This window comes from Henckelia pumila, unplaced genomic scaffold (assembly GCF_033568475.1).
Source record: "Henckelia pumila isolate YLH828 unplaced genomic scaffold, ASM3356847v2 CTG_466, whole genome shotgun sequence".
In the NCBI taxonomy this organism is placed as follows: Eukaryota; Viridiplantae; Streptophyta; class Magnoliopsida; order Lamiales; family Gesneriaceae; genus Henckelia; species Henckelia pumila.
Window position 1 is genome coordinate 2,905,365 of NW_027331833.1, and position 72,089 is coordinate 2,977,453.

The 72,089-nt window shown below is 35.8% G+C and overlaps 4 protein-coding genes across 5 annotated transcripts in view; 1 reads left to right on the forward strand and 3 right to left on the reverse strand.

Moving 5' to 3' along the window:
- Positions 1-1,851, reverse strand: part of LOC140872556 (flavonol 3-O-glucosyltransferase UGT89B1-like) — a 1,853-nt gene extending 2 nt beyond the window's left edge. Inside the window, exon 1 of the mRNA XM_073275424.1 lies at positions 1-1,851. This exon is cut by the window's left edge and continues 2 nt beyond it. Within this exon, the coding sequence (XP_073131525.1) occupies positions 295-1,719 (1,425 nt within the window). The 5' untranslated portion in view covers positions 1,720-1,851 and the 3' untranslated portion in view covers positions 1-294.
- Positions 1,852-8,655: 6,804 nt separating this feature from the next.
- Positions 8,656-11,846, reverse strand: LOC140872543 (amino acid transporter AVT6A-like). Its single transcript, XM_073275412.1, has 5 exons — positions 11,174-11,846; positions 10,864-11,016; positions 10,256-10,459; positions 9,329-9,794; positions 8,656-9,072 (listed from the first exon to the last, which is right to left on the reverse strand). The coding sequence occupies exons 1-5, from the start codon at positions 11,607-11,609 to the stop codon at positions 8,934-8,936; spliced, it is 1,398 nt and encodes a 465-aa protein (XP_073131513.1). The 5' UTR covers positions 11,610-11,846; the 3' UTR covers positions 8,656-8,933.
- Positions 11,847-37,004: 25,158 nt separating this feature from the next.
- LOC140872452 (putative U-box domain-containing protein 42) lies at positions 37,005-41,935 on the forward strand. 2 transcript variants are annotated; one of them, XR_012147826.1, is made up of 5 exons: positions 37,005-37,237; positions 37,521-38,711; positions 38,794-39,103; positions 39,403-41,060; positions 41,800-41,935. XR_012147826.1 is itself a non-coding variant. In XM_073275292.1 (4 exons), exons 1-4 carry the CDS (start codon positions 37,202-37,204, stop codon positions 40,998-41,000), a joined length of 3,135 nt encoding a protein of 1,044 aa, XP_073131393.1. In that variant the 5' UTR covers positions 37,005-37,201; the 3' UTR covers positions 41,001-41,199. The 2 variants fall into 2 exon arrangements, 1 of the variants encoding a protein (XP_073131393.1); XM_073275292.1 differs by lacking the exon at positions 41,800-41,935 and having other exon boundaries at positions 39,403-41,199.
- On the reverse strand, positions 41,614-45,423 carry LOC140872453 (transcription factor bHLH49-like). The gene is made up of 9 exons (XM_073275293.1): positions 45,026-45,423; positions 43,626-44,502; positions 43,283-43,510; positions 43,101-43,166; positions 42,956-43,024; positions 42,657-42,728; positions 42,403-42,570; positions 42,230-42,317; positions 41,614-42,146 (listed from the first exon to the last, which is right to left on the reverse strand). Exons 2-9 carry the CDS (start codon positions 44,430-44,432, stop codon positions 42,109-42,111), a joined length of 1,536 nt encoding a protein of 511 aa, XP_073131394.1. The 5' UTR covers positions 44,433-44,502; positions 45,026-45,423; the 3' UTR covers positions 41,614-42,108.
- Between the last annotated feature and the right edge of the window lie 26,666 nt (positions 45,424-72,089).

A 72,089-nucleotide genomic window follows, 5' to 3' on the forward strand; every position in this document is an offset into this window, starting at 1 on the left:
CAATCCAAATCATATATAAATTAAGTTCATAAATTGCATATCGATGGACTCCTTGAATTAATGTACTCTTTGCTTTCTTTAAAAAAAATGTTGGCCTCTTCGTTGAAAGACAAATAATCATTTTATTTTCCATCTATACTAATTTCTAATTAGCCATTAATTAGAATTGTTATCAAATACCTTGCATTAGGGGAATGACCAATTCATTGTCACATCATAAACCAATCAACAATTCTTTAACCACCACGAGTGTAGATAGATGCTCATAAATTAAGCACGAAAAAATAGTTATCATCAAGCATTGTGCACCCCAAGTTTTGCAAGTTCTTGTACAAGTCCATCCAAATCTTTGCTAGAACTCCCACCAAACTTAACAGCTTCCACAGCCTTGTCACTCAATTCCTTTGCTCTGATCTTTTCAACCACGTCCCCGCGCATCGACTCGGTAATTTTCAAAGCCAACTCATCCGGATCGGGCACCGTGTCGGTACCCTTGCACACTTGGATAGCAGCCTTTTTATAATACACCAACAACTTATTGTCCAAATATTGATCAGCCTCCATTGGCCAGCACAATATCATCACACCCGAAGCTACGGCCTCCAACACCGAGTTCCACCCACAATGACTCAAGAATCCACCCACAGCCGGGTGACTCAGTATCGCCGACTGCGGAGCCCATCCCTTTATCACAAAACCTCGACCCGCCACCCGATCCTCGAACCCGGCAGGAATGGACCCGAACCCATCCGCCACTTGTTGGGCCGTGGCCTGTTTAACAGCCCAAACAAACTTCACACCACTCCTCTCCAGCCCACTAGCGAGAGCCTCCATCTGCGACTTCTTGAGCAACTTTTGACTTCCAAAACACACATACAAAACAGAACCATCCTCGAACTCATCAAGCCATGACAAAACACCATCACTTGTTATCGGGCTAGCACCCAAATTATTGGGCTTGCCCCATAAATGCAGAGGCCCAACAGTATAAACCCGTGGATGCCCCATTTTCTCACGCAAATAGTCCAAGAACTCACCTTCCAAGGCCACTAAACTGTTGAAAACAAGACCCCAACTCAAAGTATTAGCAATCATTGAATTCTTGACGAACTGAAAATTGGAATTGGTAACTTGTAGTTCCTTATAGCGGCGGAAGAGTGTAGGAAGTTCCTCCCAAGCCAGACATGGCGAGCCTGGTAAATCTTGAAATTTCACCTCAAGCCCACGTTTTACAGCGTCGGAGCCTCCCCAAAGATGGTCGGAAACCGCAGCAAAAATGGCCCCGGAACAGTAAAAGGTGATTCTTGGAATCTGAAGCTTGCAAGACAGATAGTACGTCCATCCAAGAAAGAAGTCAGATAGAATCGCCACTGGTGGATTACTTTGAGAGCCAAACCACTGGATTATAGGTCCCTCAAGCTTGCTCAGAGCGTTGATCATGGGTATATTCCCCCCGTCTCCAAGATCCTTCACATTTTCGACACCTTGAGGGATCAAGGGGCTGTTTGGGAAGGGGAGAATCAGTGTTTGGATGGAGGGATTGGCGGAGAGAAGTGGAGCCAGAATGGGAAGGTTTCCGGGGGTGATTAAAATGGTGATGCTCAAGTTTCTGCGGGATAGCTGGTGGGTAAGATCAAGAAGAGGGAGCATGTGGCCTTGTGCTGGATAAGGGAAAACAAGAACATGAGCTCCATTTTTGCTGCTGGCCTTCTTCTCCATAGTTTATCTGCGGAGAGAAAACCAATTAGAATTTGAGAGGAGGAATTATGAATAAAATTTTGTGTGGATTTTGCTGAATTATTCCAACATATATAAGGGGTCTTTTGATGATTGTTGTGCGTCAAAACTTTTGAGGAAATTGCGTGGCGAAATGCTGCTTGAAGCAAAGACACGTTACGGGAAACCTTTGGAGTCATTGCTGGAGCTAGAAACGGCCCACTCATATAATTTTCCATTTATTCAATTTATGTTTTTGTATTTCCGTGGCTATTTTTGGAATCGATTTCCTTTAGCATAAAAAATCTCTTATCCCAAGATTTTACCGGTTATTAATTTTATAATATGGATAATATCTTTAATTTGATTTGTGAAAAAATATTATTTGTTATGTTAATAATATTCGTATAAAATTTAATATATTTAATAATTTATTTATTTATATGACCATACAAAAGATATCAAAATTATTTGTGTGAAATGGAATTTAAGGGAGTCTAGGTTCACATTAGAGTTTGTGACGTTAGTGATAGTAGATGATTGGTCAAATGATACTTTTAAGGTATTTATTATTATTATTATTATTGCGTGACAGAATATTAATCTGATTGAGCTAACAATATGCATTGTGTGGTGTATGTTTGTGCTTAGAGAAGTGAGAACCATACCGCAAAATGATTTTAATTTTTCTGTAGATGATATACTGATTTTATTTTCTTGCAATGGAAGTTCCTCTAGTAGATAATACTGATTTTATTTTCTTTTATTTCGAGTTAAAAAATTTTAATAATAATTATGACAAATTTTAGATAGACCTAAAATGTGATACATTTTGACTTCTTTTTTTTTTTAACCCTCTACAATACATTGACTATGCTTTATATTGTATTTTTATCATATTAAAAATCTGCAACTAATTGTTTTCAACTTAAAATATCCCCGAAATAAAAACAAACAGCCATTACTTACATTATTGGACAAATGTCAAAAATTCATTTCTGGAAAATAAATTTGAAAACATTGGAAATATAAATCAAACAGTGCCACAACCTTTTGAGTTTTGAGAAACCTACTCAAGATTTGGTCCCACTCATTGTCATAATTAAACTAACATGTTTAGGATCAACCCTTCTAAATTTTCCTTGAAATACTCCGTTAATATTGACTCTAAAATCAATTTCTTTTTTTTAAAAAAAATATGAAACTCTAAAATCCAATTATAAATTATATATATATATAACATAAAAACTCCAAAAGTTAAGAATATTTGACTTACGGTAATTTTGAGACGTGTGACCCTCTAAAATTGTGAGAGAAATGTAAGGAAGTTGTTCAAGGATATTTTTGGGATTCTGGAAAATATTTCACCAGAACACCAAATTTGAACATATATATATAGTTAGTTCAGATGATTTAACTTTAATACGATAATATATTGGTGAAATTAATTTTTTTTATTATAGATATATATCATGTTATAATATAATGTGTTAGATTATTTACAATTTTAAGATAAATGGTTGTTTTAAAATATAAAAACATAATTATGGTTGTATGTTCGAGAATGTGAAAATATGGTAAAATAAAAATGTGAAAGGACTATAAAAAGTGTAAAACCTTGTGATACGCAATCGGTTGTGCCGTGTGCGTGTGATTTCCCAGAAAAAAATTCTTAAATAAAGACAAAGGCCAAATAGAGAAGAGAGTCTTTTTAATACTTTGTATCATATCGTACTGGGTAAGATGCATTTGTGAATGTAACGAGGGCAAGGGCAAGGGCAAGGGCAAGGGCAAGAGCAATGGTTATAACTTGTTCAAATAATTTTTTTTTTCCATCAATATTATTTACTATATTCGAGGGGAAAACATATATTTTCCTCAAAATAATAAATAAATTTATTTTTATTAAAAAATAAAGACGTGTGCTTTTTTCTTCAAATGTCACGTGATCGTTATCTTGATGGTATGAAATTCAATAAGTACTCTTGTTCTAATATGAACTCAATGGTAAAATTAATTAGAGTGACACTGTATAAGAGTGGTTAATCTAAAAGATCCAATCTTTCAGGAAAAAGAAAACAATTTTAAATTATATTAGCATAAAAAAACATTTACAAAATTTTTAATTTAATATGATCATTAGAATTTGACACAAAAAATACTTAATTCAATAAACATTATGCATGAAACACCAATTAACATGCATACAATGTGCCCACTGGAAAACTAGAATATATATTAATTATACAAAATTGTCGTCAAGAGGAATACATAGAATATAGATAGAGCTTCTATTACTTAAGGAAATATTTTAGAAACATATATATATGTTTAAAAAAAAAAACCAAATCAAAGGATATTAAAAAGGGTAGTCTTATGCTAATCTCAATTGTGCTTGGGTGGGTGATGCTCGGGTCCTTTGTAATCAGCATTGAAAGCATCCAATCTACCAGCTCGATAATTTTCTCTACACATGAGAATTTTTCTAGCCTTCAAAATCTTCATGCTCACAATTTCTGTTTCATGTTTAAGAGCCTGAAAAAACTATCAAAGTTCAAAAGTGTTACGTATCTCAGCAGATGATGATACACATTCAATGCGTGTCTAAATTAACTATCATATACACGATGATATTATAGAAATTCAATATGTCGATTGAATATAGAAGTAGTTCTGCTTCATCTCTCTTGCTTTTTAAGTTTTAGGTCAATTAACAAAGTAATATAGTTTAATTTGGTGTAACCAAGTCGGGCCAAATTCAGGTAGCAAAAGGTCTCAAGTTTTAATAGTTCAAAAAATTGTCATGTTTTACCGCCTCAAGAGTTAATTTTGCATCGAATTGATCTCATAGTTTGTTGGATCTCTACAAAACTTATATACGAGAACATATATTTCACAAGCAACGCACACTTATCAAATTCACGAGATTTTTGAAAGGATATGGTGGAGAGTTTATCTACATAAATCCAACAAGAATCACAAGGACTAGCTAGGGTTTACCTTTTTGCTAGAAATAACACCAACATCGAGTCGTCCACTCGAAATGGATTCGCCTACAAATATTAGTTTCCAGAGACATTTAATGCCGAATATCGATTCATGGACTCGACATATGGAGAACAAAAGAGGATACATATGTAAATATAGTATTAGTGTGTGCATATAATTATAGATACCTTGAGCTAAAAATGCATCTGAGAGCTGTCCACTGAGTAAAAACAAAACAAGTGAAATTCTTGTAATAAATGGCATGCTTAATTAATTGCCTCTTATCTTCTGAGATTGCCTGTTTTGTGAAGCATCCAAAGAGAAATGTCACGTAGAATAAAATGTGGGATTTATAGAATGAGGTAAAATTAATTTGATTTGGGCACAAAAGTCAATGATGTGGTCCAAATATTTTTTAAAAAAATTTCCACATTCCCAAGTCAAAATTACCAATGCTGCTATTTATACACATGTCTTCCATTTCACGTTTCACTAAAATAAATGGGGGGTGAGGGGACCGAAATTTTCAACTCTTGATTGTGTAAATTTTTATAAACATTCGTGTCAGTCCATGTGTTGGCCAGGTTAATTACTTTCTTTTTAAGATCTCAAGATGCAATATTTCTATTGGATTCAACATATAACACAAGCATGTAATCGCTAATTGACATAAAATTATGATTTTGGTTTTTCTTTTTTTCCATTATACGATTATAGTTTTTTAACATATTTAATTTTATTTTTAGAACGTCGTCTTGCCTTTTTTTGCCCTTCAGTTTTAGTCCTTACAGAATAAACCAAAAGTTGAATTGATGGAGTATTTGGTTATCTAACATGATTGATTTCAAATATCTATATATATACCACGATTCCTATCTGGGTTATGATTTTGGAACCGAAACGTACCGGATCCGGGAATCGAAAGCTGAAAATATAATGGTAGTTGAAGAGATATCGATTGTAGATTGATTATGATGATAAGTAGGGGATTGGAATGTGTATCTGAAAGCGCAAGATCTACAAGTGTGCTTCGTGCCTGTCTGCCGCCATGCGACTTTGTTCGAGGCCAAAAAGGTTAACTCAGCATCCCGAGACCCATAACTTCTCTCCCTTGTTCTTATTATATATATATGAATTAATTCAAGGTGGTGGAGTGGAACGCATTGATTTAATACTCTAATTATCATAAATAATTTCCGTACCATCGTCTCTATATTTGTTTTTGGCTTTGTGGGGGTTGTCCTAAGCATATTACTATGGTTTCCAAAGGTGAGATTTTTAAAAGTTTATTTTTTCAAAAAGCCTATTTCCATCTTATACGATTTCTTTTCTTTTTCTATTTTAACGTTATTCGTTATGGTTTTGACTTGTAGCCTTTGTTTTTTCTCCCCCTTAAAGGAATGATGTAAATTTTACATAATAATTAGGAATTTTGACCAAGAGTATAATTCAAACTGTCCCTACAATTCACTATGGACTTATAATAGGGCGTAGGGGAAGAGGCACGAAATCACGGTAGAATGATTAATTAATTTTACTTCCAGTTTACCTTTCATCGGTGAATCGCATGAGCATGATTTTTCATGGCATTGTATTTTGAGGCTATCTAACGGCACCGAATATGGCATAACCAGGGATTGAGCTATAAATTTGAGGAAGGGGGGCGGATTTTTTCCTCCCAAAATAATACACTCGTTGAAAATTTCGATATATAACCATAGTAGTTTCACATTTAATCACAAAAAATAGTATTTTGTTTGACATATTTACATGAAAAATATAATTGAAAAAATAATTGTAATCTATTGTAACAAAAAATTTAAAAATTAAAACTATTGGTTCCAAATAGATTACTGAAAAAAATAGAAAAAACTATGTTTAACGCTACGACACGTAGAGGAATATAAGAGGAACCGAACAAGTTAATGAGATCTTACATTAAGGTTTAAGGATAATACATAAATCATGCATCTAATGGTTCGTATTTTTACACATAAGTGTAATTAATGATATATTGTTGACGTGGCAAATCATGAGACATTAGATCTATATATTATTGAGGTAATACCCATATGTTAGGTTGAACTCAACCGAACAGAACCAACTTATAATCGAGCCTATCACTATGAGTCTATGAGTCGCCTCAATTTAAGCTTGACCGAATTAAGGATCTTTCGAGCTCGAAAGTTTGTTTAGGAACTAGTGAACGGCTCTCGAACTCAAAATTTTGACATGTTTTAATGTTATGAAATAAAACAAATATTTTTTTATCATGCATAATAATATACTAGTAATTGTGGCACACGCGATGCATATATACAAAATATAGAATAGGAACGAATTGAAATATTTTTCACTACAAAAAAAGAAAAGAAAATTTAAAGAAAATATAAAATGTAAATCAAAGTTGAATAAAAAACAAAAGCCACAACAAATTAACTAAGGTTGCATTTGGAATATTAAAAAAAGTCTAACCAAAAGTAGTTATTTCTACTCTCTCTCACTTTATTAATAGTATAGATAAGTACACCTCGTGAGTGCGATCAATAGCTCATGTTTTGTTTACATACTCATGAAGCTCGAGTAGGGCTGATAAAATTTATAAAAATCCCGATCTTTCCTGAATCTCATCTCATTTTCGCCCCGAAAAAGTCTCGACCCAATGTTTTTCCGACTCGATGTGTCGGGATTTTTCTCATCCCGATTGATATCGGGAGAAGGATCAAGAATAAAACATCTTCCTGACAGGATTCTCAACCTGACCTGAAGTAATATTTTTAATATGTTTTATTAACATATTGGCTAAAGGTTATTGGGCTTCAGCTTATCTAGAAATTAATTGTGGACTATCTCAATATTATTTTATGGTTCAAATGATCGAATATTAAAATCATAAAATAACATTTTATTTTTATGTATATTTTTAATAAAAAATTAATAATTTTATTAATTAATATTTATAAATATTAATTTTAAAAATATGAAAAATAAGATATGCTATTTGTCCCTTATCTATTTAAAAATTTATCTTTTAATTCATAATTTGTATCCCGATCTGGTGCACAGTTGATGTTCTTTTTTGATAAAAATGTAAACACACAAGACTTTCATATAACAACTTTTGATGTGAAATTGAGTTGTGCACGAAGAACATATTTTGCGAAAAATTTGTCTTATTTTAGAGTTTTATTATCATCAAATTTAATATATATAATGATCTTGTTATGAACTTGTTTCCCTCAAGTTTAACGTTTTGTCTTTTATTTAGAAATATAATTTTTAAATATTTTTTTAAAAAAATTTAATTAAAATAGTAATTTTTTAAAACTTTTCTATAGACAATCGTGAAGCATGATCTCTAACATTTTGATATTATATTGTTATAATTGAATGTTTATTTTTTTCATTAGACATATAAGTTTTTAAATAGTATTAAAAAAATTTGGGTTTTAACAAATTTTGAACATGAAAAAAAATTATCGGGATATTTTCTTTCCAGACGGGATTCAACATGTGTCAAGTACAAGATCGAGAGAAAGGGAAAAAAAGTTTACAATTCTTATCGCGATGAGAATTGGATAGAAAAATTACGGAACGAGTCCCTACACGGTTCCACACCTAAGCTCGAGCATAAAACTGATATTTTCTTCTGTGCTATTTGTGTACCATTTCTTGATAGATTTTTTACAATTTGTAAATTCTAATTTCAATAAAATTAAATACTTGCCCCACCACTAACTCTAATATAATAAATTGCGGTTTTAGATTAAAAAATAAGGATTAAACAATTTAAATTTTAACAAAATTCATAATTAATTTGATTGAAAATTTTAAATCTCGGAATTATTGAAATAAATATATGTAGTCTCACTTTTATATTGTAAAGCAATGCTTTAAGCATATTTGTAGTGAAAAAGTAGTGAAAAATAATATTTTGAGTTGGGTTGGAACCAAGATATATCTCACAAATTAAAACTGACACATCAAATAGTTTTACGTGAGTTTTTATGTCAATTATATGATAGGAAAATGAATGCTCATTGCCTATCCAAGAATGTTAGCACTTAACATTTACATGAGATGTATGATCGGTTTCTTGTACAGAAATTCATTCTAGTATTCTGAATTCTAGTATTCTGAAGAAGAAGTAAGGCAAAATGCTTGATACATTGTTCTACTTTACACCTTTTTTTTCTGGTTCTTCAACTGGCAAAACAAAGTTCGTGTGATTATTCCCGAGGGAATGCGTTTTTCGTGAAGATGGCGCAGGCATCACTCCAGAGAGCAATCGTACACGAGAAGACGGCTAAACCGACCATGAAAACACCCAAAATCTTTTCCTTCTTTGAAGCGATGCTGTGAGAATCCCTGAAGCAAAAACAGCAAAAATAAGCTATCCACCATTTTGTATCAGAACCAGATACTAGCTAGATATGTTAATATATATATCATTAGGGAATGAGTCAAATTCACGAGCCAGCTATCGAAATTTTGAACAGGTTTACATACTGAAGCTCGAGCACAAGACAGATCAAGCTCTGAATTCAACACAAGCCAGCTCGACTCACTTTACGCCTCCATGCTCATGTCAAAATTGTTTTTTTTTCGTAAGAAAATGGTGTACCTTAAGGTGATACTAGCTGGAAATATGAAACTGAGGCAGACAGCCGCGGTTGCTCCGGTAAATTGGAAGACATCCCAAATACTGGGAATGAAATTTGCACCCAAGAAAATAAGAAAAATGAGCCCTGCTGTTACCGATCCAAACCGAATGTTGTTTCTAACCAAAGGTGCAGAAGATGGAAAGAGTAGGCCATCCAAGTTCAGGCGAAGTGGATAGAATATAATCGGGAAAACGAGCATTAGGTGAAGGGTGTAGCTAACACGAACTGCATCATTTAACTGAGCACTGTAAGGGATACCAAGATCGATATCGAAGTTGGACAGAACATCATCAAGGGTAGAATCACCAAACAGAAGGAAACCAAAGCAGCTTGTCATGATGTAAATGATTGAACATAGTGCTAATGAAGCTCGGACCACATATTTCATCTCGGAAGGATTTTGAAGCTCGTTTTCGATGCTGTGTACTGCAAGAAAAGGCCATTTAGATTCATGCCCTGGTTTGAGAGAACAGGATTTGGGCTTAAACGAACCTTATTGCACGCACAATTGATATATCCACTTTATTATTGAATTGGCTAAAAAATTGCCTAAACGTTGGACCAGAAACGAATTACATTCCCAAATTTATAAATAACAGCCAAAGAATTATAAATGATGCGACATAGTCATAGAAACACAACATAAGATGCTTTAACTTTACATGAACCAATGTATTATAATTCGTGATATCAGTGCTACTCAAATCATTAGATTATATAGAAGCTCTCGTAGTACATTCTGACCAATAACCGTTGTAATAGAGCGACACCAACACATGAAAGAGGGGCAATTGTGCCAAGAACAATCTTTCAGCTTAACCAGTAAAAAACAAGACATATATGTCTCCTATTAAAAGTGTAAAACGACATTTTTATTCAAAGATTACCGTTGAAATGGCAAACGTATGCTGTTACTAGGACAGGGACAACAGTGAAGAGTCCCCAAACTGAATTAATATCAGTGACTTCAGGGAGAAATTTTGGCATTGCAATGGAGCCCTGTGAAAACTTAACGGCAACAATGCCTATAGTAATGAGAAGAAACAGAAACGCCAGCAGAACTGCAACTGCAGATGTGTGCCTTAAAGAATCTGCAGGAACAAATGATCGAGGTCGGTGAAAAGTCTAATGAAAATGAAAGAGAGTTAGAATTTGCAGTCAAGACACCAAAATCCCACAAATCGGAACAATCCTGCAGAATTTAACCCAACCTATCACTTATCAGAATCTTTCTTTTGGAGCAAATAAGAGACATAATCCATAAATCTAGTACATTCCACAACCAGAAAATCGGAATTGTTATCATAATGATGTTTCGAATCAATTATGTGATAAAACTGAATATATTGATACAAGAATGGTTGCTATGCTACCAAGAAGACTGAAAAACCTTGAAAAACTACATCAACCAGTTTCTTGTGTCATGATTTCATTTTGATATAAATGTAATTACAATATTTCAATATGAGTTTTAAGTAATTAAGGGCATATATACCGATGCGCTTGAAGAGCGCCAATGGAGCAAATACGCCAAGAGTTATCACCACAAGGACAAAGAAACGCCTATTCCACCAATGCCCCCCGAACCAGCCTTCTAAAACACCAGCATGATGAATCCCACTTGAAGTTGTTCCAGATAGCACATCACCTTCACAAAATCAATCAAAAATTCAAGAAGTGATTCACAAAATACTTATATTTGTTCATACAATCATTTTTATATTCATGTTTTTCGATACCACACTAAATTCCAATAAGAAAAACAACAATGGGCTCTCGATCCCGAGATAGAACTACACACATACCAATGATGATCATGTAGACAATCAAGACCCCGATATTGTTAATCACCACGCAAAGTTGCAATCCTCTCCTGCCCCAAATCCCAAATGCGTCCCCCATCACATTTCCGTAAGAATCCGCTTCACTAGCCTTACTAAACCGCAACAACATGCCCACAGAAAACTCTGTGAGGACTGCAACAAACACTATGATTACAACGCCAAGACCTAAGCCCAGAACTTTCATGGCAGCAGGCAGCGCCATGATTCCAGCGCCTATTATGGTCGTCGACAAGTTAAAGATCGCGCCGGCAAGCGAAGCCCCGACAAATTCTTGATCATTCAAGTTACTGCTTTCACTTTTCTCGCTCAAAAGAGGGATGATACTTTCGTCATCAATAGTGACTGAGACTGCGTCTTTCTTGAACTTCACACCCTCATCCATCGCCTTGTTCGTCATGGGGCCGAATTCTGAAACTGAAACTGAAACGGAAACGGAAACGGAAACGGAAACGGAAACGGAAACTCTTGGAAAGTGAATGTTTGATGTACCAAATCTTGGAGAAGTAACATTTAAAGTGCAGGCGAATGTGCATACAATGGAGGTATAAATAGGCAAAAGGATCACGTTTTTGTGGCGTACGTCAGCGTTCTTATCAGCGGCTTGATGTGACCGAAACCAAAAACAAGAAGCTGTTGATATTCAGAGTGGGCGGCCATGATTTTTTTTGTCATTTTCGTGCTTTTCTCCAATCATCTTCGATTAAACTATTGTTCTGAGTTGCGTATGTGGCGAATCGTCTGCGTTTTCTTGTGTTGTTGACGCAGCAGGGTTGAGTAGATGGGGTTACACATCACATAGAAAGATAGAAAGATATGACTAGACTTGTAAAATATAATACATAACTAATATGGCATGTAACTCTAACTTTTTTTTTTTGTATTACGTGGAATTTGCGGTCGTTATTTTTTGATGTGCATTGAGTGAATCCCGAACTAACGTAATAGCCTGCAAACTACGTTAGTCAGGTAAATCACATTGGGCAAGCCCTGAGCGACAGTTTAATCCAAAAATTTGATTCTTAATTAATATTTTTTTAGTGTGAGTATTAATTATTGTGATTTATCTGACTAACATAAATATAATATATAACTGATATATTGAAATCATTTATTTGCTAAATATAAATATAACAATACCAAAAAAAAAAACAACAATTGATTTCTTAAATTGGAATATGAGGGGTTTAGGCTCAAATTTTGAATTTATGACTATAATTATAGTAGATGAGCTTTCAAAAATGCTATTTAGGTATTTATATAATTGCGTGACAAAATATTAATATGATTGAGCTAATACTATGAATTGTGAGGTATAAGTTGTGCTTAGAAAGATAAAACTATGTCACAAGATGATTTTTCATTCGATTACACTAATTTTATTTCCTTGCATATGGCTTTTGTTGCTTTTATTTTCGACTTAATTATTAATTTTAATAATAATTATGATGAATTCCAAATACATCTAAAATGTGAGATTATTTTATGTTACACCTGGAGTACTTCTCCCCTCATGATGTGGTCAAATATCAATCATTGGATTATCAACACTTATGTCAATTTTCATAAAAATATAAGGGTCTCACGTGATCTATTGGTATTGAAATAGGGGGAAAAACACTCCCGATGTTAACTATATTTTTATCACTTTCCGCAGACACTCGTCTCTTGTAATGTATTTTATATCATTTGTAATGTATTTTATACATATTATAATTAATCTGCACGTAATATTTTTATAACATTAAAATATCCCAACGGCAACGGATAAACGAGACAAAAAAATTAATTGCATTCTTGCACAAATGTTCAAAAATACATTTCTAGAAAATAGATTTCAAAACATTGAAAATAAAATGAAACAGTGCCAAATCTTTTTTCAAAAACCTATAATTATCAAGGTTTGGTTCCACTCATTATCCTTAGCCTAACATGGCTAGGATCGAACTCTTCTAATTGACAAGAAATTGGTATGGTGTAGGGGTGGACATCTAAAATCATTTATAAATCCTCAATAATATTACTTTTTGAACATTTTTAATTAGCTTTAGGTGAAAGTTTTAGCATTAAATGGACAAATAGTAAAATCCTCTTGACTATTTAAATAGTTTAGGCCCGAGGTCATTTGGACACAAAATCTCTTATTAACTTTACAAAATTTCATAATTTACCAAGTTCATATGAAGATCATAAACTTTGCCCCCAAAATAAAACAATTCATTCAAAATCATCAGTGTAAGGACATGTGAGAGAGCGCACACACACATATATATACTAGTATTTGAGAACACATACAATGCGCTTGTAATATAAAATTATTTTTATATAGAGAAAGAAAATTAAATGAATTTAAAAGATAATAAATTATTAAAAATTTAATTTCAAAAATAATTACTTATATTGCCTCCTTAATAATAAAATTGAGAGATTTATAACAAAAATAACTTTAGGAAAATAAAATAAATAAAATGTTAACATTTAATACACATTTCGCGCGCGCCAAACATCAGTATACCAAATATTGCCTAGTAATAATAATATTAAAAAGTAGGGAAAAAAACTATTTGTGTTATTTTTTAAAAAAAAACATGGTTTTTCTATTTTTTTTTAGATCATAAAATTGTTTTTTTGGGTTTTATACCCATAATTTTGTTAAGTTCATAATAATCATGTAAAAGTGTAAATAATATCAGGTTAGTTTTTAAAAAATAAATATTTAATTTTTACCAATTATATTATAAATAATTGATTTAAAAATAAAATAATTTGTTGAATGAAAACTAATTAAAAAAATATATCTATTGTATCATTTTCAAGAGAAAAAAAAAAAAGCAATCTTGTACGTGTAGTTTCTTAGTAGAGTTTTCACTTGAGGTTAATTGGTTATATTCAACTTCAGTTAATTACAAGTTAACCATATATGTAGAGCCGTTAATGTGGGTTAGACCCGTCGGGTCGGCCCGCCTCATCATACAATTTAAGTAGATTGAGTTGAAATTTTTTCAACCCAACTACAGGTGGGCCTAGGTTGGCTGATCCGTCTAGGCCCGCGACCCGCGTGAGTTAGCCCGCCGTGGGCTTGGAGATTTATTATTATTATTATTATTTTTACTTTTATTGTGATATATGTATTTTTATTGAAATTTGTGAATTTATTTTTTATTAATTAATTTATATAAAATTGGGGAAATTGCTAATAAATACCTAATAAAAACTTCAACTTGCTTGTCAGTCCCCGCGTCAATATATGTTTGTTCTCACTCCCTGACAAATATCTGACATTTGTTTTAGCTTCCTATTTGTGCCTAAAATATGAAAATGTCCTCACTTAGATTTTTTTGAAACACAACAATACCCCTTCTTTTTTAAAAATAAAATAAAATTCTTAAAGTCAACGTATAATATGAGTTTTTCCCTCATTAATCTTCTTGAAAGTCCCCCAACTTTATCTCAGCTCAACCATAAACGGCTAATCCACCGATCACAATATTGCAGATCTGCTTCGAATTGGATTGAAGAAAGTTGTTAATCGTTGTCAATTGTTTCTGGATCGTGGATTTTTTTTTTTTGAAGAACCATTATTTCAAATATTTTAATGTACTATTTTAGGTTCTTAAAAATTTACAACCAAAAAATTATATCACAGTGTTTGATGTAGTGTAATTCTTTTTATCCTTTGCAATTGAGCTATTCTGAGAGATTTGTCATGGTTTTAGTGATTGTATTAAATTTTTGTGTCATCATGTGAATTGTAGATATTTATTGGTCAATATCTGGTTTTTTCGTTTGTGAGTGAGAATGAAGCTCATTTATTGCAATTTTGGGATATAAATAGATGAAATTCTTTGTTCTCGATTATAACGATTTAATTCCTAATCATAATGATTTTAGTTCTGCATTATGACTTAGATATTGATAATTTCTATAATTAAAATAAAAATGAACTGCTTGAATTTGTTATTGTGTAATTTTTGTTATTGTTTAATGTGTTACATGAATGAATGTGTGATTTTCAATTTAGATCTTATTGTATTGAATGTAATTTTTTTTAATAGTTTTATAATGAAATCTAGAAGTTGTTCTTGCAATAAATTTTTTTTTGGTTGCTATAAGTACAAGAAACATATTTTTGTGATTTCAATCTTCACTGGGTGTATCTTGATGGATAATTTAGTGAGCTTGAGAACAATGTACTGAAATTTCACTAGAAACCATGATTCTTTGGTACGTATCTTCACTACCATCTGAAAAATATTCTACTTTCGTATCAATGCATTCTATTCGACGAGTTCACTTTTCTCGGACAGACATCATGATATTATCAAGGCAGTTGAATAATTATTTATGGGGAGTCATCATGCTTATTGTTTGTAATATTTAGTAGATAATTTTGTGAAGCTAATAATACTAAATTATTTATTATTAATCTCCAATTTTATTAAAATTTTCATACACGATTTTATCCTTTTAAACTAAATGTAAATCATTTTGCTTTCATTTTAGGTGTTGACAAATTACCATCAATATAACAAAAAATATTGGGCTTTCATAATTAAGAAAGCGACGTATGCTCCATCTTTACACTTGTACATGAGAAAGCGGTTATTGGAAGTTGGTTCGAGCACGACCTTATCTTCGAGGAGATATACATGTTCCAGTGGAAGCATTGTTGGTTTAGATTGATTTGATGATTTTGTGAAACACACTGTTGTTTTATATAAATTTGAGTTTTGGTTGTATTGTGTTGTCGTATCGTGTGATGCTGGTTCGTAAGTTGTAGTTTATTTAGAAGTTTGGTCGGAACGTATTTTTGTGTTTAATTCATTTTAACTCGGCAATATGAATCATATAGTGCCAAAAAAGTGAGTTTCAAACTGTCTCAAAAGAACGAATCATAAAATTGTGTCATGTTGACTAAAAAACAAGTATTTCATTCTTAATTGTCTATTTTTTTTTATTCCACAAATGTATGAGATTGTTCCAAATATATTTGGAGTTATCCCAAATCAGGGACAATGCATGTGTCTCGTATATTTGATATTAACGTGTCATCTCCCTTTCATGGTTGGCCTGGGTCTTCACACCTGAGGTGATGTGTGTAGAAATTCTCCAGCGTTGCGGGTTCGATCCTCGTATGGAGCATATTTTTTGATGAAATATTGTGGGGGTATGCTATGGGAGTTGGTCATGTTGCTCTCTCCATCAAGTCTCTGCCGCTCATGCACATCCCTCGATTTAACCCTCGCATGAGCCAATGAGCCTCTAACTCATATGAGAAATGAGTCTCCTTCGGGGTCAATCTTTTTAAAAAAAGGTAGTGCAGTAACAAATAATCGAATAAAAGGAGGATGTTGTCGACTGTTGTTCCAACAGCACTACAACATGCAGTAGATGACAGAAAGGTCTATGGAAATTCGGTAATAGATCTTACCCTTAATTAATTAATGGGATATGTTACATTCCAATCGAAATTACAAGTTGATATTACAACAACCTATTCATGAACTTTCGAAACCATTTTTTCGAATAAAGAGTAAGGATAATTTTTTAAATTTATTGACTACTAATATGATTGTAGCATCAGTTGAGAGAAGTTTTTTCAAATTAAAAGTATTGAAATCTTATTTGAGAACCACAATGAGTCAAGAAAAATTAAATTGTTTAGCGATTCTCTGCATCGAAAAACACATATTGAAAAATATCTCACTTGATGACTTTGCTTCGAAAAACGCAAGAAGACTATGTTTTAAATAATATTGATTGATGAATAAATTATTTTGAGAGACTATGTAAAACATTATTTTCGGTGGGTAGTTTATTGATTTACGTATTTTTGTTTAATTTGATCATGCTATTCAATTTTTTTAAAAAAATATATATATTTGAGTTTTCAAGTTAATGTAAGAGATCCTATATTTTATGTTTCACTCAAGATCTCATTTTCCTCAGGACCGTCCCTGTCAATGATACATTTCGAGCGAAAATTTTCAACATTTTAAAAAATGGGTAAAAAATAAACAGTCGTAATCGCGTATCTAGATAAATGAACAAACAGATACTTACATGGTCGATTATCAGTCTGGTTATTAAAAAATTGATTCTATCTATTTTAACCCTCAAATTAATAGTAGGACTAAATCCGAAAAATAAGTGAAAAATAGAGAGAACTAACTTGGGAAATGAGGGACTAAATGGTAAATTAAGTATTATCCCATTAAAATATTGTTTAAAAATATAAGGGCGGTGACATATAAGAAGAAACTAAGTCCGTAAACCGTAAACTATCACAAATCATTTTGCCAAATATGTCTCTATTTTTCTCACATTCTCCCTATCTCTCATTTGGAATAACCGTTTAAGGATGTCAATGGGGCTGGTGGGGACGGAGATGCCTTCCTCATCCCCTCCCCGAACACTAAACCCGTCCTCATCCCCATCCCCGCCATATTCCCCGTTATTTTTAATCGGGGATTCTTCATCTCCATACTCACGGAAACTTAATCCACATCTTCATCCCCGTCCCCATACCCGAATATTTATTATATGTATATATATATATGTATATAGTTTTATTTATATATATTATATTATTCAATTTTATTGTAAAATATAAAAAAATTGTGTAAAAAAGTTGATTATAAAATTAAAATATAACATTAATCACAATATCTTGAATAAAAAATATCCCTATTAATCAAGATATTTTTTAAGTGAATGAAAATTGTTCTTTTAAAATATAATACTATATATCAAAATTTTAGTAAGAATATATTTTAAAATAAATAATATATAAGTATGATTAATCTTAATAGTTTATTTATGTTATGTAATCAAATAATATTTTTATAATATAAAAATTATGTTATTATAAGCGTATGCATTATGTATAATGCATAAAAATATTATAAACTAATAAATTTTATTATTTTTAATTTTAATATTTAGTATAATTTATATATTATTTAAAAATTTAATAAAATTTGATAAATAAAAAATATTTATACTTTAATATTATTATTATTTTTATATTATTATTGGGGCGAGTTTGGGAATGGAGATAGCATCCCCATACCCGTCCCAATATGCTTCGGGTTTTTAAAAATCCTCCAAACCCAAACTCATACCCGAAAAATATCTCACATCCCCGTCCCCTTTTGGGTTTTCACCCGGGTACCTGAATTCGTGGGGAAATTGTGATCTTTATAACCGTTCTCGGCCGCCGAAGCATTTTCATATTCCCACACACCAAGATCTCAACTGTTCCAGTCCCACAGAACTTCAACAAACATCCCTTGGTATTTGCTGCTCATGGACGAAATGATGCTGAAGAGGAAGAAATTGAAGATATTGTCTGGGAACAAATTGATGGAGTAATCAGAAAAGTGGTTGATGAGCTTATCATCAAAATGAATCTGTATCAACATACTATGGAAGAATAGTCCAGAGCGGATGATCCAGTGGCGTGTTTCAAAAGAAATTTCCCACAATACACTGAAAACATCAAAGAGTCACTTGGATCACTGTCATATCTCCAGGACTCCGCCGTGGCAGAAGAAGAGCAAGAAAAATGGGACGAAGAGAGTAGAAAGCTAATTCAAAAAAAATTCAAAGTTGACGGCGATGGAATCCTCTGGTGGACAAAATTGGTGAGGAGGGGGAGAATCCTAACAAAACTGGTGAGGAGATCGATGATGAGAAGTGGGGTGGTCGTAATTTTTTGTTAGGAGATCAGATCGACGGTGAGAAGTGAGATGGTCGTAATCTGTCGTTCTCTTTATCTAGCAAAGTATTGTGGTTAATTTCTTTTTTTTTGTTGGAGCATGTTTCAATCTTTTGTTCTCTTTATCTTGCAAACTTGATAAGGTCGGTTCACTTCAAAACTTATGATTAAGCTAACTTTGAATTCAATCGGATTATTGATTGAATTTTTATCTTATCTTGATGTCGTATGCAAATTGACAAACAATATGTAGTGACGGGCACCGTGATCACCTACTAATCAAGAGCTTAAGCATTCAATTAAACAATAATCAAATATAAACAGAGATAAACTGCGGAAACTAAAATAATTAATACCAGCATGGTAAAATCTAGTGGTTGACCCCAAAATCCTGCCTTGGTCACAACCTAATCTCCAGACCTCTAGGAAAACTACCTACAATCGGCCCGTCGAATGGGGTGTCCAAAACAACAGTACGAGAACATGAGCATAAAACGCTCAGTACGAGAGTATGAGTATACAATATTATATGTGCATGAATAGAAGTGTACGGATACCAAGACACAAGATCAAAAAATATCTTATCAAGAACAGACTTGGGCCCTAGGTAGGTAGCAAGCTGTGTCGTTGCTTCAGGAGGTGACCTACATACCCAAATGATGGTGACCTGACACAAGTTCATGTGTCCAACCATATACTAACAAGATAGGGTAAACACCATAATACAGGATATAACAAGGATACAAGCTCAAGATAAGCATGCATGCAATATAATATGTCATAATATATGCAGATAAAATCATTTCATATAAATCATATAAATTATTCAACACTTAATACATGCATACTCAATTAGGGTATATCAAACAGTACTATCATACCTTACTAAAGCAGATCCTAGAAGCTCTCATATAGGTTCCAAGCCTACTATGAAACACTCCAACACATAATAACCATGTATTATCTAACATGCCAAACATCATCTATCATGCTCTAAAACCTTTAATTAAACTATAGGATACTCTCTATTTTGTATAAGGAGCCAGAGTTATATCTTCGTCCGTCGTTAGTCCGTTGATGTCGAATGTCTTAGAGCTTGGGCACAGCCTTTCTACGACCCCTGGATACCTCGCCAGAGCTACGCCGCCTGGTCACTAATACGGACACTGTCTGTTATATAAAAACTACTACCTACTCCAACTCTTAAAATAAGAGTACCCAAAAGCTCATAAAATCGAGCTTACATGGGCCAAGGAGAGGTGAGAAATTAGCATTTCAAAATGAGGCCTCGGACCATTATTTATAGGCTTCGATCGGACGGTCCGATCCTCGGTTCGGACGTTCCAATCTTGGCATGGTTTCCACGTTGCATGCAGGCCAAGTTCGGACGGTCCGATCCCTCTTCGGATTGCCCGATCTCTTACGTTCGATACACCTATAGAATTCCTATTGACATCTGTGCTGGGAGAGTTCGGACCGTCCGATCCCTAAATCGGATCTTCCGATCTTACCCTCTATCCGAATTCCAATCGTGCCTCCGAAATATCCTGGTTCAAACCCTCCAAACCCAGTTCGGATCCTCCAAATTGCCCGAGCTCAATAAGCCCATTAACCATTTTTTTGGAATTCTGGACACAAATCCTTGGTTCGATAAATTGTATTAAAATACCTTAACCATTTTTATTAAATATAAACATGATTAGAAAATAAATCTTGTAAAATGAAACCGGGCTATTACACAATAAATGTGCAAAAATTTGTCAAGATGCAGATTCTAAACACTTAATCTAAGTATGTATGCAAACTAATGATATAAAGGTATACTGATGAAAGATACAAAATAAGTATTTATGGATGTTCGAATATTTCAATTACTCCTACGTCACGTCACCCCTTATTCCACTTGAAAAGATAGACTAGAAGACTTTGAATTTTACAACTCGATTTCCTCACTCCAAGACTAGAACTTATACACGATCGCCTATCTTATAACTCCTAGTTACAACACAATATCACTCCTCGGCTGATAAGATAAACAAGTATTACAACTCTATTTGAACATGCACAAAGTAATCCTTAATTGATCAGAATAACAGCTATAAGAGTTGTGCTTCGAGTTTTTTGATCAGGTTTTGCCTGTAGGACTTTGAATGCTAGGATGACTGAATAATCACGCGAGCAAAAAATATCCTCAACTGATCAATTCTCCTATTTATAGGCTCAAATCCCAACGGTCATAATTTTGAATTGTATCAGATATCTTTTGAATTATTCCCGTTGCCTCGGTTTTCACCGACATTCTCTGCACCCGACATTCTCTGAGATTGCGGCGTTGTGTTGCAGTGGTGTCAGTGTACGGATGATCTTATCCATTTCAAGTTGCGATAGTAGACTGATATAATATGTAATGCAATTGATCGATCACTTTACTTCTTTAGTACTTGTAATTAGATTGACGTTTCCTCAGTTTAGCATACTTGGTAATTCGATCGATTAGGTGCTTGATTCTTCTTTCGTGATATCAGTCTAGTACTTTGGCATTGTCTTCCTTCATGATATCAGTTTAGTGTTTTCCTTCTGATATCAGTTTAGCGCTTTTCTTCGCAAAATCGGTTTAGCGATTTTCTTCGTAAACATAAAATCAGTTTAGAGCTTTTATGTTAGCATATCTCCGGAATCTCAATATTGTTTTTAGATGATTTCATGCCTTGTATTTTAATGTTTATATTAGGTGAATATTGTATATATATTTTGAGTATCTTAAGCATCTCACAATTGTAATATGTATATATATTCGTGCATCAATGTCGAATAAAGTAAGCCTTTTATTCACAACATTTACATGGTATCAGAAGACCACTAGGCACACGCCACCACCTATACCCTACCTACTTTCCATGGCTTCCACCGTTATCCCACCTGCTGTGATTTCTCCTATAACAACAGCCCCTATCTTATCTCTTTTAACATTGCAGCTCAAGCTCCTCTTAAGCTTACATCCACCAATTACTACGCTTGGTGCCTATAGTGTCAATCGCGCCTCATTGGATACGATTTACTCGGATTTGTGGATGGATTGAAGCCCTGCCCGCCCCTACCATTACAACCGATGATGTACAGAAACCCAACCCCAACTACTCTTTGTAGATTCATCAAGACCAGCTCTTGCTCAATGCTCTCATTGGTGCTCTCTCCCACCATATTCTCGTTCATCGCAACCTCACGTACATCTGTTGAGGCATGGGCTACGCTTGCAAAAACTTATGCCGCTCTGAGTTAGGGTCGCATTATGCAACTAAAAGTCCATCTTGCTCATCCGATGAAGGGTCCGTAGTCCATCACCGAATTCCTTCAAGGCATCAAAGCAAATGTTGATGCGCTCGCTCTCATGAATGTCCCCGTCGGTGCAGAAGATCTCTCTCAAAATCCTTAATGGACTTGATGAGAACTACAAAGAACTTTATCTTGCCATTCAAGCCCGTGATTCCTCTATCACTTTTGATGAACTCCATAAAAAGCTGCTGAATTCTGAGGCCCAAATTTTAATCCATGCACCTGCTCCATTTGGTCCATCTATGGCATTTCATTCCCCATGGTTTCCCAAGGCTGCGGTCCATGGTCAGCAATGTGCTCCTGCCCCTCCTCGCTCTCGCAATCCTCGCCCAAATGATTCCTGGACCCCTTTTCCAGCACCTTCACCCTCTTCCTTGGTGCCCAAACCATACCTAGGCCGCTGTCAGCTGTTCGGCACAACTGGTCACTCTGCAAAATGGTGCTTCGACTTCGAGTATACTCCATGTCCTACACAACAGCACACAGGCGCCTCTCGTTCTGCTTATGTCGTTCCTCAGGCCCATATGACATCCCACTCGACGGTTGTTCCCACATCGACTGAATGGCTCCCGGACTCTGGTGCATCTCACCATGTTACTACGGATCTTGCCAACCTCTTCCTCCATTTCCCCTATGATGGCTCTGACTCCATCGTACTGGGTAATGGCACCGGTTTGTCTATCTCCCACATTGGCTCCACTATCCTTAACACTTTATCACTGCCCCTTTCCCTCACCAATGTTTTATGTGTACCGTCTATGACAAGAAATTTAATCTCGGTCTCCCAACTATGTTGCACTAACAATGTTTCTATATCTTTTCTCCCTTCTGGTTTTCAGGTGAAGGACCTCCGCTCGGGGGATCTGCTTCTCTTGGGATCATGTAACCATGGAGTTTACGTTTGGCCACTCTCTGCATCCCTCACTCCCTCACCCTATATTTATCTTGCTTCCTCTGCGTCTACTGCATTGTGGCATGCTCGTATCGGTCACCCCTCCTCTGATATTGTGTGTCACTTAGTGTCCTCTAGGGTTATCCCCGCCCCTGCCAACTCTAATTTCCAATTTCATTGTAACTCTTGCAATATTAATAAAAGTCATAAACTTCCGTTTTTGTGTTCTTCTCTTACTTTCTCTAAACCTCTCGAATTAATTTTCTCGGATGCCTGGTCATCACCCGTACTCTCTAAGAATGGTTATAAATATTACGTTACTTTTGTGGACCACTTCACTAAATAAATTTGGTTATATCCTCTACGCCGCAAATCTAAAGTTCTCCGAGATTTTACGGATTACAAATCTCTTGTTGAATCTTATTTTAACCACAAAATTGTCACACTCTACACCAACAATGGTGGGTAATTCCTTGCACTAAAATCGCTTTTGGCTCAGCATGTTATCTCTCATCTTACCACCATAACCCCACACACTAGAACAAAATGGTTACTCGAAGCGTCGTTAGTGCCACATTATCGAAACTGGCCTCACACTCCTTCACCAAGCATCTTTGCCCTCCACCTTCTGGCCTTTTTCCTTTGCCGCCACCACATACTTGATAAATTGCATGCCCAAACATAATCTCTCTATGTTATCCACATTTGAAAATTTTTTCCATCGGCCTCCCAACCTTGCTAAATCACGTGTATTTGGATGTTTGTGCTACCCTTGGCTCCGTCCTTACGCACCTCACAAACTAGCACCCAAATCCTACCCATGTGCATTCTTGGGCTACTCTCTATCCCAGAGTTCTTACCTTTGTCTCGATCTTTCTTCTTTCAAACCCCGGGTCTCTCGTCATGTTCACTTTGTTGAGTCAGTTTTCCCTTTTCCCTCTTCTTCCATTCCCTCTGAACCCCTTCCCCTTCCACCTTCGAATTGTCCGTCCATCAGATCCTTGCGGATGTGGCCCCGTTACTCTCCATGATTCCCACATCCCCCGCCCAGCATATCAACCCGCCAGCAGCACGTTCACCACCTCCTGCTCTCACCGCCTCTCCTGCACCCACACACTCCATGATCACTCTCTCCCACAACCATATCACCAAACCAAATCCAAAATAATCTCTTCACACTATCCCTACTTCCCTGGATCAGGAACCTACCTGTGTCATGACTGCTCTTTGTGATTCTCTCTGGCGGAATGCTATGTCAGCCGAATTTAATGCTCTCTTGAGCAATGGAACTTGGGATCTTGTTCCTCCTAACCACACTCAAAATCTTGTTGGATGCAAATGGGTATTTCGTATTAAGCGCACCCCTGATGGCCTGATTGATCATTTTAAAGCTCTCCTTGTCGCCAAATGTTTTCATCAACGCCCTGGAATTGATTATGGTGACACTTTCAATCCAGTGGTTAAAGCCACTACCATCCGTGTTGCTCTTAGCCTCGCGGTTCACCTTGGTTGGGGTCTCGAGCAACTGGATGTAAATAATGTCTTTCTCCAAGGCTCTCTAGTGAAGTCTTTATGGCTCGGCCGCCAGGTTTCATTGACTGTAACTACCCCTCTTATGTATGCAAACTTAATAATGCTATTTATGGTCTCAAACAAGACCCTAATTCCTGGTATCAGGATTTGAGCCGCTACCTTCTCACGTTTGGGTTCTTGAACTCTAGCTCTAATGCCTCCATGTTTACTCTTCAATCTTCGAGTTTCACATTTTATTTTCTAGTCTATGTTGATGACTTGATTGTTACAGAAAATAATGTGGCGCTCATTGACAAAATTATTTGTAATTTAGTGTCTCGCTTCTCTATCAAAGACTTGGGCCACCTCTCCTACTTTCTTGGGGTCGAATTTCTCTCACGATCCCCTGGCCTTGTGCTTCTTGAAAAGGCAATATGCCCTGGACCTTCTCGCCCGTTTCAATATTCAGAATTCTAAGCCAGTTCATACTCCACTTGCTACTAGCTCGACACTATCTACCCATGATGGGGCTCCACCCGCTGATGCTACTGTCTATCGCCATGTGGTTGGCAGCCTACAGTACTTACTTCTCACCTATCCTGATATTGCGTCTGATGTCAACCGGTTATCTCAGTTTATGCACTCACCATCTGAGCACCGCTGGGGTGCTGTGAAACGTCTGCTTTGCTACATTAAGGGAATCTTACATGATGGGCTTCATCTTCGTCCAAATTCTTCTCTCTCACTTCATGGCTTCACTAACTCAGACTGGGGTGGTAATCCTGATGACATATTCTCTACTACTATGTATCTTATATTTCTTGGTTCGAATCCTATTTCTTGGAGCTTGAAGAAACAACGTACGGTAGCTCGTTCTTATACTGAAGCTGAGTACCGTGCTATTGCCACAGGTGCTGCAGAAATTTCTTGGCTATGTTCCTTTCTCACTGAGCTCGGCGTCACACTCCCCTCAAGCACCAGTACTTTACAACGATAACATTGGCGCTACCTACCTCTGTTCTAATCCTGTCTTTCACTCCCGTATAAACACACATTGTCTTGGATTATCATTTTGTTCGTGACTTGGTCCAACAGTCTAAACTGTTGATTTCACATGTTTCTTTAGCTGATCAACTAGCTAATGCCCTCACCAAACCATTGTCCAGCATGCGCCTTCGGTCTCTAACTAGCAAGATTGGTATTTCCTTGGAACCTTCATCTTGAGGAGGCATGTTAGCATATCTTAGGAATCTCAATATTGTTTTTATATGATTTCCTGCCTTGTATTTTAATGTTATATTAGGTGAATCTTTTGAGTATCTTAAGCATCTCACAATTGTAATATGTATATATATATTCATGCATCAATATTGAATAAAGTAAGCCTTTTATTCACAACCTTTACATTTTCTTCATTTACGATATCAGTTTACCGCTTTTCTTCGTTCATGATATCAGTTTAGCAATTATCAGTTTAGCTATTTGATTTATAAACATCAAAACTTAATTTCCAACATTATTGTGGTTAATTTCTTTGTTTTATTGGAGTCCGTTTCCATTTCTGATACATTGTTTCATAGTATGCTTTTGATGAAATATAATTTAGTGTATTGTCACCCTGATCAAATATTTTCGTTATCATCATCTGCGTCTGCAGGAATTTGGTTGTTTTCTGAAACTAATTCATTTGTTGTGGAAATTAACCTGCAGTAGTCCTGATTGCACGTTACCACATGCGCCTTGCACATCCTCGGATTTTATTAAATTTTGTTAATAAAAAAATTATGATCAAAAATAGGGCCATTGAGCATGCTCTAAGGACATTGTCTCAAAATATATTTAAGGGTGGACATTTATCATTATATATGAGGTCCACTATTTTTTCAGTAGACATCACATGTATTGATGAATATCATCCCTTAAATGTATCATTCTAATAGTGTCTTTACAAATAACGTGAAATATTTCGACTTCTTGCATGTGGATCCAGCAATTGATTGACCATAACTATAATTGCTTATTTGATTTTGACTAATTGATGAATTTAAGGGTCCCACATATAACACGGAATTTTTCATCTGGGTCAAGGCCCTGCTATAATTTGATGGATTTAAGGTAATGAAAGGATGATATAATAATTTTTTTAAAAAAAAATTTATGCATTTTCTTAACGACGAGTATTCAGAATACTAGTGTTCAAAATTATTAGAATGAATGAGGTTCTTCAAAATCGAATTATGTTTTTTAGGAAATATAAGTTTTTGATCTCTTGATAGGTCATTTATTGTCATGTCTTACATTAAATTATGGATTATTTTATGCAAATAATGTTCACATGGAGGGTTGATGAGATGTGCTAGCACAAGGTTGTGCACTCACCCAGTCACCCTAAATTCAAGAGTTCAGTTTTAATTTAGCTACACGAGATCGTATATTTTTATGGGCTCCTCATATCCAAATCAATTTTGGATCTTTAAATTTTATATCAGGGTATTACCCTTTTGCTAATATGAACTCAATCTAGAGAAGAGCTATCCGAACTTTAAAAAAAATAAACTTTCTTATTATGGTTATGTTTGAACATGTACTTTAAAAACGATTTTAGTGTCTTATAAGTGAAAAACTTAAAGTATGTGTTTGGAAATTTTTTTTGTAAAATATTTTTCAAGTATAGTTATTAAAGAACAGTTGAAGGGGTGTTTTTAAATGTTTGTAGAATAGAAGACAATGATGAAAATCAAAACAACATAACTTTTGAAATGTTAAAATGTTTTTAAAAAATATCTGTTTAACCACATATTTATTCTTAAAATAACTTTAAAAATATTTTATAATTTTTTTTTAAAAAAATCTTTTATAAAAAACGTTTTATAAGTACTTGTTCAAACGAAACCTATACTAATTTTGTGAGTTCAATATTGAATTGTAATACCGTTGATGCGCCCACAATATTAATCATATGGCATGGACTCATGTCAACCATGAACTTCTTTAATTTGATTTGTGTATGTAGGGGCGGATCTAAGATATTAAGTTTGAAGGACCGTATACTAGGTGACGATATTATGTGATGGTGACGGAACTATCAATCTCTCGTGGGGGTCGCCAATTTCGTTCTTTCAAAATTGTGGTCTATAAGTTAGTTTCCTAAAAATTTTGTATTCGAGTGTAATAAATATAGAAAAAAATTTGAGAACATATGTCACGAACCTTGAACATATGTAAAAAAAAAAAGAGAAGATATTTCACCATCAATAAATATATATGAAGTGTCAATAAATAATATTGTTACCCCGAGAAAATATTTCAACCCGAGCCCGTTTATAATTGGTCTACCCGATATGGCCCAACATGTCAAGGTCCAGCCCAGTTTGGACTATGTTGGACTTTTGATCAGGGCTGGTCATTATGGGCTGACCTGTGCTGTTTCTAATGGGCCGCAGGTATTCTTTTCTAGTTCAAATAGGACTCTGATATATATGAGATAAGCCTGAATCTTTTCAAATATTCACGAGATAGAGATAAGCTTACAAAGGGACCAATGGATGAAGAGTCCTAGTCCAGAACATGTTATAATTCGACTAGATAACTTACTATTTTTCCCCTATAAATACAGTTATTGTTATGGTTGTGATTATTCATTATTCATTATTCATTATTTATTACTCATTATTCATCACACATTCACTCTCACTTTTACATTCACGCACTCATATCTCTTAGTTTTCGCATTAATCATACCCTCTGCCTTCAAGACACTGACTTAGGCATCGGAGGGGTCACGCCGAAAACACCTTCGGCGCCCCTTGACCTAGCTGTTGCTTGCGCAGATTTCATTGATACCCGACCCGACCTGCTTCATTGAAGATTTGGAGGATCCATTCTACCAGACCGAACCCGAGGTAAAATTTCGATATCATCAAATATATATGTATATAAATACTTTTTATATGTGAATAAAATTTTAAAAAAATTTTAAGACCAGGAAGATCTGTCACTTTTAAAGTTTTAAAATGACGGCCTAAATATTATAGTATTTGAAAAATAGTACATTATTATTCTTTCAAACAAACAAATATAATATTCTCATTTCAAACAATAACAAAGTATCATTTTAAAATATTAAATACTTGTTAAAGAGGTAAATGCAGAAAGTTAAAAAGAAATAAAGTTATATATATATGTATATATATATATATATAAATTTTTGTTACTTGCATACTTGCGTCCAACTTGAAATTTTTATTTTTATTTTATTTTTTTAAAAAAAGGGTTAGTTGGATAACGTTATATTTGTGAAATTTCGATATTGCTAAAAATTCTCTATGAAAAAAGAATCATTACTTAACTTTATCGTATTTTCAAATTTTGAGCACGTGCATCTCCATATTTTGTAAAGAAAAATTTGAGAACCAAATGTCACGAACCTTGAGCATATGTAAAAAAAAAGAGAGATTTCACCATCAATAAATATATATGAAGTGTCAATAAATAATATATATTTTTTATATACGGATAAAGTTTTAAAAAATTTGTAAGGCCACAAAGATTGTTGGGTGCAATAATTGTCCCTGCTTGGTAAAGCGATCGAATCATGATGCTTGAGCTGTTGTGCGGTTTAAAAAATTTGAGTTTCACCATTACCACCATCTATAGCTTTTGGTAAAGCGGCAAGCGCTCGGTCCTATAATTGGTATCAGAGTTAAGGTCATGAGTTTGATTCCCATTGATTGCAAGGAGTGCAATTATTGAGAGAGAGATTGTTGGGTATAATAATTGTTCCTGCTTGGTAGAGCGATCAAACCATGGTGCATCGAACCATGGTATCAAGTATCAAATCATGGTGCATCGAACCATGGTGCTTGGACTGCTGTGCGCTTTAAAATATTTGAGTTGCACCATTATCACCAGCTATAACTTTTGGTTAAGCGGCGCTCGGTCCTAGAATTGAAATTTCTCACAAAATATTTATTCATAGTAATATTGGTTGACTCCTAAAATTTTTTTAAAAAATTGAAATAAGTTGCAATTAATTGGAACTCTTTTGCCCTATAAATAAATTTTAATATTTTACCAACTCTAGGAAAACAAAAACAACTCCAAAAAAAAAAAAAAAAAAAAGTAAACAAGGCTAAAAGTCAAGCCACATTTGTATCCTTCACATATTTTTATTATTTTGAAAGTGATATTTATCTATGGGCAAATTATTTTAAATTCCCCACTACTAAACTTCTCTTTAACTTAACTCCCTACCCACCATTTTCTTTATTTTCACACCCTAGTTGTCCCCATTTTTGAATTAAAAATTAATTAAAACTTATCCTTTGTATGTGGCTTTGTTATACCTATCGAACCAGTCTCGGCCATGCAAGACTATCAGTTACGTAAGGTTTCCAGCCGATATACTCCGGATTAAGGGTCCAACATGCTTTCGTAAGATAAATTAAATTTAAATACCTCTTTGACCATAATGTCGTTGGGTCATACCTGCCGAGTTTTACGAAGTGCTCCTCACACCCCAACCACGCAGTCGCAACAGATGGTTTCTGCACAAGCTCCTTCAACGACACCCAGCACAGCCTTAATTCATTTTCTACCTTAAGGCGTATGATATATAAATTTAATTATAAAATATGAGCATGAAAGAACGAGAGATTTAGGAAATTTATTCATACATAATATTATTACATAAATCAACTCCTTTGAAGAGGAGAAGACAACTTATTTAGCTACTCATAGTAGCTTTGTTCTTGAAATACATAAAAGAAAACTTAATACAATAGAAATAGAACAATTTATTTGTAAGAAAACTGAAGTGAATGATCGATATCTTCAGCTTCCTCAAATGCCTGTATTTATAGCTGTAGTTCCACTCGTTTCACCGAGAAACTTCAGGGAATCTCACAGCTGTCTTGTATTTCTTTGTCATTATTGATGGCATCTTTTACTAGTGGAGGAGGCAGCTGTCTTGAATTTTTTATGTCATTATTGATGACATCTTTTACTAGTTGACGAATCACATGTCTGCCACTTTCTTTTGGCTTTATTCTCCTCACATGTCTGCTTTATTGTTGTCGGGGCATCTTTTGCTTTTGAAGTAGGCCCCTGTGAAAATGCATCTTCGGTGGTTCTTGTCCACCTTTGCTTGTCTCGGAAAAATTCTTTCGATCTGTTCGGGGTCTAAAGGTTTTTCCAAATTCTGGCTCCTTCTGATTTGGGCATTCTGAGCAGATATTCTCTGACCATCGTCCAATATGAGTCATGTTACAAAATTTTCGGCGAGTTTCTTTACTCCCCGGCAGCTTGCTGTTCCACAAAAGGTTTCTCTTCTTTTCGAAGAGTTCTTCCGCAAATGCTGTAGTTTTTTCTGTCATTGTGTTCAACAGGAACGATCCATTCACAGAATTCTGATAAAATTTGAATAGAAACTTGACTTTGTCCATCTCAATAAGACAGACCCAAATACCCCATGCCCTTCTGGTTAAGATCTCATTTTCCCCGAAAGTAGACACCAATGGTATTTTTTCAGTTTTAGGATCCTTGATAAATTTATGACTGTTTATATCAGGTCTCCTCAGCTTGATGAAATGAAAGGGTTCGTGTGATCCTTTCACTGTTGGTTCTAGAGCTGCACTGAAAAAGTATAACTCAAGCACATCTCCTCTGGACAAATGATCATTATTTGCCCATGTTTCTTGGACTGCTTCCTGGATCCATTTTGGTAACTGTGATATCTCCGGGAAGCTTGGTGAAGTTGTATAAACTGAGGCCAAAGCCCCAAATTCATACCTGAGTTTTACATCTTTAGGATTGACATTGTTTTTTAGCCAAACCCTTGGATATATTCCTGCAACATCAACCCTGCAAGTGTTCGGGTTGATTTCACTCCTTGTATTCAATTTTTCCCACCTCTGTTGATAATCCTGAAATGGAGAAATAATAGATGGATTAGTATCAATCTTAGATTTTCCCTTGTCAGTGTTGGGCCTAAGATTGATCTCTTCCTCTTTTACCCCAGAGACGGAGGGTTGACTTGATGAGTTATCCTCATCAATTGTTGCTTCATCTAGATCATCAAAGGATGATGATAGATTAGCACTTGTTTCTTGAGTTTTAGATTTCTCAACATCTTATTTCACAACCGGTTGTTGTATTTCTTGTTCTTGTAAAACCAATGGTTTTAGCATATCTTGTTTATGAGAAACCAATGGTTTCTCTATAGCCTTCACAATTGGCCCTTGAATAGCAGCTCATAGTTGTGTTTGAGATTGCATACATCCTGTAATTCGATTAAATACTTTGATCCGATCAGCTTGTTGTAACCTGCCGGCCATTTCAGCATTAATAGCTAACTGGTTGAACTCGTTTTGAAGCAACCCAAGGTGTTCCCTGAGATGCCTCTGCATTTTCATGATGGAATCCACGTCACTGCCTTTCATCTCTTGTTAAAAAATCTGCAAGAATATTTTCATGAGATTTAATAATAACAATATCAAAAATATAATTTTGACATAATGCTTACCATCTTAATAACCTAGCTTTCTCAGGTTTAGATTCAATCTTATTTTTTAGGAAAGCTTTTACCTGGGTGTTATCAACCTTCAGAGTGAATTTTTTAGCAAGTAAAAATAATGGCCATTTTTGAAAAGCCCTTTTTACTGCATAAAATTCCTTCTCGTTGATATGTCATCTAATGGCCTCAGATTCTAAAAAAAGACCGCTACAGTGTCTGCATGGTATTTTCCCATCTGGAGTGATCTTGATAAGGACTGCTGCCCACCAATCGTCACTGGCATCCGTAAATAATATCAGATCATCTTCATCTACGGGTATAGCCATTTTTGGGAGATTCTTACATATCTCTTTTAATTGGTTTACCCCTTTAGTATGGTCATCGATCCATATAAACCTAGCATCTTTTTTTAACAAAGGACTGAACACCTTTCTGTACATTGCTAGATTGTTAATGAACATCCCTGCAAAATTAATTACTCCAAGAAAACTCTGGAGTTGTTTTACATCTTTGAGTTTATCTGGAAAATTCTTTACATTTTCCACAATATGGGGTTGTAGAATTATTCCAGTTTCATCAATCTCAATATCGAGGAATTCAATTTTCCTCGTTGCAATGACTGCTTTCTTTTCAGATAAAACCAGTCCTTCTTGTTTACAAATTTTTGAGAAAATCTCTAAGTGTTTAACGTGCTTGTCTATATTTTTTGATGCTATAAGAATATCATCAATATAAACAAACATAAAATTGAAATAATCTTTAAAAAGGTTATCCATCTTTCTTTGAAATATCTGGGGTGCATTAGCTAATCCCATAGGCATAACTTCCCAAATATAGTGTCCTTGTGGAGTAGAGAAGGCTGTGAATTTCTTACTTCCTTCTTTCATTCGAATCTGGTAAAATCCAGACTTACAATCAAATTTTGAGAACACTCTAGCATTTCGTACACAACTAATTAGGTGTTTTCTACTCGGTATGAAGTATCCATCAAACTCCAGGATTTTATTAATACCTTGGTAGTTAATAACTAGCTTGGGTTTCCCTTTTCTTATTTCACCATGATTTCTAACCAGAAAACCTGGGCTGCTATATGGTGAAACTCCTTTTTTGATTAAACCAAGGTCCAAATGTTCCTTGATAATCATTCTCATATCCCTTTGATCTGTTATGTTCATCGGGATAGGCTTATATATGACGAATTCATACTCTTTGCCTTCCTTTAGAGTAAGACTGACTTTGAGTTGATTTCTATCCCACCATGCCAAAGGATGCTCGTTGTAAATTTCTTTGAGCCTCTTTTTGACATCTTCAAAGGATACTTTATTCTCTAACTCTATATCTCTGTGATTTAGAGTTACCTTGAGAAGCTCCATATCCTCTGTTTGGAGTTTTTTTTCTTTTGTTATTTTCAACATGGTTTCTCCAAACCTTCTTGGATCTTTCATTTTTGGGTGAAAAAGTTGTCCTTTATCACCACGATGGCTGCGAAATATTATCGGCAATTGTCGATAAAAAGCAACCTTGAGTCTTTGAAAGATAATTTTATGATCACAAATTGTAGTGAACATAAGTCTTCTTGACTCATTGTCTTGTGTGTACTTCTTAAACATTTGTAAGAAGTTATTTCCTAACAGGATATCAGCTCCTGTATCATGGAAATAGATTGGTGGTGTTTTTACCTTGTACCAAGGTGTTTGACCTGCACCTCCCATAAGGATCTCTGCTTGTTTTATTCCTTTGCAAAGAATTAAAATTCTTCGAGAGAAATCTCGTCCAGCAATTTTTGGCAATTTCTCTTCACATTCTTCAGGGAAGACTCCTCTTTTTGTTGTACAAATTCCTGCTCCCGAGTCAATATAAGCTGCAAAATACTCAGCCTTATATTGTTCATATAACATCCCTATCGGAATGTATATGGAGAAAGGACTTGTTGTCATTTTTTAAAGGGATTACTAAATGGCCCCGCCATTTTTAACAGACTGTGTTGTAACTCAGTAATCCGATTAAGACTATTTACCTTTAGTTTCCCTAAGGCCTCAGAAGGTAGAGTATGGTTACTCCTTTCTACTTTTTCAATGCGTTCTAGTAAATCATGTTCATGACTTACTAATTTCAATTGTTGCTTCTTCCTCTGTTTGTGAACAGAGTTCTCGAATCTGATTAAGGGATTGTTCCTTATCCAATTCTCTTGGTTTTCCATTTCGTAGAATTCTTATTGAATTCGCCAAGTCTTTTCTTTTGCCATAAACTATATTCCTTTTTCAAGGCGTTTTCATGGTTTATGGTCCTTCAGGAATTCTAGACCAAGAATGAGTTGATCCATTTCTTTTCCTGGAATTCCCCAGATTTGAACTTCCAATTCTTCAATATTTATCACTCCTTGGTAAGTTCCTTTTTCCTGTTGTTCCAAATAGTAAATCGAGTTACAAGAGAACAAGTTCCGATGACTTGTAATTTCGAATACTATTTTCACTTCTTTCCATCCTTCTGGAGATCTAAGTTTTCTTATTATAGAAAACTCTTTTTCTTCTGTATCTTGATTATTGAAATAGTCTACCCCTATGAATTGTGCTTTAAATAGGGTGGTCATTCTTTCTCCAATCTCGCTGAGGGATTCTCCTGCTAAGATTGATTCCTTAGTTTCTTGCATAGTCATCTCCCATGCGATCTTAACAGATCCCATTAGACTCATTTCTAGAAGTTTAATGAATCCTTCTTTATTGAGATCTAATGTCCCTGCTGCTATTCTCATAGCTGTCGTTCAATCATCTATAAGATCTTCTCTGTTTTTAAAGTCCAAAACATCAAGGTTTAACATAATCCCGTAAGGATGTATTGGATCTAAAACAGTTTTTCCGTAAGGAGTTTGATGGAGTGGGATTTTACTCCCTCTCGATCTGGTTCCTGCTGGATGTGAATTTTCTCCAACCTGGAACTCACTATGTGGTTCTTTTGTTTTAACCACATATCTTGGGGGATTCCCTATGGGTTGTTCACCCTCATGGGAATTTATTTTTAGATCTACTACTTTGAGATTCGCAAAAAAATTCGCAAGATCTTGTAGATCCTCGAGATTTAATCTTTCTAAAATAGTCATCAGATAGTGTTTTTCTTTGATACTGCTTTTATAAGATTAATCATCATTTCATCATTGGTTAAAAGTTTTTGGACCATTTTGGTTTTACCTTTCTGATGTAACAAAGGTTCGGTACCAAATGAGAGTGGTAACATTCTTCCTGTATTTCTTTTTCTAGAACCCGAAGTGTGTTCTAGATTTATGATTTTATTTTGAAGATCCTTTAGGTTTCCAAGAATTTCTTCTTGTTTCTTAAGGATTTCTTCAATTTTTCGAGGTATTTCATACAGCTGATTGTTGTAATATTGTACCGTCTTTTGAATTTCTCTAAGATCTCCGGAGAGTTTAGAGGAATCTGGGGTAATCTCTAAAAATTGAGAGTTAGAAATCATTTTTCTTTATCTCTTCAAAATTAAGAGCATTAATCACAACCTATTGTAAGTAATCTATTGTGAATAGATTAACTTGTTTATAGAATTTCATATGAATAAAATCCTCTTGATTCAAACCTTCGTTTGAAGTCATCTTTAAAAAAAATCTTCTCCTCAACAAAAAAAAGCATGAATTAACGAATAATATTTTGTCTGAATAATTAACCTAAGGCTCTGATATCATTTTTTACGGATAATTTTTTGTACCATGAATAAGCACAAAATCTTCAGATTTTAGCATAAAGTCTTTAGATTTTAAGCATAAAAAAGCATAAATCCAGTACAAGAATTAAACAATTAAATATTCAAGTTTTATGGTCCTAGGGAGCTATTGCAAAAAATATTATGGGTAGGGAGCTAGAGCAAAGTCAAGTTTGGGTTTGAAAATTTATGACCAATTTGTTCTTTATCTATTTATAAGAATCAAGAAATAACATTAGGGAATACACGTTTTTGAAATCTACACAGCTTTCACATTTGTAAGTCAACTAGACGAGTACTTGCATAATTTAAATGAATTTAAATGTATTTCAACAAACTCAAATTCCTAAAATTAGTTCAAGTTTGTCTCCTATCTTAAAAGGGCGTAACAGCAATAATAATTCATATAATATCTATATCTATACGAATACTCTTTATTAAGTAAGAGTAACTTGGAGTTATTTTTTGGTCTTTAATTTAAGCACTCTCTCCGCTATTGATATCATATTCATTATTTATGGGGAAATTTTCAACTTTAAATTGGTCATGTTTCTTTGTATTTTTTATCATTCTCTTTTATGTTATCAAATTTGAATCTCAGTTAGAACTTTTAAATTTTTGGCATTTTCAGTCATATTTTTATCAGAAATGTTGACGCGACATTATATACGCCAACATTTTATCATCACTACATCTATGACCAAATAAATATAACAAAAATAGCGGACTAAGATTGAAAACCAACGTGGATGACCAAATTACAATTATGCAAATATAGACTATCAAAAGTACAATATCCTCTTATTATAATTTTTTTAATATACAAAATACGTGTTTCTATAGATGCATTACACAAATGAACTAATAAATCTTATTATTTGTATATAAAGAGAATCGAGAGTGCAAAATCAATTTTATAAAAAAATTTTATTATAAGTTAATTATTTCATAAGAATCTGGTTATTACTTAGTTTTTAACAAAAAAAAGTGTATATTTTAAAATAAAAGATTACTAAAATCAAATAATTTGTTGTCACTCCCCTTCAGCTGACAAAGTCCATGTCAACGACTCCTCGTTCCCTCAAAAATATCAACATCAACGAATCAAAAACTATATTTCAAACAAATCCCATCAAGAAAAACTGCAATTTTAATGCCAAAATACGATAAATTTTTCTGTCGGAAAACGATGTGATACCAAAAGAATTTGAGAGACTAGTTCAAGAGTCAACCATGGATATGTCGTACTCTTGAATTGCAAATGATCAGGAAGCATTATTGCACCATCTCTGAGTTGAGTTTCTGTCTGCTGCAATGAATATCTCCGACAACGGCACCAACTGGTCCAAGGTATCAACTAACTGTTTTCATTTTCAAGATTTATTTTACATGCAAAATATATGGATAATGCTATGTTTTTGTGATGATAGTTGTATTATTACGATGCTGTAATGGAACAAAATCTAGATGGGAATTGTGGGCTTTGCTTAAATTTTAAACATCATGAAGATTATTTGTCTTTAGTTAATGGGGAAATGTGTGTTCTTGAGCTTTTTAACTACTTTGAGAGAACGGGGACTTCTTGCTCTTTCTAATTTTTCCGGATTTTTCATGTTTGTTTGTTTGGCGCAAGAATTCTTATGAGTCTCATTCGAGGGAAGAATCAAACCCGAATGGCAGTCTTGGTGGGGCTTTATTAAGAGCTATTTCAGAGATTTTGAAGTCACTTTTATGCATAGAGATAGAGAAGGAGATATTTATCGAGATCGGTTGCTATTTTTACCGCGCATCCGTGGTGATGAAGGAGCTGCAGATAAACAGGACTACGCCAACAAATGTGATCGAGATCTTGCAATCATTATCAAGAAGAGTCGACTCGGCGAAAAGCTTCACGACGCAAATAGAGAAGAATGCACAAAAAGTGGTTGTTTCGGATGTTCAGAATGTTGTGCAGCAGATTGAAGGTGCTGTGAGGAACATAGGAGAAAATCTAAGTATCCTACCTTCATCAACATATGGGAATCAAGATTATGTCGAGAGGGCGGCTAAGGCACTTTCGGAGGAGATGAAAGATGCATCATTTTTGGGTAGGTTGGGTCAAAACTCAGAGGTGAAACAGAAACTTCTTGTATTGAGCCAAGGGGATGTAAAGAGGGGTGTGAGGAAACAGGTGGATGAGGATCTTTATTCCGTCGACGTCGAGGTTTCTGCTGCTAATATACAGTTTTCAGACACATCCCAGACGTATGTGTCTGATACCCGAGAAAGCTCTCCAATGGTAAACAGAAATGTCTCAAAAAGTTTGAGTGCTGGATCATCATTCATGGCTCTGCCACAGTTTGCTCACATGGAACCGTTGTATGAGACGTTTTTCTGTCCTTTGTCGAAAAAGGTCATGGAAGATCCTGTTACCTTAGATAGTGGGGTTACGTACGAGCGAGAAGAGATCACCGAGTGGCTAGACAAACAAGATGACTCAGAGGAAATTTTCTGCCCAAAATCGGGTCAGAAGTTGAAGAACAAAAACTTGAATGCAAATGTAGCTCTAAAGGCAACTATTGATGAATGGAAGGAAAGAAATGAAGCGGCAAGAATCAAGGTGGCTCGAGCAGCCCTATCGTTGGCCAGTTCGGACAACATGGTACTTGAAGCGATTAATGATCTTCAAACTGTCTGCAAGACTAAGGCTTATAACAAGGTACAGGTTCGTAACATTGGAATGATACCGTTGCTCGGAAACTGTCTGCAATACAGAAACAGAAGTGTAAGGTGTTTAACACTTGAACTGTTGAGACAACTGGCTGAGGATGATGAAGAGGGAAAGGTGATCAAATATATTTATTTGTTGGTTTCTTGTTTCTAAAAATTGATACTATAGCCATTTAGTTGGATGTTAAATGATGCAGGAAGTTATAGCCAAGGCAGTTGATATTTCAACTATCATAAAGATGATGTCTAGCGGTCACAAACCTATCAGGCACGCGTCGGTGTTGGTCTTACTTGAGCTGTCGACGTCTCAGTTTCTGTGCGCCAAGATCGGGACAGTTGCGGGAGGCATTCTTATGCTGATCACGGCAAAATATAGGCAGTCTTCGGATGCTTTCACTTCCGAAAAGGCCGATGAAATCTTGAAGAACTTGGAAACCCTTCCGGATAACATCAAGCTCATGGCAGAAAACGGATACTGGGAACCACTGCTAACTCATCTTGTCGAAGGTACAGTAAGAAATCCTCTGGTGGAATACTTTAGTTGTCACTTCCTGCAAGAAAATCCAAGTAATTGGTCACCAAATAGATCCAGCTGAGTTTCGTGTGGAAAACTGATCATTTTTTAGTTTCATATAATTACTCGTGTTAACTGTGCAACTCATATTGTGAAATGAATTGAAGCTAATTGTTGTGCTACATGCAGTCACAAAAAAACAGCGGGCCGGGGGCAAATATTACTACTAATGAATTGTTTCTGCTTTAACACAACCTGAATACAGATATAATAGTTAAAGTTAAATGAACAGGTACCGAAGAGATGAGAATAGAGATGGCAACTTATCTTGGCGAAATCGTTCTTGGACCCGAAAGCAAAAGCTATGTAGCAGAAAGGGCCTCACCAGCTCTAATTGAAATGGTACAAAATGGAAACTCTTTGAGTAGAAATGCAGCATTCAAGGCCTTAAAACAGATATCATGTTACCATCCAAATGCAGCAATTCTTGTTGAAGCCGGAATAATGCAGATCATGGTAGATGAGATGTTCGCCCGCACGATTCACGACGAACCAATGAATTCAAAAACAGAAGCAGCTGCAATACTAGCTAATATACTTGAATCAGGACTCGATGTTGAAAGTTTTCAGGTCAACACATATGGCCACACGATGGCTTCAGACTACATATTATACAACATCATTATCGGAATCAAGAACTCAACCCCAGATGAGTTGAATATAAACCTCATCCGTATTGTACTATGCTTGATCAAGTTCCCTAAAGCCTCAAGTAGTGTTGTTTCTGTGATCAAGGAATCGGAGGCTAGTTACAATTTGATTGAACTTATAAATAACCCGAATGAGGAAATTGGGATTGCATCAATCAAACTGCTCATCATTTTGTCAAGCTTCATGGGGCACACATTGACGGACCGACTCTGCAAAACTCGAGGCCAACCGGAGAGCCTAATTCCGAATCCCGAAGAAATTACAAGAATCACAGAGAAGCATGCTGTATCAGCCAATTTCCTCGCAAAGCTTCCACATCAAAACCTGACACTAAATCTAGCTTTAGTCAACAGCAACGTCATTCCGGTGATCACGAAAAGCATCAGTCAGATACAGATGGCTGGTGCAAGATCAAGCAGGCATGCAGGAACTTACTTTGAAGGACTTGTAGGCATTCTTGTCAGATTGACCACAACCTTATACGACCATCAGATCTTGTTTACTGCAAGAACATACAATTTTGCATCTGTTTTTGCCGAACTATTAACAAGATCATTCTCAGATGAGGTTCAGAGGCAATCAGCAATTGGATTGGAGAATCTATCAATGCAATCAATCAGTCTATCTAGGCCTCTCCAAAAGAAGAAGTCTAAGTTCTTCAAAATTGTTCTCTCGCGCAAATGTATATCATTCAAGCGGTCCAAAGGTGAAGAATTCTCATTGTGTCCTGTTCATAGAGGGGTTTGTTCCTCACAAGAGACCTTCTGCTTGCTAGATGCAGAGGCTGTAGACCAGTTGTTGGCCTGTTTGGACCATGAAAACGTGGGGGTGATTGAAGCGGCTTTATCGGCTTTATCTACATTGTTAGATGAAAGGGTAAACGTGGATCAAAGTATAAGCTTCTTGTCCCAGAAACGAGCCATCCATCATGTGTTGAATGTGGTAAAGGAGCACAAAGAAGAAGTTTTGTGGCAGAAGGCATTCTGGATGCTTGAGAAATTCTTGATCCGAGGCGGGGAGGAGTCATTTTCAAACATTTCACAGGACAGGCTATTTCCTGCTACGTTGGTTAGTGCATTCCACCACGGTGATGACCGCACCAGACAAATGGCTGAAAAGATATTAAGGCATTTGAACAGGATTCCGAATTTAGCCAACACAGTTACCTTCACAATGTGAAAGGAGTTTTCTTGCTAAAGATTGAAGATTGTTACCATTTCTGTCTCCTGTATAAAAGTTGTAAGCTTTTCTTCTTTGGACTTTTGGCTATGATTCTGCAATCTTGAGGGCATTTACTTGTAAATTTGTATTTTTGTTCCTCAACTTTCTTAATGATAATCTTGCTTGTACATGAGTTTGGATGGGAATTTTCTTGATAATTCTTGGTTATGTCATAAGCATTGGTGCCACCTGAAATGAAAAATAGTCACATCTTATTTATGGGTTTTCTTTCTTTCATATACACATTTCACCTCCCAATATTCCTGCCCTCTTACAATAATTGATAGGTATATACTCATAATGATATTATCAACTTCAACTTGGATAATCTTTTGAAGTTAATTTGAGATTTTGTTTTGCATTACAGAGCACTACAAGAAAAATATGTATAACAATAAGTTTTAACCATTCCTGAATTAAAAGACACTGAATTACTGATTCTCAAGGGTTCACCCTCGAGAAAAATTAGAAGTAAATAAAATAAGCAATACAATTTAAGATCAGGTCCTTATCTTTGTTTTTAGATTAATCGAGCAGATTATGCTTTTACATAATCGTTCGAAAGCTCGTGAGTTAGCTCTATGTTCCACTTATATTGTTTTGTTCCAGCATCTCTTCAAATAAAATCATCAAGAAATGATATCCATACATAATTACAATTTCACACTTGTTGAATATTGACAGATAAAATTATTGCCACAACCACCAGCAAAAGATCAGATTAAGAATGAACTAAAATTTGTGATCTCTTTTGTAGATCAAGATGTCAGACCACAAGATATTGCTCCTATTGTTTTCAGGTATAGTTTGCATCAATCGCCGTTTCCTGCAAATAGAAGAAACTCGCCTCAAGAAATACGAATACTCACTTCAACTTTCTTGAGCATTACAACTGATGAACTGCCACGGTGAGTGATCCCACTTCAACAGCAAAAACTTTTCGATTCCTAGATGATATATACTGTGGTCTTCCAGGGATAAGTTCTTGGAAATGAACAGAGCAAATCACAATCTTTGTTAGGCTTGGCCCAGTAATTTCTGTTTTATCCCCATTTGAGAAAGAACATCAAGGTTCGGTTTTCAAGTGTCCTGTTGGTAGAGAACCTGCAAAAGCGACCAAAACTGGGGTAATCAGCTAAAGATCTTTGGCCTGGAAATGATTTTGATTTAAAGAATTTAAAAGATACCGCTTAAATTTTGGGTGTTTAGAGGATCACTCGTGTTAAAGGCCATGTGAATGATGTTGTGAAGTTCCCCGTCCCACACACCGGGTACCTGCAGAAGACGATTTAAGAAAATTTCAAGGAAAAATCAATTCTGCATGTTGTCCAAGACTCTTATTTCCAACAATCTGTACTACCTGAGCCAATGCGACTGATTGTAAATTAATGGGTCTTCTAACTGTTTCTGAACAAGGAAGACTTGCTTGGATTAATCCATTTTGCGACGACTGAAGTGGAGGAAAAGGCATGGTCATATCAAGTGGAAGTGCTGGCGAAGATGGCATACCAGATCTAGGTTGTAGGATCTGTTTTCATTTGATTACTTGAGTTAGATAAGCATCTGAGTTAAATAAATAACAAAATTGGCTCGAACACTACAGCTTCTTCTTACATCTTTAGCCAGAAGAGCTTCAATATTGAAGTCTATCCGTGGATTTACTGTTGCGAGCTTCATTGACAGGAACTGGAACATTGTGGAAATAGAGTTTCATAAGTTAATAAACCCTAGGAGGATTTTATATCATTCTACATGAAGGCACAAAAAACATAACACACACACGCCCCTATGAAGATGGAATCCTTGTTTTTTTCCCATTCTAAAACTCTTTCAAAAAGATCATAGGCATAAAAGAGTGATAGAACGATTGTAGTTAAATATTGGTTGAAAAAACAAAAGTGCTTGCCACGTACCTCAACTTGTCGTTGAAGTGATTGCACATAGTTGATGATTTCATCGAGCATGACTGCTTTTCCAGTGACCTGCTAAGAAATAAGCAACAAGATTTAGCAAGTGAATATCCTTGTAACAATTAGCCTTGACTAAACTAATACAAACCTTGCTGCAACCAGGCACGAGATCCTGAAGGAATTTCATCCTCTCACTAATCTTCTCCCTCCTTACCTACAACAATATAAACTAATCTAAATTCAATACCAAAGGAAATTGCTCACTGAAGCATGCCATGTACAAAAAGTATTTGAAAAGTTGATAAAAATAGAATACAGCAAATTACTTACCCTTTCAGCAAGACTGTGGCTATTTGTTGCTTGTCCTCTTCTTGCTCTGACGTGTATGTATCCTTCCTTGGGCAGATCGGATCCTTGGGAGCCCTGCTTGCAGTGTTTGCCTCCGGGTTTACTGGTGGAATCTGGGTTCTGATCACCTTTTAATTTAATTTCAGCTTGGTCCTTCACAAGTTCAATAGGTGGCAGTGGGGCTCCAACAATTTCATTATGTTCAGTATCCTGATATTCCGAAACAATTGAAAATCAGTAGATGAAGTATAATGTATTAAAGTTAACTAAGAGCTACAGGTATTCATTCATCAGCAGAAATACGGTAATACACTCGATATTTGACCTGAGGAGTTCTTTTTCTCTTGTTCGATCCAAGCCCGGTACCACAGGAATCCTCAGCTGCATCAGCTAACTCCTCTTGAGCACCCCGGCCGCTGAATTCAGCCTCATCAGACTCGTTGGCAGACACATCAACTCCATGTTTTGCTTCATCATAAGACTGTCGAAAACTCTGGCTTTTTCTCTCATTCTTGAGAGAAGTCCCTTCAACAGAACGCTCCCCAGGTATCAACACCTGTTCCAGAACTCCTGTCGTGCCCCCTACATCATTTGGCCTTTGCATTGGTCCAAATCCACGAGAATAAGGATTCGAATGGTCTGGAGTGCTAAAGGGGTTCATCATTTCAGTAAATTTCCCTCCACTGAAGCATGAAAACCTCGCTGCACGCTCAATAAAAGCCGGATCAGTCGGGAAATGAGGCAAGCTTGGAGGAACCATTCCAGGAACAGCTGGTAAAAAGATACCCCCTCGTAGCATTGCATTGTGTGTCCAATTCATACCCGCTCGAAATGGACCAAGGCCGCTCGAACCGCTAGCCTGATTTTGGATACTCGTTTCACAATAGCCTAAACTATGTCCGTTGATAGGATGATCCCAAACCGGAGGGCAAAAAGAATCCGGCATAAAGGTGGTGGAACAAGCAGAAGACTCCACCATAGAATTTCCTAATCGAGCCATTCCTACAGATGCATTAGGCAAACTGTTCCCACCCATTTGCCAATCTGATAGTACATTTGGTGCATGATAGTTTACAGAATCCTCAATCATCTTCTCTTGCTCATGATTCTTGTCCTTACAAGAAGTGTTCATCTTTACTTTACCAAATACAAGATAATAACCTCAGTTCTTCACAGTTTCAGCTAAGGATCAAGAAAACAACCTGCAAAAATGTAGAATTAGACACAAACCATCCTAAGAAAAGCCCTAAAATTCCTATCATCAAAATCCATAATTGAGCAAAGGAAAGATAGGCGCAGTGTCAAAGTATCCTATCAGGTAAAGCTGAAAAGGGAGAACAAATAAATTACTTCAACCCAATTTATGACTCATGAATCCAAGAAAACACCATAGGACGCCAAACAAATGCATCGATTCCAGGAAACATTAACTATTACAACTATTTCCCAAACCTTTTTCACTGAAATTAAGCAGCCCTTCAAAAAATTTAAAGCAGGAAGGTCAATTAATGCCCAGAAAAAAAAAAAAACACAGGCAGTTCAATGAGGTAGAAGCCAGTCAACTCAAACAGAGGCATTAATTGCAGTACCATAAATACAACTACAAACACAATTCATTAACTCACTAAAATAAAAATCCAATGGTCGGAGAAAAAGCAACCCATTGAGTAAACAATCCGAAATACTACAGAATCAAAAGTGGGAAAAGAACAAGAACAAAGATACCATTTTCAGATTGTGCGTTGCCTTTAAGGAACTCTGCACTGTTTTGAGCAGCCCTTTTTTCTCTTCTTTAATGAAAATATCAAGTCTTTAGAATATTTAAACTCCAGACAAATTGGTAGAACACATCTTCAAACTGGGAATTCAAGATAATTAATCCGAAGAGAAGATCAGGAGGCAGATGCTAAACCAGCTGGAGGAAATCAAAAAGGAAAAAAATAGAGAAAATTTGCAGAATCTTTGGAGGAAATGGAGAGGAAAGTTTAGTTAGGAACATGCTGGATTTATACCCACGCCTTGCATAAAAAAAGAGCGTTCTTCATGATTAACAAGGAAAGTTGAGTGGTTAATTCTTTGATTACACTTCTTTATTATGGTCAAATAAGTTTTCAGTTCAATGAAGCTGTCTCCCTTCTCTCCCTTCCTATTTAACTAACTACGACAATAATACGTGTTTAAAGATGTTCTACTTGATGAAATAAGTTATAGTTTAATCAATTATTATAAATTTGATTTTTTGTATTAAAGTTTTTTGGTGAGTCTATCGCACATGATTTGTCAAATATAATTTTGATTAGCCTCGTTTGCAAGCTATCCAAAGACAGTGAATATCAATTTCATCCCAATAAAAAACATTGATCATAAATTCAAACATGATTTGTTCAATACACTTTAACTCAACAGCTTAGTTTGTAGACTAACCAAAGATAACGACCAAAAATTTGTGATGTCCTGAAAATAATTGAAGTATATATAAAATGTATACATAAACTGCAAATTGTACCATTTGCATACTAATAGTCGAATATGAAACCATGTAACACTTCAATCACTCATTTTCAATCGCTTTACGAATTGTCATTCACATAAATCAATTACTTGATACAACATTCATATCAATTGTATAATAAATCGTTTATCGCTTTATGGAAATCAATAAAATGTATAATGACATAATCCAAATCTTTGGTAAGACACAGAAATCCAAATATTAGGTTTTGATGAATCTAGAACAAAACATATATATTTACATTTTAATTAATATTATCCTAACTTTAAGTGAAAGGTTCATGATGTGTGCACCTAAGGTATTTATATGCAATCGACTTTATTTTGAGTTGTTAACTTTCTCCGCGTGTATTTTAGTAAATATAAAGAAAACCGATGCCTTGAGCTAGCAACTGACCACAAGCCAACTGTATTGTATTTTATAATATTTACTATATTATTTAATTCATTTGATTAGTAATATTAATCATTGCCTTTTTTACCCTTAGAAGAAGAGCTCGTGTAATCCTTTATTTTAAAGACTTTATTATTATTTTTATTATTTTGAAGACTTTGTTCGGCATTCCATTTAAAAATAATAAAAAAAAGACTTTGTTTGTTCAAGACCCGTAGTTTTAAACAATTCATGTATATTTTTCTAATACGCATATTTTTTTCTATGAAGGATCCGTAATTGTTCTCTCTTTCAATATGTATAAGGTAAATATTTGGATTAAATGCTTACAAATCATGCACTCTAAGCAAATAAATTCTATTGAGCAAATTTTGTAAAACAGATTCGTTCGAAAAATATTGATAAGAAAAATTGAATACATAATCATCGATCGAACGCTCATATGCTACACAAACTCAAATACCATCAAAAACTTTGAGTGCATTACTTCTAGTTGGATATGGTTATTTGGCCCTAGACCCTAATCCAAATAATTCTCTATATAATTCAACTTATAATTTAACTCAAAAATTTCTATACGATTTGTCATAAAGAAAATCTTCTTATATAAAGCCAATTTTGAAAATGACTAGGGGTCATTTCATTTAAATTTTTGGGTTCAAATGGGTTTGTAACCATGTTTAGGTTGAATAGAATGAGAAAATTAATCATTAATCAGTAGAATAAAAATGTATATTGCGCTATTTTACATCTCAGACGGGGCCCATCAAGTGATATTGCGAAGTGCAGTTAAAATTTTAAAAAAAATGCGAAGTTAATTATTTAAATAAATTAATTTAGTAGTTTTTTTTAAGTATTGGGTTGCACTGTCGTTTTCTCTCATTCATTTGTTTGAATACTTATTATTATTAGTTTGCCTGGGGACTTGCAATATCAAGGACCCAAGTCACAGAAAAGAGAATCATGGAATCTCTTCTGGCTTAGCTTTACAAATTCCGAATATTAATATAAATCGTTTGCCTTGTTATTAACTAAAAAATAATAATATACTATTTAATTAAACAAATTTTTGTATGAAACGATGTTACGGATCAATTTTGTAAAATATATTTTAGGGAAAATTGCTTTTTTGGTCCTTTATGTTTGTCACTTTGCGATTTTGGTCCTTTATATTTTCAGATTGCAGTTTTAGTCCGCTATCTTTATTTTTTTGGCAATTTTAGTCCTTTTTCCGATGTGGCGCTGACGTGGCACAAATTCAATGCTGATGTGGAGCTGACGTGTACAGTGCCACGTCAGCATTTTCGAAGAAAAAGGACCGAAATTGCCAAAAATCGAAACATACAGGACTAAAACTGAAATGTGAAAACATAAAGGACCAAAATCGCAAAGTGACAAACATACAGGACTAAATTTGCAATTTTCCCTATATTTTAAAATATTTTTTAGTCATTTAAATAAATAGCCAAAAATTGATCTTAGCTCAATAAATTCTTTTCAAATGTAATTTTACCTGTATTCACGGGACATAGTATTGGACATGCCAACAATATTCTACACCATATCAAAAATATGGGTGATGCTCGAGAACGAGAGGGTGGGAGTGATCGTTGATAGGGGTGAGTTTTCGGTATACCGTATCTAAAATATTGGCATGAAAAAAATTTATACCGATATCGAAATTTCAAAATTTTGATATGAAAAAAAATCCATATTAATACCGTATAGATACCGAAAAAAATTTGATATACCAAAAAAATATCAATATATCGAAAAAAATTCGATACGGTATCCCAAAAAGTCGATATTTTGGTTTGATATCCCAACCCTAATCATAGATATCACAAGATGACACAGAAAAGTACAGGCTCCTGACATGTTTCTAGGCCAAAAGGAACATGAATTGATCTCACATTGGAGTGAGAGGACTTTCAAGACTAAGCCCGTGTGAGACTGTACATTTAAGGAGATCTTAATATATTTGATATATACGACTTATATCAATGAAAATGTAATTTTTTTGGGATCTCATGACTTAAAAACTTCAAAATTAAGTGTGTTTGACTTGAAAAAAATATAAGATAAGTGACCTCCTAAATGTTTCGCAATGTGCGTGTGATGAGAACATAAATACATTGGAAAGAGACCTATATATATAAATACAGTAGATACAATCGTTAAATCTTAGACATTACAATATGCAACGTTAGATCAACAATATTAAACTTTACGTTAGCCCCATATATGCTGAGAACAAAAACTAAAAGTGATGAAAACCAGAAATTACCAATTCATAGAATATAATATTACTATTATCTAAGAAAAGCACCATTTAGTAATCGAATTAAAATTGATTATGTGAAACCTAAAACAAAATATCTAAAATATCGTTGAAAAGAAAAAAAAAGAACAAAAATCTCAATATCAATTTTAAACTTCCCGGGTTCATGATTTTTTCCATTTTTTGAGTCTCAATTTTTAATTTTAAATTTAAATATGCTAGAAATAAAATATAATAGTAATAATAACAACACCAATAAATATCCATGCTTTAACAATAAATGCCTATATGGATGTGACTAGTTTAGAATTTAGATAATTCTCCCGGCCCCTTGCCAAATAATATTCCTAAATATCCGATTTACCGAGTTGATATTTGACTACAATGTTGGAATGAATCACACATACATGCATCCATGGGAAAAATCCTTAAGAAGATGGTACAAGTAAGAAGACGATGAAATAAATCCAACCCCATACACCCTTTATCATTATTTTATACAATGTTTATAATTAATGAAAAGTTGATTAGATTCCTTAGGTCCCTAGCTTTACCTTGAATTATTTATTTATTAGAATATAAAAATAATACTACTAATGGGGAGTTGCCACGTGGAAATTTATGCCTTTTTATAAGCATGTTGATTAATGTCGTACGAATAAAAATATATTAAAAAAAAATTAGGTAAAAGTTATAATTAATTTGAAAGCGAGAGTTGGTTCTTGGTTGGCATTGGCTCTTCTTTTTGGGAAAGCTAAAATAATAATAGGAATAAATCCGAATCCCTCAAAGCAGCATGTAATGAGAGTTTGCTTATTCGAGAACTTTTGGAAATAGCTTTCCGATTATTTATTAAAATCAAACTAAAATCCATTATAAATCTTTATGCAAAATTTTATAATGATTAATATTCGTTGCACCCGTCATTATATAATTTATATATTTAAAAATAGTTTGAAAGATATTGGCGAACGTAAGATCAATCGATACCACAAGATGTATAATTGTGTTCTTTGGTAACAGTTTCTTTCTTGAGCCTGTAAATTTCTGTGAGACTTCTTATAATTTAATTTTTTATAAACGAATCTCGGATCGAATCTGAATAATAAAAAATTTTATTTTTTATGTCGAAAATATTAATTTTTTACTATAATATATATCATGTCAACATGTCTAAAAAATATAGATGATATCTCATCTCACAAGATATTTACTCATTTATTTCATGAAAAAATTCAAAAAATAGTGATATCAATTACCCCATGTAGAGTTATTTCATCTTCTAAGGATCATACTTTAGTCTGAGTGTCATAATAAATTACCCATTTTCATCGGAATTTTCAAGTCCAGCATGATATATGATCAACAAGCAATGTTCAATGTTCTGCACAAATACTTCGGAACAATACAGATCAAACGTAAAAATTTTTTTGTATGAGTTGCGATTAATTAGAATATCATGAATACCTATTGGGTAGCAACCGTTGTTTTTTTTTACTTTGTGCACGATCGATATATTCGAGTTGCATTGTTATCATCAATAATAAATTTTGGTAAAACAATCACATTTTTTTACGACGTGAAATCTGAAACCGCTATCTTTTGTTGTGCATTGAGTAAATCTCAGACTAGTGCAATAACTGCAAATTAAGCCAATCAGATAAACTACACTAAGCATGTCTTAGGTGACATACTAGTTCAAGAAAATGTTGGTAACTAAAAGGAATTGAATTCCTGACCTGTGACTCTCTAGCTCACCTATTACACCAACTACTAGGATACCTCCTTTGGGTAAAACGGACGAACACTTGATCCTATAAAACATTTTAACAGTTGATAAATTAAATTAATGCTAAAGTGAGGTTGGTTTTCACCTTTAATCGATTACACGAAGCACGTTGGGAGGTTTGAATTATGCCAAATCCATAATTGTACTTGTGCAAATATTTATAGAATACGAAAACATATTAATTTAATGGATCTCTTTTGATCATTTATTGCATGCAATTATAAGATTAATGTTGTGAACGCCTTTTGGTCAAACCGACTGACTGTCTAGATTCGTAACAGCTAGCTAGCCACGTATTTTATTATTGGCTTATTATTAATAATTGGTAGACTAAGAGTTCGTAATATTAGTTCCAACAGTATATAATATGTTAATAATTATTAGATTCTATATTATTTATATATATAACATTATTTAACCATAAAAGTTGCATACACAAGCATATTGAATGTATCTTATTCCATATAGTTTTTATATGCAATATACTATTATTTGTTGGTCAGACAGATATATGTACTCATGTGAATAATTGCGGGTACGTAGACTAATCTAACATTATAAATAAAAAAAATATTTATTGTATATAACTTTCTGTAAAGTTTAGGACCCTTTCTTTATTTTCTTGTATTTAATGTCATAATGTCCCAACCCTAGGTCTGCTCAAACACGATGGTACGATCAGCCATTATAACAACCAAGGAAAATTGCAAATTTTTTTCGGATCATGTAGAAAATTGCAATGTTAGTAATGCAACATGTATTAATTTTGTCAAAATTTGTTTTTTATCCAGTAATTTAGATATTTTTATGTGATTTTTTTCCTAATTAACCACTAAGATAGTGTTTGAAAGAGCTTTTAAGAAGCACTTTTCAGCTTTTTATTAACAAATTTTTGAAATTTTGTGAAATTTGATTAAGAAAAAGTTGAGAAGTGCTTCATACAAACTCTCCCAAATACTACCTAAGTCTATATCTAATAAAGTTTATTTGACACCGATTCTTTTACATGACACATGTATTGAAAACACGTACAACCTATATTACATACACTAAAATTTATTTAAGAAAAAATAAATAAATAAAGAAAAGCGACCCTCAATCTTCAAAATGGGAGGAAAAAAGTTTGTTGTTTTCATTTATTTTTATTTAGATAAATTTACTGTGTGTAATATAGGTTCTATCCTTATCACATTAACATAAAAAAAACATCGATGTCAAATATATAATATTCAATAAATCAATCTAAATCTTAAAAAAAGGAACAAAAGAAATTTCCAAATTAATTACCGAATGAAAATCAAACTTTGATAAGTTTTTTTTTAACAAACCCGCGTGAGAGGTTTGGCAGACCCCTACCCTTTTATTAGATAAAAAAGAAATACAAAAGAAGGAGACTAGCCCAAGACCTCTCTAGAATTAATTAAAAATTGTTATTGCTTTAAATGCTGCATAAAGATAAGTTACAAAACTAAAACTCAAAATACTCTAACTTACAAGACTAGAATTATAATTTTCTCTGACAATTACTTTGTATCTATCTGTGAGACCTCGGTTCTAAACAACTAATCTCGGACTAAACAACAATTAAGCATACAAGATCCAAAACTAAAAGCAACGCAAAAAATTTTTTTTAAAAAAGGGGGGTGCGCTCGGTCTGCTAAAAACAGCAGACCGTGCGCCCCAACCAAACAACCCACTATTTTGCTCAACAGGGGTTGTGCTCGGTCTGCTAAAAACAGCAGATCGAGCGCGGCCAAGACAGCAAACCTTCTTGTTTGCTCAAGGGGGGCGCTCGGTCTGCTAAAAACAGCAGACCATTCGCACCCTGCTCCAAAACAAAAAACCAGAAAATCAACTAGAATTTTAGCAAACTCGATTCCAACACATTCCAATCATAATCATGCATTACAAACGCAGTTTTTCCAACTAGTACATGAAGTTCTAGAGTTTAACAACTGCTCAAAGTATAGAACATGCAACAACAACATTCAACCAGAAGGCTCGCATAATCAATACAACGTAACAACGAAGTTCGATATCTAAACATGTTCCAACATCACTAGGTAGACATGCTGACACGACTTCTAAACCGAGTCTCACTTCTATCCCTTGGTCCCGAAGCTAACCATGCCTCTTCTGACTTGGTCCTGCCCCACCTGTTGCCAAGTATATATACAAAACAAAGCAACAGCCAGATAAATCGGTGAGAATGGTATTCCCAGTAAAAGAAACATAACAAGTAATACATGTAATATCTCAACAACATGCTTTCAAGACAACATAATCAAATCAAGATAATTATATGCATGTCTTTAAATCGGGATATCAATTCTGATAAACGGGGGATTGCTGCTGTACTTTTGGGATCCCGAGGATGAGATCACGTAACGACTCACCGACTCTCCCAATCGAGGTGGTGCCACGTATCCCACTCCCCTAGACTTTGGTGCAACTATAAGGAGCATGCTGACACTAGGTGAACCTCTACATCCAGGCCACTCACAGTATAGCCCCCAAAACGTCTAAGCAAAATGGGCTGTTCTGCTCGCTGAAATCAAAGTTGGCTCAAGATGAATGCATAACAAAAGATAAAACATAAGCCACATAACAAAAGCTCAATCAATCAACAAAATACAAGTTCCACATGCTAGAACAAGTATTGATGCAAGTATGTAATTTTAAGGGAAACTCGAGAACCAACTGTCCCGAGTATGCTATCCCGCTAACGATGACTGCTTTTACCTTTCAATGCAGTAGTTCCAACTCTGGATAAGCTACAACAAAAGATTGTATCAAAAACTATACAACCTAAACAACAAAAACGGCTCAAGGAAATCTTTTTACCGTTCTTCGTCCAACTCTTGATGATCAAATGCTGCCAACACAGGACTCGACAAACTCCAACGAATCTGTACGGAGACAAGAGATGATCAACAACGATCAACTCACAAGCCAAAGTTCAACAATTCAAAAATGGTTCAACATCCCAAAAACTCAAACCGGCGGCATAACGGCTATAAACTGAACAAACCGGAAACGCACACAGCAGTTCAACAACGATACTAACTCATAACAATGCTAAGACAACAACAACAAGGCAAACTCATCAAATCTCAAAACTAGATTTTCGAAAATAGGCTTCCAAAAATCATAGCAAATCCAAACGTTGCTCTATTTCAAAACCGACAGATAATAAACGATCAGAACTCCGCCAAGAACAACATACTCGAATCTCGAACGATTCTAACAACACCTGAAAACTAGAATGTATCTGATCGTAGAAAAACTTACGATATAACGGACCTCTCGCTGCTGTGAACGCTAATCTGCCTTCAGAAATAATTTCCAACGGACGGATCGAGCTCGGAGAGAAATCTGAAAGCTTGAAGAAAGCTTAGGGCGCAACAATGGTGAAGGAGACGGCTTGTAGGAGGAGATGGAATGAATGACCAAGTCAAACCATGCTAGATATTATATAAAATCCAATATTTGCTTTTTAGTCCCTGAAAAATCCGAATTTTGCAAAATAGACCCCGATCAATAAAAAGTCGGCTCTTTAACTCTGGAAACTCTGATTATCTCAAATAAGCTCAATTAAGATAAAATCGGGGTATTACAATTCTCCCTCTCTAAGAAGAGATTTCGTCCTCGAAATCAACAAGAATCACAACTCATAAGATAGAATAAAGAACTAAAGACAGTAAGAAGAACTCATGTCATCCGAATAACTCAGAAAAAAGCTGTCTCATGTCGGATTCTGTCTCCCAAGTTGCTTCCTCGACGCCGTGACGGCTCCACTGCACTTTCACCAACGGAATTAACTTGGTTCTGAGTTACTTCTCCTTCCGATCAAAGATCTGAATCGGTCGCTCAAAATAGCTCAGAGTCTCGTCTAACTCGACTTCGTCCGGCTGAAGAATATGAGAAGGATCTGGATGATACTTCTGCAGCATAGAGACGTGAAAAATGTCGTGAATACCAGATAAAGACGGAGGAAGTGCAAGTCTGTAAGCAAGATCGCATATCTTCTCGAGAATCTCGTAAGACCCGATGAATCTCAAAGATAACTTCCCTCTCTTCCCAAATCTGACAGTACCTCTGAAAGGCGAAATCTTAAGGAATACACGGTCTCCCTGCTCAAAACTCAGAGGTCTAAATCTGACATTCGCATACTTCGCCTGTCTATCCTGAGCTGACTTCATTCTCAACTAAATGATCTTAACTTGCTCTGCCATATCTCTAAGCATATCCGATCCCAAATCAGATGACTCGGACAAATCATCCCAAAACAATGGAGATCGGCACTTCTTACCGTACAAAGCCTCAAAAGGCGCCATAACAATACTCGCTTGGAAGCTGTTGTTGTAAAAAAACTCGAAAAAAGGCAAAGAATCTTACCAACTAGTGCCAAATTCTAGCACTACCGCTCGCAGCATATCTTCTAACGCTTGGATAGTCCGCTCTGACTGTCCATCGGTCTAAGGATGATAAGCTGTACTCAGATGCAATCGAGTACCAAGTGCCTCCTACAGACTATGCCAAAAGTGCGAAGTGAATCTAGGGTCTCGGTCTGAAACGATCGACTTCGGCACCTCATGCAATCTCACAACATTGCTAACATATAGCTCAACCATCTGATCGTGACGATACGTCATCCTGTACGGAATAAAACAAGCAGACTTCGTCAATCGGTCGATCACTACCCAAATAGCATCACATCCTCTAACGGATTGTGGTAGCTTCGTAACGAAATTCATAGAAATGTGATCCCATTTCCATTAAGGAATAGATAGACTGTGCAATAGACCACCCGGTCGCTTCCTTTCTTCTTTCACTTGCTGGTAGTTCAAATATCGAGATACAAACCTCGCAATATCGCTCTTCATTCTCTTCCACCAGAATTGGTTCTTCAGATCATTGTACATCTTACGACCTCCAGGATGAACACTGAATCGACTGCAATGAGCCTCTCGGAGAATATGGTGTCTCAACTCCGAAATATCAGGAAAACAATACGGTTATTCACAAACAAAATGTCATCTCTAACCTGGAATGCAGACTGATTCCCAGATCTGACTTTCTCTACTGAAACCTGAATGCTCGGATCAGACTTCTGTGCTTCTTTGATCGCAATAAACAACTCCGGCTTGGCTTGAATAGAAAACACTCTGATAGACTCTCTATCTGTTTCAAACTCTAAACCAGAAGTGCAACAATCATCGATCAACTGAGAAACATCAATAGTAGAAAGAGATAAAGAACAAAGCTTTCGGCTCAAGGCATCTGCAACTGCATTCGAATTTCTGGGATAATACTTGATTTCGCAGTCGAAATCCTTCAACAGATCTAACCATCTTATCTGTCTGATATTCAGCTCTGCCTGAGAAAACAAGTACTTAATACTCTTATGATCAGAAAAGATCTCGAAAGACTCACCATAAAGATAGTGACGCCAGATTTTCAGAGCAAAAATGATCGCAGCTAGTTCAAGATCATGAACCGGATAACGAGTCTCGTGTGGTTTCAGCTGCCTCAATGCATACGCTATCACATGCTTATGCTGCATAAGAACACAACCCAAACCTTGGTCAGAAGCATCACAATAGACTGTGAAACCTCCAGTACCTTTCGGAATAGTAATAATTGGAGCACTAGTCAGTCTCCTCTTCAGATCAACAAAGCTAGCCTCACAATCTGCAGTCCAGACAAAAGGCGCATTCTTCTGAGTCAGCTGGGTAATCGGCTTGGCAATAGAAGAGAAACCCTCGATGAATCGGCGATAATAACCAGCTAAACCCATAAAGCTTTGGATCTCAGGTACTGATATCGGTCTAGGCCAATTCATAACCGCATCAATCTTGCTGGGATCGACAGAAATCCCATCTCCAGAAATAATGTGACCGAGAAAGACAACTCGATCTAACCAGAATTCACACTTAGATATCTTAGCAAACAACTGTTCAACTCGCAAAATCTGCAAGAAGATCCTCAAGTGCTCTGCATAGTCAATACGGCTCTTCGAATAGATAAGAATATCATCGATGAAGATAATGACGAACTCATCTAAAAAGCGCTGAAAGATACGGTTCATCAAACCCATAAAAACTGCTGGAGCGTTCGTCAAACCGAATGACATGACTATAAACTCAAAATGACCATACCTCATTCTGAATGCGGTCTTAGGAATATCTTCCTCTCGCACTCTCAGCTGATGATAACCTGACCTCAGATCAATCTTTGAATAGACAGAAGAACCCTGCAGCTGATCAAAAAGGTCATCTATTTGGGATAAAGGATACCTGTTCTTGACTGTATCCTGATTCAATTGATGGTAGTCAATACAGAGTCACATAGAACCATCCTTCTTCCGAACAAACAGAACAGGAGCATCCCAAGGCGATACACTAGGTCTGATGTATCCCTTGGAAATCAAATCCTCAAGCTGCTCCTTCAGCTTTCTCAGTTCAATAGGTTTCATACGATAAGGAGCTTTGGAAATAGGTTGAGTACCTGACACTAAGTCAATGCTGAATTCGATTTCTCAAATAGGCGGCAATCCAGGAACATCTTCCGGAAACACATCCGCAAAATCTCTAACCACTGGTATATCAACCAATGCTGGGCTAGATTTCAGTACATCAACTGCATACACCAAAAATCCCTCTGCACCTTTCTGTAACAAACGAGTCATAGATAACACTGAAATCAAAGGAATTCTAGATCGAGAACCCTTACCAAATAATTTCCACTCGTCTGCCATTTCAGGTCTGAATCTGACCACCTTCAGAAAACAATCGACTGTTGCCCTGTACTTGGTTAAAGTATCTATACCGACAATACAGTCAAAATCTGATAGCCCAAGTACAATACAGTCAAACTCTAACAAATTTTCCTCAAAACAGAGTTCACAGTTCCTGACTAATCTGACAGAAACAATTCCTCCACCCAAAGGTGAAGTAACAGCTACTACATCAGTAGGCAAAGCATGCAATAACATAAATTTCTCAGAGATAAAGGAATAGGAAGCACCTGTATCTATCAAAACATGAGTAGAATAACCAAAAATTGAACAGTTACCTGCTATATCATCGTCCGGTGCTGCCTGAGCCTGATCCTCAGTCAAAGCGAAGACTCATGCCTGCTGTCTCGGAGGCTGGTTCGCACTAGGGTTACCTCCATGTCTGTTCTGCTGCTGAGGCTAGAAAGATTGAACTGCAGAAGACTGTCTCTCAGGCTGAGCTGTAGGTCTAGATGAAATCCCACTCTGAGCTCGATCTCCACTACGCTGAGGGCACACCTTAGAAAAGTGTCCCGATTGCTGATAGGTGTTGCAGTTACCAAAGACTCCTACACACTGATCTGGTGAGTGTCTACCTCCACACTTGCTGCAATACAAGGATGATGATCCAGAACTCTGTCCTGAACCGAACTGCTTGGAACCACTGGAACTAGAAGAACTGTTCCCCTGCCTCTTGAACTGTTTCCCTCTTGCCTTGTACTGATCCTTTCTGTTTCCCCCACTGCTTCCACATTCATACCTCTGCTGCTGGTTCTGATACTGAGGTGGCTGAATCGGATACTGAGACGGTTGGTTCTGAGACTGTCTCTGTTGCTGAGGTACCATATGATTTCCTCTCTGTCTCCACAAACCCGCTTCAGCTCCCTTTGCGTGATTCATGGCATCTGCAAAGTTATCAGGTCTAGCAGTGTTTACCAACGTGAAAATGTCAGGATTCAAGCCGTTGATGAACTGATCGGCTTTGGCTTCTTCACTGTCGGCAATGTCCGGTGAAAAATGCAACAAGCTGTCAAACTTGGCTACGTACTCCTCAATGTTCAGATTCCCTTGCCTCAGATTGGCAAACTCTGCTCCCTTGTCCTTTTGGTATGAAACAGGGAAAAACCGCTTATAAAACTCAGTTTTGAAAAGAGACCAAGTAACAACTGTACCTCTGTTCTCCATGGATCTCTTTGTCGTGATCCAACAGTTCTTAGAAACACCACGAAGCTGATGAATGGCTAACCTGGTTCGGCGGTCATCTGTGTAATCAATGGAATCGAACAACTGATCAATGTCGTCCAACCAACTCTCACAGTCAACCGGATTTTTTGTACCCAACAACAAGGGCGGATTAAACGTATGGAACCTCTTCAGCAAGGTTTCCATAGGCGTCGCTGTAGCATTCAACTGATCAACTTCAGTAATAGCTTGCTCAGTTGTAGGAATAACTGGTGGTGGGTTTATGTTTATAACTCGACGATGACCCATCTGATAATCAAAGGTTGGGACACAAGATATCTCAATTGCTACAATTCAGTGCCCTTACAACAGCTTGGAATACCGGATCCGATAACAAAAACAGTTATATCTCAAGTAGTTCATGCTTTATAAATTAAATCACATAAGCATGTAATTCAATTACTTCTCAATTAATAAAGCATGCTCGCATGGAATTAAATAAACAATTAAATAACTCAAACACATGCGAGGAGCCAATACATGCGGACTCGAACTACCCCACTCGCTCTAGTTCAACCAAGAATCTTAACTCTCTGATACCACTTAATGTGAGACCTCGGTTCTAAACAACTAATCTCGAACTAAATAACAATTAAGCATACAAGATCCAAGACTAAAATCAACGCAAGAAATGTTTTGCTCAACAGGGGTTGCGCTCGGTCTGTTAAAAACAGGACATCGAGCGCGGCCAAGACAGCAAACCTTCTGGTTTGCTCAAGGGGGGAGCTCGGTCTGCTAAAAACAGCAGACCGTTCGCACCCTGCTCCAGAACAATAAACCAGAAAATCAACTAGAATTTCAGCAAACTCGATTCCAACACATTTCAATCATAATCATGCATTACAAACACAGTTCTTTCAACTAATACATGAAGTTCTAGAGTTTAACAAATGCTCAAAGTATAGAACATGCAACAACAACATTAAACCAGAAGGCTCGCATAATCAATACAACGTAACAACGAAGTTCGATATCTAAACATGTTCCAACATCACTAGGTAGACATGCTGACATGACTTCTAAACCGAGTCTCACTTCTATCCCTTGGTCCCGAAGCTAACCATGCCTCTTCTGACTTGGTCCTGCCCCACCTGTTGCCAAGTACACATACAAAACAAAGCAATATCCGGATAAACCAGTGAGAATGGTATTCCCACTAAAAGCAACATAACAAGTAATACATGTAATATCTCAACAACATGCTTTCAAGACAACATAATCAAATCAAGATAATGATATGCATGTCTTTTTAAATCGGGATATCAATTCTGATAAACGGGAGATTGCTGTTGTACTTTTGGGATCCCGAGGATGAGATCACGTAACGACTCATCTACTCTTCCAATCGAGGTGGTGCCACGTATCCCGCTCCCCTAGACTTTGGTGCAACTATAAGGAGTATGCTGACACTAGGTGAACCTCTACACCCAGGCCACTCATAGTATAGCCCCCAAAACATCTAAACAAAAAAGGCTGTTCTGCCCGCTAAAATCAAAGTTGGCTCAAGATGAATGCATAACAAAAGATAAAACATAAGCCACATAACAAAAGCTCAATCAATCAACAAAATACAAGTTCCACATGCTAGAACAAGTATTGATGCAAGTATGTAATTTTAAGGAAAACTCGAGAACCAACTGTCCCGAGTATGCTATCCCACTAACGATGACTGCTTTTACCTTTCAATGCAGTAGTTCCAACTCTGGATAAGCTACAACAAAAGATTGTATCAAAAACTATACAACCTAAACGACAACAACAGCTCAAGGAAATCTCTTTACCGTTCTTCATCCAACTCTTGACGATCAAATGCTGCCAACACAGGGCTCGACAAACTCCAACGAATCTGTACGGATACAAAAAATGATCAACAACAACGATCAACTCACAAGCCAAAGTTCAACAATTCAAAAATGGTTCAACATCCCAAACACTCAAACCGGCGGCATAACGTCTACAAACTGAACAAACCGGAAATGCAGACAGCAGTTCAACAATGATACTAACTAATAACAATGCTAAGACAACATCAACAAGGAAAACTCATCAAATCTCAAAACTAGATTTTTGAAAATAGGCTTCCAAAAATCATAACAAATCCAAACGTTGCTCTATTTCAAAATCGACAGATAATAAACGACCAGAACTCTGCCAAGAACAACATACTCAAATCTCGAACGATTCTAACAACACCCGAAAACTAGAATGTATCTGATCGTAGAAAAACTTACGATATAACGGAGCTCTCGCTGCTGTGATCGCTAATCTGCCTTCAGAAATAATTTCCAACGGACGAATCGAGCTCGGAGAGAAATCTAAAAGCTTGGGGCGCAACAATGGTGAAGGAGACGGCTTGGAGGAGGATATGGAATGAATGACCAAGTCAAACCATGCTAGATATTATATAAAATTCAATATTTGCATTTTAGTCCCTGAAAAATCCAAATTTTGCAAAATAGACCCCGATCAATAAAAAGTCGGCTCTTTAACTCTGAAAACTCTGATTATCTCAAATAAGCTCAATTAAGATAAAATCAGGGCGTTACAATTCTCCCCCTCTAAGAAGAGATTTCGTCCTCGAAATCAACAAGAATCACAACTCATAAGATAGAATAAAGAACTAAAGACAGTAAGAAGAACTCACGTCATCCGAATAACTCAGGAAAACGCTGTCTCACGTCCGATTTTAGTTTGATTTTCAAGACATTTGTCACTGAATTTTTATCAAACCATGCTTTTTAATTTTCAAAACCACTTTTCATATGAGACATGATCATGGAGTACACGAACATCCCTCAACTACTTCGTGGTTTAAAGCACATTTTCATGGAAAGTGTGATCTGAAAATAACTTTGGCAGAAGAACTAAAACGTGTTAGTCAGTATTATCAAACAGTGCAAAACATAGAACATTATGAATATGCAGTATGCCTAAAGTCCTAAAAATGCACATGCATGTTTGGTGTTGTCCTTTAGTATTGTCAACACTTAGGGACAATAACCGTGAGTGCTTATAAAGAACACATGTTGAGAGATTTCCTAAGACTGGAGAATCTCTCAAAGTCTAATGCTTTTGTAAAAATATTGGCCAGTTGGTTATTGGTCCCAACAAACTCCATATGGATCATGTCCTTTTCAACTAAATCTCGAATGAAGTGATGTCTTATGTCAATGTGTTTAGTTTAAGAGTGTTGTACTGGGTTTTTTGATATATCTATAGCACTTGAGTTATCACAGTACAAAATTGGAGTTTCACTTTTAAGACCATAGTCTTGTAGCATTTGATTCATCCAAATTAATTGAGAACAACTTCCCGCTGCCACATATTCGGATTCAGCAGTGGAAAGTGACACACAGTTCTGCTTCCTACTATACCATGAAACCAAGTTGTTACCCAAATAAAAACAACTACCCGTGGTGCTTTTCCTCTCATCAACATCTCCTGCCCAATCAACATCACTATAGCCTACCAAATTAGTATTGGTTTCTTTAGTGTACCATAGACCCAAGTCTAAAGTGCCTGCAACATACTTCAAAATTCTTTTTATAGCTTTCATATGTGTGACTTTAGGATCAGATTGATATCTGGCACATAAACACACACTGAACATAATATCAGATCGACTTGCACTCAAATACAGGAGACTTCCAATTATGCTTCTGTACAGAGTGTTGTCAACACTGTCTTTGCACAGTTTTTCATTAGTTCCCATTGGTGTTTTCATATGTTTAACATGATCAGTACAAAACTTCTTCACCAAATTTCTAGCATATTTGCTTTGATACAAAAAAAATTCCATCACTCATTTGTTTACTTGTAATCCTTGAAAGTAATTCAACTCACCTACCATGCTCATTTCAAAGGTAGCAGTCATGCTTTCAACAAACTCATTCACAAGTTTTTGAGATGAAGCACATAAAATTATGTCATCAACATAGATTTGATAGATAAGAATGTTACCTTGTTCTTTTTGAACAAAAAATGTTTTGTCTACCTCACCTCTTTTGAATCCAATGTCAAGAAAATACTCCATGAGCCTTCCATACCAAGCACGAGGTGCTTGTTTCAATCCATATAAGGCCTTCTTCAACTTATAAACATGATCAAAATGATGTGGATCTTCAAATCCCTTAGGCTGCCTTACATACACTTCTTCATTCAAAATTCCATTCAAAAAATGCGCTTTTGACATCCATTTGAAAAAGTTTCATTTTTATGTGACATGCAATGACTAAAAACAATCTAACAGATTCTATACGGGCTACATGTGCGAAGTTTTCATCAAATTTCACTCTCTCAACTTGTGTATACCCTTGAGCTACCAACCTAGCTTTGTTACTTGCAATATTTCCTGATTCATCAGTTTTGTTCTTAAAAATCCACTTTGTTCCAATGATATTACTATGATCAGGTGGAGGAACTAAGATCCATACATCATTCTTAACAAATTGTTCAAGTTCATCATGCATAGAATTGACCCAAAATTCGTCTTTTAAAGCCTCAACAACATTTTTTGGTTCAATGTTTGACACAAAACAAGAGTGTCTTAACTGTGAGTATGCAGAAGTCATGCACACTAACCCACTCATATTTCTATAATCAACCTTTTCCTTTCTTCGGGTTTGCATCCTTCCTTGTGCATCTCCTATAATTTGTGAAGTAGGATGGTTTTTCTGAATTCTGCTTGGTACATCATATCCATCATCTTGGGATGTTTTTCAAAATCATCCTGATCTTCTATACTCTGTTCATTCAGATTCAGTGTTGGACCCAGTGTTGTGCTAGGTGATTTTTCAGGTGGGACAACTCTAGTGAAAACACTGAAATCAGTCTGGGAATTGACAGTATCCAGCAGATCATCAATATTGTCTTCAATTGTTTTTCCCTTCAGATCCGCATAATCATCTAATACCACGTTAATAGATTCAATGATAGTTCTAGTTCTCAAATTAAACACACGATAAGCTTGACTATTTAAAGCATATCCAAGAAATAAACACTTATAGCTTTTTGAATCAAACTTGGTCAACTGCATCCTGTCATTCAAAACATAACATATGCATCCAAAAACATGAAAATATTTAAGGTTAGACCTCTTTCCCATGAGAATTTCATAGTAATTCATAGTAGAACCTTTCCTTACATACACCCTACTGGATATATGACATGCAGTATTTAAAGCCTCAGCCCAAAATCTTTTTGCAATATTTTTCGAGCTTAACATAACCCTTTCCATATCTTGCAGGGTTCTGTTTTTCCATTCGGCAAAGTCATTCTGCTGAGGTGTCTTGGGTGCTGAATATTCATGTGATATACCTTCCTTTTCATAGAATTGATCAAACAATTAGTTTTCAAATTCCTTACCATGGTCAGTTCAAATCCTGATAACCTTCAAAGAAAACAAGTTAATAATCTGTTTTATCAATTTTTTGAAATCTTCGAATGTCTCATAATTTTCTCTTAGAAAACTTACCCATGAGTACCTTGAAAAATCATCAACACATACAAATTAATATCTCTTACCTCAACAGCTTTAAACCTCCATAGGTCCCATTGAGTCCATGTGTAGGAGTTCAAGACATCGTGTCGTCCTACAATGTTGTAACACTGAATGTGACACACGAGTTTGCTTACCTTTCTGACAATATCCACATACATATGGAACTCCAGAAGTTAGATTTGGCATTCCACGTACAACTTCATACTTGCTCAGTTTCTTTAGTGCTTTGAAGTTAGCATGTCCTAAATTTTGATGGCATAAATTCAAATCATCAACCTTGGTGAATTTGCAAGAAATTTCCTCTCCAAGTTGATAACAATTTTCCGATGATCTAGAGCCTGTCAAAACACAAGAATTACTTTTATCAAATACTTGACACAGATTCTTATCAAATTTAACATAAAGATCATCATCATAAAGTTGACTAATCCTAATAAGATTTTCATTTAATCCTTAAACATGAAGAACATTGTGAAGCTTATGCAGTCCTTCTACATTCAAAGTACCTTTTTCCAACAATATTTCCATTGGCTCCTCCTCCTTATGTCACTTTTCCTTTATCCTGTTGTTGTGAAAAATACTCTCAAGCGTACGAGTGTCAAGTTTTAATATAGTGAAAGAGTGAGTATCGATCCCACAAGGAGTAATTTGAAAATATTCAATACTTGTAATTAAAATAGTCTTAATTTTATCTAGAAAATCAAATTTGGAAATTTGCTGAATAATTAAATAAATAGTAAAGTTTGTAAAACGCGCACACACAAAAATTCTTAAGAGATTATCAATCAAATAGAAATAGTCTAGAGGCTTTGATTTCACCTAGTTTCGACAATATTCATTCCTAATTAATCTATTTTCTTGAGTTCATTTTAATTAATAACCAAGAACACGTAGATTATACTATTTCCCTCTCCCGAGTGTGAAATAGAATGTATCAACCACAGATCAATTCTAATATTCCTATTGAGAATCTACTTGTAGTGATATGTGTAAAACAATGTTCTTTCTAGGCTCTATTAAAGTTATAAGCTCTCCCGAGTCATATAAACAATTAATAGTGTGAATTCTATCGATCCTATTCTAAATCCTCTCTCCCAAGTGCCGGATTATAAATAAATATGACAAATCAATTTATGGCCAGTAAATTGAAAATACTTTCAAAACTAGAATCACAATTAATTTAGAAGAACACAAATAATTAAAATCAATAATTCATAAACATGTCTTGACCAGGCTACATCAACCTCTAGACATAAAAAGTTTAGTTCATACTCAAATTTATAGCAACCCAAATCATGTTTAATAATTCAAACATAATTCAAAAATCAAAAGAAATAAACAAAGAAGGAATAACAAAGTCGTAGTCTTTCTTCCGTGTCCGGTTGAAAAGTCTTCGTCTTCGTTCCAAGCAAGCTTCAAATCTCGATCCAAACTCTCACGAATTTTCTCTCAAGATTATTCTGTGTATTGGCGGCTAGATAGGTCTTCATTCGGTCTGAAAACTCCCTTAAATACTCCCCTAAAAATCGTCCAAAATAATACCAAAGATATCCCAAAGTTTCCAAAATTACAAAAACAACTCGTCAAACATTCGGTGACGCGCGGGCGCGCATAACCCTCTTCCTCGATAATTCCAACATCTCTATCACGCGCGGGCGCGCCAAAAAGACAGGCGGGCGTGCATGGCTCTCTGAAAATTTTATACTCTTCTCTTCAGGTGATGCGCGGGCGCGCCAAGTCCAGGCGTGGGCGCGCATGGAGTTCTGGTCCATCTTCATCTTTTCTTCACAATTTTGAACCATCTTTGCTCGCTTTGCCCTTTTCTCGACTCCTTTGATTCCATCCATCATAAATTCAATATTTTCTGTATTTTATGACATCCAACATAAACAACAGCAATTTCCACGTAATTCCGCTCGAAACCAAAAAATTATCCAATAATATCAATACAAATTAAGTGCACAAAATGCACTTATCAAATTCCACAAACTTAACTGTTTGCTAGTCCCGAGAAAAACCAATCAAAACTCAAAATCAAAGCACAAAATGCTTACTCAACCAAATCAAGACCAACCAAGAAATATTATGAATCAATGGCCTTAGCAAAATATTCAGAAAAACATTTTTTTATCCAATCATATCGAACTATCATTTTTTTTTATTTTTAACAAACACATGCTAGTGAACCTCCAAAACTTACCAATCCCGCAACTCACGTTCAAAATACTCTTATCCAAATCAATTCACACATTCATAGATCATGAGGACTTTATAAGGCAAAAGGATCAAATGACAGGATAAATTACATTTGAAAACACACAAAAATCAGGTTATTTCACAAAAAGACGTGCGTGCGTGTTTTGGCCAAAAATTCATATTCCTTAAAAGTGTCAATCAATCATCCATAAGCTAGATTCTCGCAACCCTTCTCTACTAGTATATTAGGCAACCGTGACTCGGTCAAAAGGACTTAATTGGCTTGTAATGTAAGGCTTGGCTTATGGCTACAAAAGAAGGATTAAGATTTCAAAAATAAGGAGTAATTTATGCTCAACTCTAACTCCGACTCCTTTTTATTAACAATTTCACACTTCTATTTTTCTACTTCATTGAATTTTTTCATTTTTTTTCACAACTTCTTTCTTTCTTTCACAATTTTTCCACCTATTTCTTCTACCAATTTTTCTTTTTCATCTACTACCTTTTTCATTTCAATTCATCCACCACACCATTCCATTTTCACAAAGAAAACTAGGAGCATATAACATTTTAGCATTCAAATTACTCCCTTAAAGGTAGGAAATAGTGTTTAAGCTATTCAGGTAGTCAATGTAGGACCTTGAAATAATGACGAATGGGGGTTTATCACACGTTTACATGCATGCCATTCGATTTTCAATAAGGCTCAAACAAGGTACTAGGGATAACATATATAGTTAGGTAGCTTGAAAGGCTCAAACGAATTCAAAAAAATTGCCTAAATAATTCCTAATCACAGTTATGCCCGTATAGCGCCTCAAAGGGTGTCCGAACTAGTTCTAAACAATCTCAATTCATAAGTAAATCACATGAATTTCAACCAGTGCAGAAAGAAGTAATCATCAGCAGTAAACGATTATTTGCAACAAAATTCAGAACATGTACCAAAAGTACTCATGTATTTTGTGAAGGCTCACAGGGCAACTAAGAATACAATAATTTCAATGAAAATCAAGCCCAAAGATCCCAAAAATATGCCTCATTCATTTCTATATTTGTATGTTTTAACTCAAACTTAAGCACAATCACAGAATATGTAGGGAATCATTCATCTCATCAGTTCACCAACAAAAATTCTTTTAAGTACGATCATGGAGTTGAGACAAAAAACAAAAAATTGCATCATTGGCCAATGTCTTTTCATTTCTTTCATGGTTTCTTGAATTTAACTCGCATCCACACAACAATTCTCACTTTACCAACCTCACACACTATGCTTGTTACAAAATTCATCCTACCACCAACACAACACGAAAAACTGGACAAAAATAAAATCCAAAAACACAAAAAGAAAAATCATAATAAAAAACAGAAATAAAACTCAGCATAAATGAAGCAAAATCGTCCCAAACTAGGTACAATCAGTGTCCTCAATGATTTAAGCAATAAAGAAAAAGGACATGTACCTCAAACGACGACCGTCAGTGGTCGTCGCTTTCCTCACTCTCATCATCACTATCAGCAACAGGTGTCGGGTCTGAAGCACCAAAAGTAGGTGGCCACTGGGGATAAGGAGGAAAAGGATGATCCGAGCTCGCAGCATAAGGAAATTGGTGGCTCAATGCACCAGTGAATCCCATCATATAATCCATGAAAACTCCATTCCTCTGCTAAAATTGATGGAACTCCTGACGATGCTGGCGCAGATCCTCCTCAATTAATGTAACCCGGGCTTCCAAAGAAAAAGGCGTCTGAGTCTATGGTGCTGGAACTTGTCGGGCCTCTGCTTGCGCATTGTAAGCTCGTCGGGCTGCATGTTCTCGCAGTTCACTATCAGATGGATGGCGAGTAGAAGAACCGCCACCGGGTATAAGAGCCGTGGGCTTCAGAAACTCTTCAGTAGGGCTCCAATCAACACCCACTGCTTCACATAAATCAGTAATAACTAATAAGCGATGGCAAAGCAAGCCCCCCCTCGAACAACCAGTAAAAACATGCTGAATAGTTTCTTGACAAATTCGTCCTAAATACATAGTCATTCCTTCAACGATTCAATACACAAGAATTGCCCTCTCCCTTGTGACCTCATGATCATGGTCAGTGGTCTTAAGTCTAGCGCAAACCAAAGTGTACCACCTCTTGGCATCACTCTTCAAATCTACCTTCCTCAGCTTGGACGGTTTAAGATCACTTCCCAGCCTCCATACGGCTCCCGCGACACAAATGGATTGAATAATGGCATCATAATCAATCTCCCCAGACTTATATGCAACATATTCATCATTGTCCACCGGCGGGATATGAAATAAAGTATTAATCGCAACCGAGTCAAAAAGCACCATCTTGCCTCGCACCAACACCTTGAAGTCAACGTGCTTAACCTTCAGATTTGCATAAAATTCCCTAACCAATGAAATTACTGCTTCTTGGGGCTGCTTAACAAATTGAAGCCACTACCGCGCGAGTACTTCATCACCTACATTACACCGAATAATCCCATTCGGCTGAAATCTAATTGTAGTATCAAACTCAAGCCACAACACACGCCGTTCTCCAATGATGAAACGAGCACCAACAATAAAACGCAAGAAATCCCTCAATTCAGATACAAGTCCATGCCACAACCACTACTATCTCAATAACCCAATAAACGAAAAATTTGCACACCCGTGATCAGAGGAACTTACCACTTTCTCAATATGAAACGCCGCAACAACCCAGAAAAGTATAACTGTGTATCGGGCTCGATGTCCCTCTCTCGGATTAGAAGAGAATTTAGAGAAGACGAAGAATTAAGAAAGCAAAGGGGAAGAATTGAAGGAAGAGAACAAGGGTATAGAGAAGAAAAATTATAGAGGAAGAGATCGAGAGAGTAATCGGAACTTTGGAGAGGAAAGGAGAGAAAATAAAAGGAAATATAGGGTAAAATCAGAAGAGAGAATGAGAAAAGAAGGAAAGAAATCAGGTTTTAAATTCAGACGGGGCGGGCGCGCATAAATAGATGCGGGCGCGCATAGATCTCTGCCCCTTGTAATTTTTTTGTGCAAAAGGACACGCGGGCGCGCAAGAGATACAGGCGCCCGCGCATAAGACACTGTGTGCACCTGTTCTGCATAATTTTCCACGCGCGGGCGTGCCAGAAAGACAGGCGGGCGCGCATAAGACTCTGGACCATTCTTTAATTTTTTTTTTGATTTTTTCGACGCACGGGCGTGCCAAATGGGAGGCGGGCGCGCATGATGCACTGGAAGTTTGTTCCTGAGAAAAAAAATTAAGGAAGAAGAATCAAAATGCAAAAATAACAAAACTAAACGCAAAATGAAATAAAATTAAAAACAGACAAAATGAAAATATGGGTTGCCTCCCAATTAGCGCTTGGTTTATAGTCCTCAGCCGGACTTGCACCAGATTTAGGCCGGGTCTGTGAGCAAAGTACTCTCAGTACTTCGTACTTTGGTACCAAAATAGTGTTTAACCCTTTGCCCGTTCACCTTGAATACCCTTCCATCTGTAAATCGAAGCTCAATCGCACCGTGCGGATATACCTTCTCCACCGTAAATGGTCCAGACCATCTGGACTTCAATTTTCCTGGAAATAATTTCAGACGGGAGTTAAACAACAATAATTTCTGACCTGGTTCAAATTCTCAAGGTACAATATTTTTGTCATGCCACTTCTTTGTTTGCTTCTTGTAGATATTGGCATTCTCATATGATTCACTTCGAAACTCGTCCAGTTCAGTCAACTGTAATTTATGCAACTCCCCAGATGCTTCAATATTCATATTCAGCTTCTTGACAGCCCAAAACGCTTTATGCTCTAACTCCAAAGGCAAATGACATGCCTTACCGAACACCAACCTATAGGGCGACATCCTAATAGGTGTTTTAAACGCATTGCGATAAGCCCATATTGCGTCATCCAGCTCGGTTGCCCAATCTTTTCTATTCGTCTTCACCGTCTTCTCCAATATTTGCTTGATTTCTTGGTTAGAGATTTCGGCTTGACCATTGGTTTGAGGATGATATGCACACGCCACCTTATGCCTGACACCATACTTAGTGAGCAAGGTATTAAAAATTTTATTGCAAAAATGCGTACCTTCATCACTGATTATCGCTCGTGGTGTTCCAAACCTTGTAAAAATGTTCTTCTGCAAAAACTTTACTACAACACGAGCATCATTAGTAGAGGTGGCAAGTGCTTCCACCCATTTCGACACATAATCGACTGCCAATAAGATATAAGTATACCCAAAAGAAGGGGGAAAGGGACCCATAAAATCAATACCCCACACATCAAACAATTCTACTTCTAAAATACTTGTGAGGGGTAATTCATGCCTTCGATATATTCCCTGTTCTTTGACATTTATCACATGATTTCACTAAGGTATAACTATCTTTATACAATGTAGGCCAATGAAAACCAGATTGTAGTACCTTAGCAGCAGTTCTGGTTGCTCCAAAATGTCCTCCATAGGGTGAGGAATGACATTGTTCCAAAATTTCATTTGCCTCTTGCCCCGCCACACATTTTCGAATCACTTGATCAACACAACGTTTGAAAATGTAGGGATCATCCCATAGATAGAACTTAACGTCATGGAAAAACTTATTTTTCTGATGTCGGTTCAACTCTGGAGGCATAGCACCACAAGACAAAAAATTAGCGAAATCAGCAAACCAAGGAATGGAGGAATTTACCTGAAATATCTGTTCATCCGGAAATAATTCTTTGATGTTCTCCTCCTCTTTAACATTCTCTAACTCCAATCTCGACAAGTGGTCTGCAACTTGATTTTCACTACCCTTCTTATTCTTGATCTCAAAATAAAAAATTCTTGTAACAGTAGAATCCACCTTATCAAGCGTGACTTGGCATCTTTTTTGGCAAACAAATAGCGAATCGCTGCATGGTCAGTATAAACAACTACTTTAGTACCAATTAAATATGGACGAAATTTATCAAAAGCAAAGACTACTGCAAGCATCTCTTTTTCTGTAGTGGTGCAGTTTTGCTGTTCGGCATCCATGGTGCGACTGACGTAATATATGGCTCGAAACATCTTATCTCTCCTCTGGCCTAACACAGCACCCACTGCATAGTCACTAGCATCGCACATCAGCTCAAAGGGCTCCTTCCAATCCGGCACAATCATGATGGGTGCGGTGATCAACGCCGTCTTGATCTTTTCAAAGGCCTGCAAACAATCATCATCAAATATGAATGTAGAATCTTTTTCAAGCAAATTACACAGGGGTTTTGTGATTTTTGAAAAATCTTTGATGAAAAGCCTATAGAACCCCGCATGGCCTAGGAAACTTCTGATGCCCTTGATATTATTCGGAGGTGAGAGTTTCTCAATTGCAACCACTTTGGCTTGATCCACCTCTAATCCATTGGATGATACTTTATGTCCAAGGACAATGCCCTCTTGAACCATAAAATGATATTTCTCCCAATTAAGAACTAAATTCTTTTCCTGGAACCTCTGCAAAACAAGAGATAGATTATGCAAGCAATGATCAAAAGAGGAACCAAATACTGAAAAGTCATCCATAAAAACTTCCATCACTTCCTCCACCATATCTGCAAAAATCGCCATCATACACCGCTGAAAAGTTGCAGGTGCATTACATAGGCCAAACGGCATCCTCCTGAAAGCAAACGTGTCATAGGGACACGTAATAGTAGTCTTCTCCTGATCCTCCGGTGCGATAGCAATTTGATTATAACCTGAATAACCATCTAAGAAGCAGTAATAGCAATAACCAGCAAGTCTATCAAGCATTTGATCAATGAAAGGAAGTGGAAAATGATCCTTACGAGTAGCTTTGTTCAACTTTCTATAGTCTATACAAACTTGCCAGCTAGTTACTGTACGTGTGGAGATTAACTCATTATTTTTGTTTTTAACCACAGCAATCTCACCTTTCTTAGGCACCACTTGAACAGGAGATACCCAACTACTGTCAGAAATAGCATAAATCACTCCGGCATTCAACAACTTTAAAACTTCTTTCTTAACTACTTCTTTCATAGCGGGATTCAACCGCCTCTGATGATCAACATAAGGGATATAAGACTCTTC

What these genes read in the sequence shown, in the direction of transcription:
- LOC140872453 (XM_073275293.1), bottom strand. Translation starts at nt 44,432, where the DNA reads ATGAACACTTCTTGTAAGGACAAGAATCATGAGCAAGAGAAGATGATT. An exon ending in TCGTGCCTGGTTGCAGCAAG is followed by an intron (nt 43,025 to 43,100) that starts GTTTGTATTAGT and finishes ATTTCTTAGCAG; the next exon opens with GTCACTGGAAAAGCAGTCAT. An exon ending in AAACACCCAAAATTTAAGCG is followed by an intron (nt 42,147 to 42,229) that starts GTATCTTTTAAA and finishes TCGCTTTTGCAG; the next exon opens with GTTCTCTACCAACAGGACAC.
- LOC140872543 (XM_073275412.1), bottom strand. Translation starts at nt 11,609, where the DNA reads ATGACGAACAAGGCGATGGATGAGGGTGTGAAGTTCAAGAAAGACGCA. An exon ending in TGTCTACATGATCATCATTG is followed by an intron (nt 11,017 to 11,173) that starts GTATGTGTGTAG and finishes GATTTTGTGAAG; the next exon opens with GTGATGTGCTATCTGGAACA. An exon ending in ATACGTTTGCCATTTCAACG is followed by an intron (nt 9,795 to 10,255) that starts GTAATCTTTGAA and finishes CTTTTCTTGCAG; the next exon opens with TACACAGCATCGAAAACGAG.
- LOC140872452 (XM_073275292.1), top strand. Translation starts at nt 37,202, where the DNA reads ATGAATATCTCCGACAACGGCACCAACTGGTCCAAG. An exon ending in ACGGCACCAACTGGTCCAAG is followed by an intron (nt 37,238 to 37,520) that starts GTATCAACTAAC and finishes GTTTGGCGCAAG; the next exon opens with AATTCTTATGAGTCTCATTC. An exon ending in AGGATGATGAAGAGGGAAAG is followed by an intron (nt 38,712 to 38,793) that starts GTGATCAAATAT and finishes TAAATGATGCAG; the next exon opens with GAAGTTATAGCCAAGGCAGT.